General features: G+C 38.5%; 1 protein-coding gene across 1 annotated transcript; it reads right to left on the bottom strand.

The window, feature by feature from the left end:
• Nucleotides 1–23,209: 23,209 nt before the first annotated feature.
• On the bottom strand, nucleotides 23,210–55,781 carry Ctsc (cathepsin C). The gene is made up of 7 exons (XM_051192182.1): nucleotides 55,526–55,781; nucleotides 52,801–52,952; nucleotides 37,936–38,102; nucleotides 34,230–34,385; nucleotides 31,361–31,476; nucleotides 25,349–25,480; nucleotides 23,210–23,861 (listed from the first exon to the last, which is right to left on the bottom strand). The coding sequence occupies exons 1-7, from the start codon at nucleotides 55,695–55,697 to the stop codon at nucleotides 23,359–23,361; spliced, it is 1,398 nt and encodes a 465-aa protein (XP_051048139.1). The 5' UTR covers nucleotides 55,698–55,781; the 3' UTR covers nucleotides 23,210–23,358.
• Between the last annotated feature and the right edge of the window lie 16,308 nt (nucleotides 55,782–72,089).

The following is a 72,089-nucleotide window of genomic DNA, read 5'->3' as shown; positions in this document are numbered from 1 at the left end:
GAGAAATTAATAATAATAACCATGGCCAACCAATTTGAAGTGTATATTGCTTAAAGAAATCCAGAGATTACAGCAGCCCTAAACTATTTGATCATTTTGCAGAAGTTCATTGCTACCCTGCATGCTGCTACTGTGTCTGTCTGAAACTGCATTCCTCTCTCTTTTATTTATGTGGAACAAAATCTAGCTTAATCGCAAGACTAGACTTGTGATCTTTGCTGATAGCAATAGCAGCCTTGGGAGGAAATAGCCCGATGCTTACAAAAAGAACCATCAGGTATTCAACATTCCCAGGATCAAACTGGGAGGGGTAAACGAGACCTGAGATTAGATATGTCAAAAGCAAAGTCAAAGGGCTCAGTCATGAATAATAGACTCCACACCCTAGTGACTGAAACTGGAAGGAAGCTCAATCAATTCTAAATCTGTCATCTCAACACACATTTTCTTTGGGCTGGTGGAATGGCCCAGTGGTTAAGAACACCTGTTGCTCTTTCAATTCCCAGCACCCACATCATGATTCACAACCATCTGTAACTCCGGTTCCAGGGGACCTGAAGCCCTCTTCTGGCTTTGCATGAATGTGGTGCACAGAACAAAAGAGCAAACAAAAAAATAAAAACAAAAAAAAATCTATACACCAAGTAAAAAGAAATACAAAAATACAACTTTAAAAGTAAAACTAAAAGGCCCAGGATAGCCATAAAAAAAAAAAAAAAAACTATACAATAAAAGAACTTCAGGAGGTATCACCATTCTTGACTTTAAGCTCTACTACAGAGCTATAGTTCTGAAAACAGCCTGGTATTGGCATAAAAATAGACAGGTAGACCAATGGAATAGAATCGAAAATCCTGATATTAACCCACACACCTATGAACACCCGATTTTCGACAAAACAGCTGAAATTATACAACGGGGCGAAGACAGCATCTTCAACAAATCATGCTGGCACAATTGGATGAGGGTGTGTAGAAGACTGCAGATAGACCTATGTCTGTTGCCATGCACAAAACTCAAATCCAAATGGATCAAAGACTTCAACATTAATCCAGCCCCGTTGAACCTCTTAGAAGAGAAAGTAGGAGGTACCCTTGAACAAATTGGTATAGGAGCCCGCTTCCTGAACATAACTCCAGGGGCACAGACACTGAAAGAAACAATTAATAAATGGGACCTCTTCAAACTTAGAAGCTTCTGTAAGGCAAAGGACACAGTAGATAAGACGAAACGGCAGCCCACGGACTGGGAAAAGATTTTCACCAATCCTATATTCGACAAAGGGCTGATATCCAAAATATACAAAGAACTCAAGAAACTAGTCAACAAAACACCAAATAACCCTATTAAAAATGGGGTACAGAACTGAAGAAAGAATTCACAATAGAGGAAATCAAAAAGGCTGAAAGACACTTAAGAAAATGCTCCACATCCCTAGCTATCAGGGAAATGCAAATCAAAACAACTTTGAGATACCATCTTACCCCTGCCAGAATGGCTAAAATTAGAAACACCAATGATGACTCATGTTGGAGAGGATGTGGAGAAAGGGGAACACTCCTCCACTGCCGGTGGGAGTGCAAACTCATACAGCCATTTTGGAGATCAGTATGGCGGTTCCTCAGGAAAATGGGAATTAGTTTACCACAGGACCTAGCAATCCCCCTCTTAGGCATATACCCAAAGGATTCACATCCATGCAACAAAGACATCTGTTCAACTATGTTCATAGCAGTACTATTTTTAATAGCAAGAACCTGGAAGCAACCTAGATGCCCCTCAACTGAAAAATGGATAATGAAGATGTGGCACATCTACACAATGGAATACTACTCTGCAGAAAAAAAAAATAATGGTATCTTGAAATTTGCAGGCAAGTGGATAGCACTTGAAGAAACCATCCTGGATGAGGTAACCCAGTCACAAAAAGAGGAACACAGTATGTACTCACTCATATATAGATTTTAGACCTAGATCAAAGGATCACACCACCAGAGGAACTAGGATACAAGGTGTATTCTAATAGATTCATATAAAGTCCCTCACAGAACCAGGAAGGGACAAGTCCCCCCAGAGCTCAGAGGAAGTGGGGCGGGGCAGCGAATAGAGAGAGAAGTAGGAGAAAACTAGGGGGAGGAAAGGAAAACATGTGCGACCACGAAGATTTAGCCTGGTTAGGAATAGAAGACAGGAGAGAGAGAGGGAGAGGGAGAGAGAGAGAGAGAGAGAGAGAGAGAGAGAGAGAGAGAGAGAAAATATAAAATAGGGAGCCAATATTGGTTTGAAGATAAAATTGAACACAAAGAAAGGTCTAGAGAACTACAAGACTGCTCCCAACTAATAATTTGAGCTTCCATGGAAAGGCTATCATAAATGCCCTTCCCGGAGAGTGAGATCAACAACTAACTTATCCATGGAGCCCTCAACTAATGCCTGTTGGAAACAAGCAAACACCCATACATAAACACTGAGTCGAACTAGAACCCAGATACAGATGGAGATGGAGAGGACATGACCAGGTGGCAGAAATACATAGAGACAGCTTAACTGAACAAGGAGGAGCTAATGGCCACCAGACTGATTGCTGGGAAGCCAGCATGGGACTGACTCAGGCCCCCCTGAATATGGGTCTCAGCCAGAAGGACTGAGCAGTCTAAGGGACCTCAGACAGTGGAGCCAAGATGTAACCCTGGTGCACAAAAGGACTTTGCGAACACATCCCCCATGGAGGGATAACTGCCTTAATCTAGAGAAAGGAGAGAAGCCCTAGTCCCTCCTTCACAGGACTTGTCAGACCTACATGACCCCTACTGGATGACATTCCCCTACATATGGAATTGGGGTGGGGGGATGGGAGGGAAGGGTGGTTAGAGTGCATGTGAGAGGGCAGAGAGGGTAAAAGGGAGGAAAGGAGGGAGGGAGGAAGGGAGGGAGGGAGGGAGAGGGAACTGGGATCGACATGTAAAATAATAAATTAAATTTAAAAAAATGCTTTGACTTCAAAATTTAAGTTCAAGTACAAGTTAGTGGGGAAAAGGATTTCTATTTTTGTTTCCACAGAAAATGAAAAGCTGTGGATTCCTTCCAGACTAATGTGGTTTGATCACGCCAGACAACCTGAAGCAGAGTACCAGGTGATCCTACATTCAAAACAGCTGGACAAAGCAGCCTGACAGACTACAGCCAGGATTTCTGAATCCTCTTTGAATCCCCCATGACAGCGCCCCTTACCAGCAGGAAGTAGTTTGGAAAGAACAATGCCCAAATTCCCAAATATTGTCTATAAATGTTTGTTTTCATATAAATGGACTTGGTTATATAAAATAAAAAAATGAAAAAAAAATAAAAGTAAAAATAATTATAATCCAAGTTTTAATGTGTGAGCTATTGAAAAAAATTCAAATGTTTATTAATAGTTGACTTCAACATCTCTTTTCTCTCTGGCTTTTACTCATTACACACATGTGTGTACATTGTATGACTCATATATGAACAGACATATATGTATATTTCAGTGATTAGGAAGTTTTGCTTTGATGTATTATATGTTTAAGCAAATCAGTCCCATGACATATAATCCTGGATTTAACTCAGAATTCCCTTCAGATCTTTGTAATTACATGTTATGTTCTAGATACCTCCTAGGTCTGCTCAGATTTTGCCTCTGTACGAGGTAGCTTCCCACCAAGAAAAAAAAAAGTAGACTATTTTTATTAATCCAAGTTGGCTTTATGATATTTTAAGATTTTTTTTGCTGCTATAAGGCATGAAGAGGTTATTGTTCTGATCACAAGAAGAAGAAGAAGAAGAAGAAGAAGAAGAAGAAGAAGAAGAAGAAGAAGAAGAAGAAGAAGAAGAAAAGAGTTCATCATTTCCCCCTTGATAACCGGCCTGTTTTTCAGAGGTAGAGAGACTACTGGCCTAGATAGACTAATAAATACAAGTTTGTTACCTCCCTGACAGTACTTCCAAGAGTTATTAGTGCAACATCACTCCATTATATAATCTCCAAATGACCTCTAATGATATTCTGTCCTTAATACTTAAGAATACCAGAGGCCATTGTGATAAAAGATTTACATAGCAATCATTCTTCACAGATTCACTACCAAGACCCAGAAGTAAAACATAATCAAATGAACAGGAAACTGTGGACAAAAAGGTTGATTATCCATCACCAAAGAACTAAGGATATCCTAGCATTGCAGTTGTTTACTAGATTTTTGCAGTCATTTCCAAAATAGGTCATCCTAGAGTGTTAGGATTAAGACAAAGTCCTACACAAATACCTTTGTAGGATGCCTATTTTTCTTTACTCTTGTTTACATTGCTGCATATTATTTCTTGGTGAGATGGCCCATGAGGCATGCAGTTCAAGACTGGGAACATGAGTCTGATCCTTAGAATCCATGTCAAGCTGGAAGGAAAGAAGCTGCTCCGCAAAGTTATCTCTGACCATATCCATGCATGTGGCTTCCCACCCTCATGTACATCAGTATACACAATAAAAATAATGAAAACATATTCATTTCCTCTCTGTTTGTCATGCTAATAACAGCATGATAGAGTGACCTTATGAGAAATCTACTATACTGTTTCTCTCAGTAACTGAATTTAACTTCAGATGGAATTAAACTATAATTAAAAGTATATAATATATATAATAGACTGTACTATTTGTATTAGTTTTCTAACAAATATTAATGAGCACCAATTGAACGCTGATAGCTGTGTCAGGTGTGAAAACACACTATCCAATTTCCACTTTTTCTAAGATACAGAATGTCAAAAGAATATGTTGCTTCTTCTCCAATAAAGAAGCTGAGTTGGAAAATAAACACATTTGCAGACTTGTTGAGCAGAGAAAATACAAACTGAGCATCAATCCTCTGTAATAAGAGAAAGGGGTCACCTGTGGCAGCTCAGTGTTATCAGGCACACATGTACACACACACACACACACACACACACACACACCGTACCCCTTCTTTATTAGTATAAGACAAGGAAGACTTGTGATTCAGAAGGTGGCCACCTAATTGTATCTTGCTGTCTATGAAAATTGGGAAGCCTTCATACTTTTGGCATGGCTAATCACTGAACTCAGAATTTTAGATCTTGTTTGTATGTTTAGTCCCTCTGTCATTTTCCAGTATTCATTGAAAAGAATCAATGTACTTTTCTTACCATTTATTTATAACTGTGTTATGAGACAATATTAGGTTTATCAGATTCCTCAATGTTTACAATCTCATTAATAAAGTATGACACAAAAACAGATAAATATCAGAGAATAGGAATTTTGAACAAGAAATCTAATAAAGATGAGAGTGAGATTTAGTGCTTTGAAGATGTAACTGCATCCTTATGGATCTGTCTCTAGCCTTACCCTTCTGCTCAAAATCCCCTTAAGAGCAGATCATATTACAAAAAAAAAAAATGATCTGACTGTTATTTCCCTTCACAAAGTCCTTCATTGTGACCTCATCCTGGTCAGCAAGCTGATCTAATTTATTGCGTTTAAATGTATGATGTGTGGAGAGAAACTCAAACCCAAAGCATCTTCTTTCCCAGTACCTAGAACATCCCCATGTAGTCCAGTGCCTCTTAACATCCCACTACCACCAGCTATGGCTCATTTTCTCAGCTGGATAACACATTTGCTTTACAGAGCACTTGCTCTGTGCTTACCCATTTCACCCATGTACTGCCTTACTGATAATATTTGCCAAAAATTTAAAAGCATGTTACTGCCTTTATCTGTTTCTATTCAACACTGTTGATGATGTATAAATAAAACTTTACTTAAAAATAAATTGTTTCAAGAGGATCATAAAATACTGGTGCCAATGAGGCATGAATAATTCTCTAAGTTATCACTGGCTAACAGTTCTGTTATTTGCTATCAGATACAGTTAAAGTAAGAATGACTAACTCAAGAACTACTACACTGTGTCTCAGAAAATATATACTGAACATTATGCATTACAGTGAAAAAAAAAAAAAAGACTCTGCTTCAGCTTTTTCTAAAGCTGGGATCTCATATACTGAGTTTTCTGAACATCCCAAGCCAGGCTCTTAGCCTCAGTTTGGCTTTCATATATGCAAAATTTGCTTTAAAAGTCTGCCTTATGATGCTGGAATGATGGCTTGATAATTAAGATCATGGACTATTCTTGCAGAGGATCCTATTTCAGTTCCCAGCAACCAAAGCATGTGCCTCATAACTTCCTGTTAATTTCATTGCAGGGGATTTGATACCTTCTTCTTGGCCCCTTCAACATGCAGTTATATGCATGTACCACTTAAAAAGAAAAAAACTTATCCCAACTATCTCAAATGTTGTCTTGAAGAGAATATAAATGAAATCCCATTATTTAAAAAAAATGACTATTTCACCTGGGAACAATGGATGGCAAATGCCCTTAATATAGTGTTTAAGAGGAAGAGGTTGGCAGATCTCTAAGTTTGTGGCCAACCTTGTCTACAGAACCGTTTCCAGGACAGCCAGGGCTACACAAAGCCCTGTCTCACAAAAGAAAAAAAATGATTATTTCATCCATGATCATGGTCATTTGGGCAAGTATAATCTGTCTAAGATCAGGTTAGCATAATATCTTATTTTTGACATGTAAATGGTTGTTAAGTGTTTTAAATTTGTCTTTAACTAAAGAAGGAGATTTAAAGATCAGCTTTTAATGCTAGAGTTTTGGTCTTTGGCCAAGGTAAATCAGCTGCCAGCCTCAAGCGGAGTGCCAGATACACTACAAATGACTGAACGGGAGATTGTTTCTGCCAAACCAAATCTTAAGGGTTTTTATCACTCTTTCCCGTATATCCCCATGAAAGGTCATTTTTCATAAACCAGTTTTAATGGGGACTGTCAAAATTATAAGTATCAACTGTTTTCTGAGCCTGGGAGCCAGTGAAAATGAATTTAAAGATTGGGAACATTTTCAGGGAATCCAGTAATTCGTACCTTGAAATCATGGGCAATACAATGAAATAAGTTCAGGCAGTGACTTCCACTTCAGAGTTGGCAAGCCAAGGTCTGCTGATGTGTAGGCAGCTGCCTCACAGACAGCTAGTGTAAAACTAAAAACGCCCCTGCTAGTGTGATATTTGAAATATTTGACCACCAACTATGCCACAGTTGATCAGAAAATGTTGTCTTCATTCTTAGCCATCTTCACCCCATGGCCAAGCTAGAGAAAGAAATTGGGTTTGTTAAAAGCAGACCACAGTAGCTCCACATAGAAAAAAATGATCTGGGGAGAAATTCAAGTTCTGAGATGCCAAGAAGAGACATCAATGTTCTGCCTCTTTCTCTGTGTCTGTCTCTCTTTCTTCCTTCCTCTCTCTTCCTCCCTCTCTCCCTCCATCCATGCGCTCTCTCTCTCTCTCTCTCTCTCTCTCTCTCTTTCTCTCACTTTCTTACTCTCATCCTTCTCTGACAGCTTTCTCTGGAATACCCCAGTATTCCTCACTTTCTGGGAATCTGCTTGAGTAATTTGCTTCTGACCAACAGAATATGAAAATGTTGAGCTGTCTTATCTATAATCATTTCACAAAAGATTATTAAACTTGTCTTGTTATATAGGTGCTCTCTGTGTTATTGACAGCTTTTCCATGTCATTGTTGCTGACTTCACTGGGTTCACACTGCAAGGCATGGAAGGTGGCCTCCTCCAACACCTAATGCTATGGTTTTCACCAAAAATGCCTTGCCTTCTAAACCCACTGTGGTGGTGCATTTCTGTGATATACTAAGAAAGAGAGCCTGGGCTACATAATGAGAGTGTGTCTCAAAAAAATCAATCATTAATCAGTTAATCAACTAATGAAAAGTTCTTAGATGCTAATTTGCTGAAGGCTTAACCCTTAATGCAAATATTTTCAGAGGTTGGACTTTAGAAAACTGATTTACTTTTGACAGCTCTGACCTTATCAGAAAACTAATCCATTGATGCCTTCATAATTTGATGGGATCCTAGGCAGTGACAGAAGTTTAGGAAGTGAGACCCAGTGAAGGAATTGAAGAGGGTTTTTGCTAGCTTGCACTTGGGAACTATATCTTGTTGCTGTCACCCATCACTGCTTCCAAGCTACCATTAGCTAAGCAGTGTTATTCACCACATGCTCTCTAGGATAATAACTCTACCTCACCAGGGCCCAGAAACAGCAGAGTCAAATGACTATGGGCTGAAACCACATGCCAAAATAAATCTGTCCTTGTTTGAGATGACTTCCTCTTGTATTTTGTCCCTGCAACAGAAAGCAAACATATCAGCAAGGAACTTGTTCAGCCCAGCTACCTACAAAGTACTGGATTAGAGTGATTCTTCAATCTGAGTGAACCTTTCATAGCTGAGTCTTCAAAGAGACTGTAGACCAGGGTTTTGCACATCAACTGTAGCTTTCTGACAGGCAAAGAAGTCAAGAATTCCCTGAAAACTGTGCCAGAATTCTTAACTCATGGAAACTGTAAGATAACAAATGGGTGCTTGCTTAAGCCATTAGAATTTGTAAGAAATGTATTATGCCACAACAGTAATTAATACATATGCTTTAGAGATGTTGACTGTATTTGGGACTCACCAGGTCATAAATGATATATATTAAGAATGTGTGAGCTTCCTGGGGGACAGTGAGAAAAGATGGAATGGTAAAATGATACAGAAGCTAAAGGAACAGAAAATTTGAAGAATAGGTGGAGGACCAGGACCAGAAATCTGGGATGAAAGAGAGGACTAACTGCAAAGCTGAGTAATAGCAAACACCAAGATAAAAACCAAAAGCTGTTTCCAGCAATGAGGTGGATTTTGCTTACTTTGATATGAACAGTTTCAAAGAAATGACCTGGAGGCAGGCAGATTTCAATAGTCTTTGGAGTCAAATCAAAGTGAGAAAGCAAAGAATCTTCCTTGAAGAGGGATAGCCTTTGACAAAGGAAAAGATTAAGATGATATTTGCAGAAGGTGGTGACTCTTTCTGTAGGAAGAAACACTTGCACATTAGTGAGACAAAGGCCTCTGACCATGCAAGTTTAGATTATTTTTCTGTTATTTATAATGCTGCCATTGAAAATACAAAACAAACAACAACAACAACAAAAAAAAAGAACATAGCTGTTCATAATCTTCCTACCCTTTTGAAGGTATTTACTAGTCCATTTGCATATTACATAACAAAACACAGTATCATTTCCCCCTATGTATAATGCAAACAGTTCTCAGTGTCATTATATTGGTGGCATAGTTATTTTTAATATTACATATTGTCACATTTGTATACTATAAACAATCCATTTCATACTCGTTGGAATTCTGAATTGTTCCAACACTTTTATAATTGTAAACATTACTGGGTTAATTGTACAAACTTTCTCCAAACAAAACCAGAAAAGCTTCAATGAGAGAAACTTCAAGGATACCTTTCAAAGCCAGAACTCTGTGCCAAAGGGCTCTGAAGTGATTTAAATAAACACGCATTCAAGACATTTATAGGATTTCTTTGTAGTTATTATTTTATTACCCCAAACAGCAGGTGGGTCTTTCAATAAAATAGAAGGCAATTATCATTTGTCCAGACTGACTCTAAGTGTTTATATACCCTGTGTTATGTGGAAACTGCTCTTGGCTGCTGTCTTCCTTCCAACACCCTTGGGTGTGTGAAATACAACAGAGGGACCCTCTATCATCTCTTATATTTTGTGTGCATATTCACTGTAGCAGAAGAAATGTAGCCCTCAATCCTTCCCCTGCTATTGCATGGTGAGTCATATAATCCCTGAGGAAGGCTGAGTACACAGGAAGAAACTATCTTCTATCCAAGTCCTCAGCAGTTGATGCACATCTGCTCAACATCGGATCTGCCAAATCATTCTCACATTTATGGTAAATGCTTATTGGAAAGAAATGATTTTCTGCTTTTATAGTGGTGGGATGGAATGTCCCATGTTTGTTAGAAAGCTATACATACTTTCACCAGATTGCCTCTGACTATCTGCTATGGGTTGGATTTGGTTTGTCTTTCCCAAAGGCTGATGCTCAGCCTTGGTAGGTGGAGCTGAGTAGGTGGGTTTTGTATTACAGCAGAGCACTCATGGATAAATGTCTGGATGGGGCTGCATCTCATTTACCAAAGAAACAAATGGTTATAAAGTAATCCTGTTTCTCTTTGTTCTTCCTGGTGCACTGGCTTCCCTTCCAATTTCCACTCAGAGATGAAATCCACATAGGAGTCTTACCCTAATCTAAGATTCACAAAACATTCCATCTCAAACCTCTTTTCTTGAAAAATTATCCAGTCTCATATATTCTGTTATTTTACTAGGAAACATCCCATCTTTTCATTAGCTTTTAAAAGTTAATCCTCATTTATGACACTAAAGGTATCTTTTTATCTCTTGTGGCTCATAGACATATGAAATAAACCATGTGGATGCTCATGATCTGTGTTCTCATTGATTGTAAAGAGCAAGGAAGCTACTTATACAGTGATATCAATGATTGCAGTCACATAGTTGATAAATAGTGACATGGAAGGCTTCTGTGACAACCTGTACCCATACCCCAATGCCCTTCCCACCCAAAAGTAGCAGCCTAAACAGAAAGACAACAAACAGAACTCTTAAAAAGTGTGATAAGGATGCTGAAGTTAACTCTCCATAATTGATGGCTCCTGGCAAGGGTGCAGGAAGGAAATGACTCAGTTCTATTTAAGGCGTAGACCACTGAGAGTTTGTATATTGTATATTGATATTGATTTGCATATTGTATATTGATAACAGAATTTGGACCTTCTTTAAATTTTAAATTTTGTTGTTTTGAGGGGAGGTAACAACAATGGAGAATGAACGGACATGAAATGCCTGGAAAATGAGTGTGATAGTATTTATAGTGTGAAATTCCCAAATAATCAATAAAATGTTATATTAAAAAAGAAATTATAGAGTATTTAACAGGCCTGGTTCTCAGCCTTGGGCTGAATTCAAATCCCATGTATGAGCTCACTCATTTAGGACAAGTTACCTGATGCTTAGTCAGTCTTACTCCTTATTTGTAGAAGAGGAACTTCATGAGGAATGACATGCTACGTAGGTAGGACTTTCCTACATGATTAGTACAAGTAAGACTCCTGTGAATGGTAGCTGCTAACATTAGCTATAAAAACAGAAATAACTGCTTCAAAGAATAGAATATAATTTATTGTCTGGAAATGTTCACTGGACAAAGTTTCTGTAAGGCTGTCAGAGTAAGCCAGAGCCCACTTCAGGTGAAGGCTTCAGAAAGGTAGCATTATGGCTCCTGTGGTTAGCTAGATTAGACATGATGGGTAGTCCAGGCATCACACAAAATGACAAAGTCCAAAGCAGGAGTAGGAAAGAATGGCTTTTTAACTGGTCCTATTGGTATTGTTAACCAGTGAAGGTGTGGTTGTAAAGATTTCATTAGACCCAAAATAAATGAAAAATGGGTGTTTATTGGGAAACACTTACACAGATAAATATAAAGAACTGCGGGAACACTTCTCTGCCATTCCTATCCGATCTGCTGACCCAAGAAAAAAGAACTATGCAAAAAAGAAGCCAAGCTTCAAGTCGACCACCTGAAGCCACGCCCAAAGGGGGTGAGGCTACCATTACAGGTTCACTGGTAAGACTGCTACAAACCAGGTAGGGCTTTACTGGTTGGCTTTGACTCTAGAGATGAGGATAGCAGAAGTGTACCCTGAACTCAGAGAAAATAAGGAAGGTTAGGGATTGAGAGATCTACTAAGACTCAAGAAATAAATGGGGAGCTCAGTCTCAAAACAAGTGATCTCCAGTGGGAATGTCATTTAATAGGAGTCATCTAATGACAGCTTCCTGTACACCACGGGCCAAGTCACAGCAATGGTTCCTTTCTGTCTATAACAATGAAAATACCTGAGCTTTGGGTTGGGTACCAGCTAGAGGAAAATTACCTGTTTTTACAGAAGTTTGCTGCACTCAGGTTCATTTTTCCATGAGTCTCCTGAAGTTGTGTTCAAAATGTAGAAAGGTATCAATTTTTCTAGGAGAATGGATCTATGGTTTTCTATAGTCTAAAAAGTGTTTCTTATATTTTATTTTTAGCTTCTGTGTGTGTGGCTGTTTGGCCTATCATACCTTGATTGTGCACCACATGCATGCTTGGTAACCACAGAACCTGAAGATGGTGTTGGAAAACCCGTAACTAGAGTTATACATATTTTTTTGAATCACCATGTGGATGCCAGCAATTGAACGTTTGTACTTTCAAGAGCACCCAGTATTCTTAATCAAGTGCTCTTTTTTAAGTAAAAAAAAAAAAAAAATTGTAGTTTTTTTTTTTTTTTTTGCATGTGTGTGTGTGTTTCTGTGTGTTTTCACATATATCTGTGTGCACAGAGGCTAGAAATCAACCTCATTATTATTCCCAAGGAGCCATCCATCATATTGTTTGCAATAAATCCTCTAACTGGGACCCAAAACTTCCTAACTAGGCTATGCTGGCTGCTCAGTGAGCCCAAGAGGTGTCCCCATCTCTGACTCCACAGCTCTGGTATAAGAAGAAATTTCTACCATTCCGGGGTTGTTTTTTACATGAGTGCTGAGGATTGATCTCAGATTCTCATGCCTGTGAGGCATTTCTAGCCAAGTAATGATTCTAATTCTTATATGTTATAGGTATGTATTTAATAACTTTTAAAAACTTTGGAAATGTCAATTTCTTCCTGTTGGCTGGAGACTCCTATAGAATGAGAGTTCAGTCTACCACCTTGAATTTGAAAGAATATGCCTGTTACTTTTCTTCTGCATTCATCCACTTCTTTTCCTTGTATGCATGTCATTATTCTTTAGCTTCAGTTCTCAATTCTTAGTGGAAGTTACTGCTACAACTTTATATCTTTTTTCATCTCAAATGTTGGTTTTATACACACACACACACACACACACACACACACACACACAACACACACATGGGTGCTTTGTCTGCATGTATGTCTGATAACCACAGAGGCCAGAAGAGGAGAGAGATCCCCTGAAAATGGAGTTTTGGGTAGTTGTGAGCCATTTTGTGGGCTTAGGGCCCTGATTCTAGCTCATCTGGAAGAACAGCCAGTGCTCTTAAATGACAACCCATCTCCAGCATCTGTTTCTGTCATAACTTTAAGCTCCTCTTCCAAAGCCCATAAAAATAATTTGGTCCTGGGAAAGAGTGGAAGGAAGTCACCAGTTGCCAACTTAACTTTTCAACACTGTACTGTTGGCATTTTGTTTATATAATTTTCCATGTGGAAGAATGTCCTCTCATTGTTCCATGATCTCCTATGTAACTGACATCTGACAACTGAGTGTTCTGTAGCATGCTTCCCTCTCCCAACTGTGACACTATCCAAAATCTACATACATTACCAAATGGTCCCAAGGGATAAGACTATATTTAGCTGGGGAGCATTGGGGAAGAGTAACCTTTAGGTGTAATGGATGAGTCTGTGGAAACTTTATTTCTTGGTTTAATCATATTTTTCTGCCCTTTTCTTAGATTCACTTATTGTAACATACATGGAACATATCAATACCAATATCATACACATATACCAAGCACATGTACATATCAACCTCCTCTCGTTTTTAAATCTTTCTTCAACCCTTTGAAATATATTTTAGTGTTTCATTTAATGGGCAAAGACACTGACATATAGACTTTATTTTTTCAATGACTGAACAAAGACCAACAAAGGAAGATCAGAAAAGCCAACACCCAGAACCAGGAGAGGCTGATTCCCAAGGTCATGACCTTTCACCAGCACAATGCTGCTCTTTCACACATTCTTTCTGTTGATTTGTCCTTTTCTCCAAACAGATCTCAGACTGAAGGACTACAATTGTGTCAGCTATGTTCTCTTGGGAACAATGTCAGTTTCTCCTGATGGCTCAGGGGTCAATTTCAAGGAAAATCACAACTTTTATTTTAACACTAAGGGTATAAAAATCTGATACTCAAGCATTCACTTTTATCCTTCATCTTAAGCTACAAAAAGAATATTCAATGTGTTTGAAGGGCAAGAAAATACATTACAAAACAAAAATGCTGCATGATTACTACTAATGCACAGCTTGAACTTCATGGCTTTTCCTTCATTACCCCTGGCCAGGCTATTTCTCCAACTTATTTATGTTCCACTGATTGCCAGAATTTCTATCTACTTAAACATTTTGCATTAGAGGAAGGAATAGGTCTACTATTTTTTCCTCAATTTATGGAGTTTGAAGTTTCTAAAATTCTTCCCCCTATTTAAGTATCTATGGAATAGAATTTCTACAAACAAATTTTCTTTTAGGACACCAAGTTCAAAAATCTAAGAAGTTCATGAGCCTGACAGCCTCAGAGTAGAGGAGGGAAAGGTTAAGTTAGTTCTTCTACTTACTTTTAAATGTCACTGGGGAGAAGGGATTTTGATAAATATGTTCTTGAAGGAAAAAAAATAAAAGATACAGACCAAACCATATGTTGCATTTTCTGTCCAAGAACTAGTGTATCTTCTGTGGTTTTTTGATGTTGTCACTAGCTATAAAGTATGGCTTGACTGACCAGAAGTTTGGCTGAGGTTCAATCATGGTATAGCCCAGAAAATTTCAGGCAAATGTATTTTGTAACAGAATTATTTGATGAGGTCATTCTATTACATTCTATTACAGCTAATATTTCATTAGATCCAGTGGCTGCTCATTTACCAACACACAATTACAAGATCATATGCACTTGAAATGTATACATTGAAAGATGCAGATATATATCTTCAATTTTAGTTTTTATAATATCTATTATCTACCTATCTATTATTACTATTATCTATCTGTCATGCATATGTATATATATATATACATATATATGTATATATATACATATATATATACATATAATCTATCTGCCATCTGACTATCATTTATGTCTGTGTATGAACCCATGTATCTATCATATCAAGTGTTTGAAAATCAGAAGATTACTTTCAGACATTGATTCTCATCTTGCTGGGGCAAGATCTCTCTGTACCTGATACTCTGTTCGGTAGTACTCTAGGATAATTGGCATAGAGACCCTCCAGCTAATTCGCCTGTCTCTCTACCTCCCACCTTTTTCTAGGAACACTGAGATTGCAGATGAATGTCATCACACAAGGATTTTTTACAATTTCCAGATGTCCAAATCTAGTTCTAGCCTGTGCAGCAATCAATGTACACCTGTCCCTTTCCCCTGCCCATAAACCATGCAGTTGTGCCCAGGAAGTTTCTTCTGTACCGGGCTAAAAGATATAAACATTCACATCAGTATATATAGAGGAAAACTATTCAATTAAAGCTTTCCAACTATCATCCATGAAACACTTTGCCTCAAACAAAATATGAATTGATAATACTAGAAAATATTATAGAAATAAGTTTACAGAGCAAAGATTGCAAAAACTGTTAAAAAGTTATGAACATGCTGAGGTCTAGATGTCTTTCCTATCAGGAACCCCATCAGGCCTATTACTCATCTCCCATAAACAAAGCCATTCTTAAAGATAAAGGCAAGCTGCCAGAGAAATTAGGAAATAAGGACGACTTTAAGAGAGACATACATGGTCTCACAGAGAAGAGAAAAGGACAAGATCTCCTGAGCAAATTGAGAGCATGGGGGTTGGGAAGAGGGAGTTAGGAGAAAGAGAGGGGAAGAAGAGGGGAGAGAATATGAGGGAGAAGGAACATTGAGTTGGGAGAAGACAAAATGAGAGCAAGAAAAGAGGACAAGACCAAGTTGAAGAAACCCACAGAAACAGCCAACTTAAAGGGGAGCTCATGGACACCAGACTGATAGTTGGGAAAGCAGCATAGGACTGATCCAGACCACCTGAATGTAGGTGTCAGTTAGGAGGCCCAGGCAGCCTATGAGGCCTCAGGTAGTGGAACAGTATTTATCCCTAGTGTACAAATAACCTTTGGGGTCCCATTCCACATAGAGGAATACTCTCTTAGCCTAGGTATATGGGGGAGGACTTAGGCCCTGCTCCAAATGGTATGACAGACTTTGAAGTTCTCCAATGTAAGGCCTCACCCTCCCTGGGAAGCAGAAAGGGGATGGGATAGGGGGTTGGTGTGGGGTAAGGGAAAAGGGGAAGGAGAGCGAACTGGGATTGACATGTCAAACAAGATTGTTACTCACTTAGATTTAAAAATTATAGAAGTAAAAAATAAATAAATAAAAAAAGTCTTCAAAAAAGAAAAAGAAAAAAAGTAAAATAAAAAAGATGAAGGTGAGCTAGAAACCATGGCAGAGCAGTCAGTCATCTTAGAGTCTACTTAATGCCATTTGGAACCTAAGAAGGGATAGTATGAAAACTTGGACTAACCTTACTTATTCTGCTTCAGTATTTCTCTTTAACACTATCACCTGTTTCCAAAGCTCCTTCTCTTCCACACTCATTCTGTCCCCATGGAGCAGTAGGGTAGAAAATGTAAAAACCTCAAAACAACCACAAAACCAAAACAAACTCAAATCAGAAGCATCTTCCTAAGTCAAAGGTTCTTGAAGGTTTTATGTGGGTTTTCCTTCGTTTTTTTCTTGTGGGTTCTTAAACATTTTAAAAATCCAATAAACTCTAGATTCCCACCAGCAAACAATCTCATTCAACCATAGGCATTGCCTCCCAGAAGAACAGGTAGGCATACCACCCATGGACTCCCTTCTTTCTACTCCCTTGGGAAGATACCCCCTGACCAACCACATGCCACACCTGCTAGATCAGGCAGGCTTCTACCTGTGGACCTTCCCCACTCTCTAGATTCCCTCCAGTATGCACCCCCAATCACAGGCCCTGCCTCCCAGAAGAACAGGCAGGCATGCCACCCACAGATGCCCAGACACTATTGCTGCTCCCTCAGGCAGACACCCCTGCCCAACTACATGCCACATCTGCTAGAAGACCAAGTAGGCCTCCCACCTTATCCCCAGTTCCTCATCCCCTGCTAATCACCATATCCTAGCCCTATATTTGGAAGGATACTCCTTGCTGTAACAGAGGCCATACTTGCAGCCAGAATTCCAGCCTCTAACCTGCACAGAGACTTCCTGCTGGATCAAATGGCAAGCAGTCTGCCAGAACTCCCACCCTGTCAGGTGTCCCCAACCACAGGTCACACAAGCCTTTTTTGTTTTTTGTTTATTTTTTTTTTTTTTTTTTTTTTTTTTTTTTTTTTTTTTTTTTTTTTTGGGCTTTCTTTAAGGGATTTATTCATTTCCTCCTCCAATTTTTTTATTTTTTGTTTTGACCTAAATTTCTTTGAGGGATTTATTCATGTCTACTTTAAAGACCTCTATTATTCTATTATATATTCTTCATAAATTTGGTTTTAAGGTCTTTTTATAAGTCTTCAGTTGTGTTGGAATATTCAGGGCTTCCTGTTGTAGGGTAGCTGAGCTGTGGTAATGACATATTATCCTGGCTGTTGTTGATTTTGTTCTTATGCTGGCATCTAGGCATCTGGGTTTGTGGTGATTATATGTCTAGTTTCCAATTTTTGTCTTTGTTGAATGGGTATTTTGTTCCTTGGTTTCTATTTCCTCTCTGCTTTTCTTGCTTGTGTGGCCTGCACTATCAGTGTTCTTTGTCAGTGCATTCAAGGATATCTGCCACTTTCTATTTTATTAGGTTCATTGTATCTGTTTTTTTTTTTTTTTTTTTTTTTTTTTTTTTTGATCCACTCAGACTTGAGCTTTGTGCAGAGAAATACAGATTTATTTGCATTCTTCTACATGCAGACATCTAGTTTGATGAGCACCATTTGTTGAAGATTGCTATTGATTAACCTGTCTGTTTTTATATGAATACCATGTGGTTTTTATTGCTATATATCTATAGTATAGCTTGAAATCAGGGATGGTGATACCTCCAGACAGGAGCAAGTAGTCAGTAGAAGGCATTCATTCTCTGGCCTCACTGAGGAGACCATTTCCCAAAAAGAACACTGATAGTGCAGGCACTAAGATTTACAATTAATAAATGGGACCACATAAAATTGACAAGATTCTTTGAAAAGCAAGGGACACTGTCAGTAGGACAATATGGTATTGAATGGCAAAGTATTTTCATCAACTCCACATCAAATAGAGAGTTTATATCCAAAATATATGAAGAACTCAAGAAACTGAAATCAACAAACCAAAATTTTCAATTAAAAATTCTCATTATAGAAATCTGAAATAACTGAAGAAACAAAGAAATGTTTAACATCTTTAGCCATCAAGGAAATACAAATTAAAACTCCTTTGAGATTCCATCTTACATCAGTCTGAATGGCTAAGATCAATAACACAGATCATGGTGGGAAGGATGTGGATTAAAGGGAGTATTTCTCCATTGCTGGTAGGAACACAAACTTGTATGGCCACTATGGAAATCAATATGGCAGTTCCTCAGAAAATTAGGACTTCATGTACCTCAAGATCCAGCTCTTTCTTTCTTGGACATATACCCAAAAGATGTTCTATCCTACCACAAGGATATTTGCTTAACTATGTTCATTGCAATATTCACAATAGGCAGAAACTGGAAACAACTAGATGTCCCTCAACCAAAGAATGGATTAAAAAAAAAAAAATGGGGAAACTTACTCATGGAGTATTACTCAACTGTTAGAAAAAAAAAATGGTATCATGAAATTCACATCCCAGGCAAGACAAAGATAATTCAGACCCAGAAACACAAACACAAATATGATATATATATATATATATATATATATATATATATATATATATCCACTTATAAGTGGATACTGCTGTAAGTAAAGAATGTTGCTACAGATTCAGAGAAGGTAGGTAAAAAGGTCTAGGAGGCACGCATGGATTTCCCTAGATATGGGGAATAGAATAGATTTTGTGGGTAGATTGGGTGTGGGTGGGGATGGGAAGAGGAAGAATCCGCTGGAGGAGGGAGGAACAGAGGAAGAGAATATAAGGAGTGAAGACTGAAATAGGCGAGCAATTGGATGCTATATGGAAACCTAGTGCAGTGACTTCCTGGAACCTACAAAGTTGACCCTAGGGAGGACTCCTAGTAATGGAAAATATGGAGCCTGAAACAGCCATCTTTTGTAACCAGGCTAGGCTCCAAGTGGTGGTATTGGGACACCAACCTAACCACAAAATATGACCATCAAACTTCCCTGCCTTCAAGATGTGCTCTGGCAATGATAGCGCAGAGCCTGTGGAAAGTCCAACCAAGGAGTGGTCTAACCTGAGGCCCATACCATGAGAGTGAGCCCATGCCCAATACTGCCCAGATGGACAGGATCAGGAAGCTGGATGGCTCAGAGGCTTATGGTATAACCAAGCATGACTGACAGAACAAACTAACAAAAAAGTGAATGAAATGATTCCTAATGATACATAGAATCAGTGCCTAGCTCAACTGTCACCAGAGATGCTTCTGCCAGAAGTCGATAGGAGCATATGCAGACATTCACACCAAAACATTAAGTAGAGCTTGGAGAACTCAGAAGAGGGGGAGGGAGGATTGTAGAAGCCAGAGTGGTAGAGGACACCAGGAGAACATGATTCACAGAATCAACTAAGCAGGATCCATAGGGGTCAGGGAGACTAAATTGACAACAACAGTACCTTGTGCATACCTGCTGTTTCTTTTTTATTTTTTTTCTCTTTCTTTTTTTCTTTTTTGTTTTTGTTGTTGTTGTTTTGATTTTTTTTGTTGTTGTTGTTGTTGGTTTTTTTTTTTTTTTTGCAGGTTTTGGCATCAGGTTTCTTTTTTGTCTCTTTTTTATTTGAAACAAGCTTGTTTTATATGTCAATCCCAGTTCCCTCACCCTCCTGTCCTCCCCTGTTTCCCCCCACCAACCTCTATACCAACTCATTTCTGCTCCGCAGGGAGGGTAAGGCCTTACATGGAGTGTCTTCAAAGTCTGTCATATCATTTGGGGCAGGGCCTAGGCCCTCGCCCATGTGTCTAGGCTGAGGGAGTATCCCTCTATTTGAAATGGGTTCCCGAAGTCCAATCGTATAATAGGGATAAATACAGATCCACTACCAGAGGCCCCATAGACTGCCCAGTCCTTCTAACTAACACCCACATTCAGGGGGGCTGGGTCAGTCCTATGCTGATTTCCCAGCTATCAGACTTGAGTCCATGAGCTCCCTGTTGGCTCAGGTCAGCTGTTTCTGTGGGTTTCTCCACCTGGTCTTGACTCCTTTGCTCATCACTCCTCCTTCTCTGCAACTGGATTCTGGGACTAAGGCTCAGTGCTCTCCTGCTGTGTTTCTTAAAGGGGGGGGGGAGGTTGTTGGACACCTAACAATGGGAACAGGTATGTCTCTGATTCTTTTGCTTCTGCTTGTTAGACCTATTTCTTCCTATTGGGTTGCCTTATCTAGCCTTGGTATGAGGGTTTATACCTAGTGTTATTGCATCTTGTTATGCCAAGTTCAGTTGATATCACTGGATGATCTGCTCTTTTCTGAAGGAAAATAGAGTAGCAGTGAATATGGGGGAAAGGGTTGATTAGGAGGAGGGAGAGGGGAAGAAAATAAAAAATAAGTAATTAAACTCTCATAAATTCTTTTGTTTATAGAATAAATCTTAGCTGTTTTTCATAGCAGATTATTTATAAGTTCATTTTGTACAAAGACAGCTTGACCAATAACTAATATTTACACAGTTCTTACTAAATGCCAGAATTGTCCTGGACTTTTTGTGTACACTGAAGAGGTTATTTGGTCTTAAGAGTTCTGTCTGAAGCAGGTACCTATTTCTCTTGCAATCAAATCTGACTCAGTTCCTGAGTTTAGTGGTAAGAGGTCAGATACGGTTCCATGAGCAATTTTGGATATCCAGAAAAACTGAATTATTTAAATCTACTTTATCTCCCTTACTTGAGTAAAATGGTCTCAGGTGAAAGGCCAAGGATTAAAGTAGCAAAGTTGGGTCTAACTTTAATCAATTGATTTGTTTATTGGGTCATTTTAGAGACAGGGTCTCACTATATGACCTTAGCTGACCTACATTTCACTGTGAAAACCAGGCTGGTCTCAGACTCACAGGAATGCTTTGACTCAGGAATACTTGGATTAAGGGCAAGTCCTATTCAAAAGGCAAGTGAAAGCCTTTCCATGCCCTAGGATAAGACCTTAGGAGTAGAGAAATCACAGTAACAATCATCCCAGTCCCTGCATGTCTCAAGGGAATGCACAGGAGTGGATGGAAAGACAGAAGAGCCAGAACACCAGGAAAGCAGCAACAACATGAGTAACAAAAAATGAATCCACAGTGCATGTTTCTAGAGTGTTACTTTCCTTCTAGCATAGGGAAAATTTCATTTTAGTCAACTGAAATTACAAAATAATCAAAAAACAAACAAACAAACAAAAATGGAAGAAAGAATGATATCTTGTGTCTGCGAGACAGGAAGCAGGCAGATCACTGTGAGTTTAAGCCTAATCTTGTCTACCTAGCAAGTTCCATGCCAGCCAGGAATACATACAGAGACCCTATCTCAAAACAAATAATAGGCATATTATTGCGGTAAATAAGGATCAGGATAAACAAATAGGCCGAATAGATGTTTATTAAGGGAGAAATAACTTACAACCTAGACAGATGAACACCAGGAAATTCAACCCGATCCTCTCCTGTCCGAGTCAAGCCAGCAAGAGAGCGCCTTCCTGGCCCCCTCCGACCTCCTTCCTCAGGTCACCTCCGCCCATCGCTCCACCCCCCAATGGGCGTGGTCAGTGCTACAGAAGGACTACCTCACTACAGGCATATCATGCAAGTCTTAAGACTCAGAATGCCAAGATAAGTGTGCAACTAACATCCCAGGAAATTAGACAGTGGTGGTGCTCTAAGGTGCTCTGGGATAAGTGGAATCAACAAATCTGGGTCTTGGTCATGATTTTATCACTCATTAGCTTCAAGACTCAGTATGAAGTCTTTTGCCCTTCGTCTTAATTACTGTCTTTATCTTTTTAAGGAGCTTAGGTGATATGACTGCTGTGGTCTTTTTGAGCTTCAAAACACTTCTGGTTTGTGACATTGTTGTAGAACTCCAATTGCCTAATTTGGGTGTCATATTACTTTTAATAGATATCAACTTTTTACTCAGCATAGCAGTTTCACATCATTGTGAAACATCCAGAGAGGTCCCAAAGAACTACTCAAACCTAAAACAGTTCAGATTTCACTCATTAAGCTACTATTTTTCACAGGTAAAAGTTTACCAACATTTCCAAATGTAAAAGACACACCACAAGAAACAGTTTAAACATGGATGTACTATCAAAACTCCTTTATTTCCTGTATGGATATTAGGATTCCCTAGGTATTGTTAGAAGATACTCCTTGTTATAAATTTAAAAGTTTTTGTTTTGTTTCATTTTTACTTAAGTGTGTGTTCACTCCTGTGCAGAAGCATAAGCATGTATGGGGAAGTCAGAGGTGAGAGTTCAACCTTGTCTATAGCTTCTCAGGAACACTGTCTAACTCGGTTTTGACACAGGTCAATCAGTGACCTGCAACTTGTCCATTTAACTACCCTGGCTGGCCAGTAGGCTCTAAGGATCCACCTTTTTCTGCCTCCCTAGTGCTATGATTAAAAATGTGTCAGCATGTCTCGCTTTTTTTCGGACATAGATCCTGAAGACTGATCTCAGGTTCTCATGCCTACACAGCAAGCACTTTTGCAGATGACCTATCTTCCCTGTTCCCTAAGTTGTTTCCTATATGAAAAATTTTCAATGGTTTTCTTCACTAAAGAAGTACTTCCTGGGACATAAATGCTTCTAAGGGAAGAAGTCAGACACAACATTCCCTTAAAGACACAGGAATTTCATAGTACCTACCAAAAGACCATTTTTTAAAAATCTTTTTAAAAAATAACTATTTTTGTCATGTTTTCATGTGAATTTGTAATTTAAAAACAAGCCTGCACTTTTACATACATTTTTTTAAAAAAATGAAACGTGTTTGCATTGTAGATGACCAGAAAAATTTATTATTTGACACCTTAACAATTGTTCATAAAAGTCTTCCTTAATCAAATACTTTAAAAAGTAGTTCAGTGGTTGGTAGCAAGAATACAAAACAAAACAAAAAAAGAAAAACAACAACAAAACAACAAACAAAAAACAACAACAACAACAACAACAACAAAAAACCAACCAGTGATTTTAAATTCAAAGGCAAAAATCTTCATGGAAACCTAGTAATATATGTCTGGAATTACTGTTATAGAAGTCTGAAGCCTGTGACTAAATCACTCTATGAATAAGGAAGACCCATATGGAACATTGGGAGCCATGCTCTACAGTTTAGGAATCGGTATGGCTGCCACTGCTATACTCTCGATTGCACACTCATCAGTTCCTCTTCGGATCCGGAAGTAGCCATTCTCACCCCATTGAGTGCCCCAGCTGTTCTTCACAATCCAGTAGTCTGTACCTGTATCTGGATCTTTCCCATAGCCCACAAGCAGAACAGCATGATTTGTCAGCTCAAAGGGGTTGAAAGGGTCTCTCAGCCCAGTGTGGTGGTAGATTCCACTGTGGTAGTGCAGGAAGTCCTCCTCGACTTCAAAGGCAACTGCCATGGGCCCATATTGGACAAGCTCAAGCTTCATCAGGGCTTCATTGCAGCCACCATAGAAACCTCCCACATAGTAATACCGGGAAGAATAGTAGCGGAGACAGTGTTCCTTTGGTTTGCACGGAGCATCTGTAGCTGTGTAGGGAAAGCAGTTTTCTTCCACCACCCCAAAATCTTGGGCATATTTTCCTGCAATGAGATACGGGAACCCTCCATCACAACCTAAGGGTGAAAACACACATGGTTATTACACTTCTGCTGGCCAAAACAACTTCTGCTTTATTCCCTGGAAGTTTTTCTGAGTTTAAATATCACTTCATTCTTCCTTCCTTGGCCATTCATCTAACAACCCTTCCACCCCCAGTATATATTTTATAGGCATTTACTTAACATGTAGTAAGGAATATAGGTACTCTACCATAGCAGCTGAGTACTGGAGTCTCTGAAACTAAAATAGGTTCAAATCCAAAAGTCTGTAAACCATTTAACATTTCTATATCTCTGCTTTCTTATCTATAAAATGTAGACAGCGACAGCACCACCCTCAAGGTTTATAGTAGTTATTTCACATAAAAACAATCACTTTAGTGATTATTGTTATATAGCCTTACATACACACATGCACGCACGCACACACACCCACACACACACACACACACACATTGACTCTCAATCAAATCTCCCATCCCATCCTCACCCTGAACCCATGACACATATCAATAGCTTGTATTTTCATCATTGATCTCATCATTATAATTGATTAACTTTTGTTTCTCTTACCCTAATTGTAAACTTCATGAGCAAAAGGATAGTTTTGATAACTTATAATGTCCAGGGCCTAGATATCACAATATGTTATGTAGTATTTCAGAAAGAATAAATGGCTCACTTACAGTCGTTCACCAGCAGTTTCACTGGAGACCTAGAAACTTTCCAGTGGCCACATCTAGGCTGGCATCAGAAAACTTTAAAACACTAGTATTTTAAATAGTATTTCCTTCAAAATCCTATCTTAATCTTCTGTATAGACTGTTAAATATAGAATGCTAATTTAAATTCTCTTAAAAACACAGACACTATGGCTTCAGTAGGAACTAGATGGTGGAAAGAGACAAAAAAGACCACCATTGGAACCCAAAGCTGCAATACTTTAAAAAAAAAAAAAAAAAAAAAAAAAAAAAATTTGCTCATACTCATTTTCTGTTTGTAAATAAGGTCTATGCCATTTTTTGTTGTTGTTGTCTTGTTTTATTTTGTTGTTTTTTCCCTTAAGATTTATTACGTATAAAGTGTTCTGCCTGCATGTATCCCTACAGGCCAGATGAATGCAGCCGATCTCATTACAGATGGTTGTGAGCTACTATGTGGTCATTGGGAACTGAACTCAGGACCTCTGGAAGAGCAGCCAGTGCTCTTAACCTCTGAGGCATCTCTCCAGCCCCACAGTCCTGCTTTTTATAGTTTGGTACACTGTTAGGTGATATTGTAAGAGGCAATACGCACTTGATATATGACATCTTACTGTAGGATCTACTGTAGGATCTACTGTAGGATACAGAAGATTCCATGATAAACTTTCCACTGATAATTGATCAGGTCAGATTCGCACCTGGTTTTTCTGACTATAGACACTGTACTTTTCTGCTATGTGATAGTTACTAACACACAGTCAAACCATGCATAACATAGCTCTGAAATAATGCATTTACCTTGGGCATACATGCTACAAGATACAACCTCCTGAGGACTCAGGATTGGGGTCTGAGAATTGTTGGTTAATATGCGAATTCTTGCTTCTAGCATACCCATAGAGGCAAATGAATAGCAGCTCCCACAAGATTCTGTAGATAAAGAAAATATATATATATATTATTTATTTATAATTTCACAAAGAATCATGAAAACCTGAGTGAATGAGATACCTTAATATAGGATTTATAATAAGTTTTTTTTTTTTTTTTTTATAGAACTCAATACAATATAGAAGACTCAATTCCCAAGCACTGAATCTGAGATACTTCTTGGTAGTGAAGACTGAATTTATGTCTATAATAGTTTATCCAAAACACTGAGAGAAATATGCTGGAACACATGTGAACTGGATTGGAGAGATGGCTCAGCAGTTAAGATGACTGGCTGTTCTTCCAGGAGACATGCGTTCAATTCCCAGAACCCACATGACAGCTCACAGCTGTCTGCAACAACTATCCAAGGGATCTGATTCCTACATATAGACATACTTGCAGGAAAAACACCTACGTATATAAAATAAAAATAAATTATAAAAAAGTTTGGTAACTACTTTCTTTACAGAAAAGCACTATGAAAGCTATTACGTTTTTAAATGTTAGCAGGATGACTGTTTCTCCTTCTCCAGTTAATGATTTATGAACACCCAGGAGGTAAAGAAAAGCCATGACGTTGTTCAAACTCCATCATCATAAGCCCTGCTTGAAATACTTACAAGATTGTTATTCCTTTCACTAAGCTGGGTATTTCCTTGAGGGCTCTTTATCTTGCCACATGACACTGGAAAGGAGCTCAGTGCATGTTTGTGGAAAGAATGAGTCAAGAGATAACAAGTAAGCACATTTTTGCAATGCAGAAATGAAGCAAATTCAAAGCAAACTATCAACCATTTATTTCTAACCTCTAGAGGAAGCAGAATTTGGGTCCTAATGTGAGTCTCTTTCACAAGTCACAGTGTCACAAGACTGTGAACCCAATCTACTAAGAGCCTCCTTTCTACTTAACTACTGTCCTGTCTCATGTTCGCACAGATTCTGCCTTCTAAAAGTCTCATACTCATCCATGTTACCCACTGCTCTTGCTGCTGAGGGATCATCTAAATTATGAAGATGAGAAGATAAACACCTGTGATGGTGGCTTATAAGAACTACTCTACAATCTAACCACTTGATAACTGAGACCCAGAAACTGAGGCAATGACCTAAATCTAGCAGCTAATCCAGAGGTTCTCAACCTGTGGGTTACATCCCCTTTTGCGGTCAAACAACCTTTTCACAGGGGTCACGTAAGACCACTGGAAAACACAGATAGTTACAGTGTGATTCATAACAATTGCAAAATTACAGTTATGCAGTAGCAATGAAAATAATTTTATGTTGGGGTCACCATAACATGAAAAACTGTATTAAAGCGCTTACAGAATTAAGAAGATTGAGAACCACTGAGCAAATCAATAGCAGATGTTAGTACTTTGTTTTCTCTTCTTGTTGAGCTGTTGGCCTTTGCATTTTTTTAAGTCATCAGAATGTTGAACCATTACTTTACTTATTTGTGACCAGAGGATAAGGTCTGTAAGTAGAAAGACTGTTCTTTATTCACCTTATTCACAGAACTGCAAAGAAAACCCCATATTTTCTTTTCTTGTTTGGCTTTTTGATCTTTAAAAGTCTGTTTCAGATTTCTTTCCTTGTCACATAATCAGTTCATAGAAGATTAATTTCAACTTTGTGGTTTCCAAACGATCTAGAAAATACTTCCTTGGGACTCTTTCTTTAAACAAGGGAATATAAAAGAACAGATGTGTGGCCAAATAACCAAAGTCACTATTGCTCACTGGAGATACTTAAAGTCCTATACACCATCTAGCTTCCTCAGCTTTTAACAGCCATGGAGATAAAACCTGTGAGTATTAATTATTAAACCCCTGTTATCTGACCATCCTGCACAATGGGAGGGACAAGTCACAAGAACAGTCCCATGGCTCAGAAAGTGCTTTGTTTTGAAATCACAGGAATGTGAAAATCCCCTTTAGGTCCTTGACTTTCTGGGAAGATTGTCAACTGCTCAGATAATCATTGCCTCCTTTCAACCAGAAAATCCAGTCTGATTCCAAAAGAAAAATAGTATGTAAGACAAAGATAATGGAATAAATAAGAAGGGGCCTCTCTCAAAGGCTCTGCATGTGACTGCACTTCTACAAAGAGATAGAACATAGTATCCTCATCATACACATCCTCCTGCAGTGGGAGCAGCACAGAAAAGTGACAGTTCTCGCCTCTCTTGCTTTGCCCCTCATTAGCCATGTGACCCTGAGCAAGTCACTTAGCCTTTGGCATTTCTTTTCATTTTAGTGCAAACATAAATTAGGTAGAGCAAACGATTTAAGGGCCTTGTCTTCCTGCTCTAATGAACATTTATAGCCAAGACTTAAATAGAGTGGATTCGAAATATCAGGAAAACCCTACACATTAGCTAATATGATCATGGAGAGCCACTCTCATTCTCCCAGATACAATAACACCGGGTGGGAAACAAAGTAAATCCATCTCACTTAGTTTCCCATCTTCTCTCCCCTCTTCCACCCCACAGTTAATCTAGCTGTAAAGCATTTTTAAAAGCTGTTTTAAAGTGTACAGCTTCATCTTTCCAATTATTTCTTTTTAGTTTAATCTTAATTTGGTCACGGACTAAAGAATTCCCTTAACTATGGCCAGTTTGGAATTCTGTACTTTAAAGGAGACTAGTATTGTGAAAGTGGGATATTTCCAAGTACCCCAATTAACAGGAAGAGAAAAAAAGAATAGTGTCTTTTCCACTCTTAAGTCTAAGAAACACATGAAAAAGTCCAAATAGGAACTTCTAAGCATATTTACTTTCCACAAGCATCTGATATGCCAGTTCCGATAAGAGATTGATTGAATAGCAATCAATCTATAAAAGACTTGTATCTTGAAATTGCCCTTTTTTGGTACAAATCATATTTACAACACACAAAGAATAGAAAGATTTGGGGCAATAAAAGTTTGTTACCACCTCTCAGGAAAGCAATGTCAAAGAACTTCCTTCAAAATGTCTCATTTCCTTCCCCTGGATTAACGTCTCATTTTACCTGTTATCCATACATGTGGGGGTAAACTTCCCCACTGAATTCTGCAATTCCCTTATTAATGTAATTACCATGTTGTACTTTAATGTTTTTCTTGTATATCCTTCTAAACTCTAACTCTTGGGAACAAGAGCTGCTAATCTTTAAATACTCTGCTATTATTAAAAAGCTTCTTAGGGGATGGAGAGGGGGCTTAATGGATAAAGTGCTTGTTATGCAAACACAAGAACCTGGGTTCAGAATTCCAGGAGCCATAAGAAAGCTGGGCGTGGCAACACAAGTCTGTAACTGAAGAACTGGGTTGATGGAATCAGATAGGAGGCGGTCTGGGCACCAGGGCAGTGAAAAATGGTGTTTCAAACAATAAGGTGAAGCTTGATGATAAAGACAGCTTCAGCAACCTCTGGTCTCCACACACACAGGTGAATGTAACCACACACACACACACACACACACACACACACACACACACACGTACCTACATTGCACACACACATACACAAAATCTTCCTAACTAATATAATTACTATAAGTAATAGAAGATGAGTATCAATGCATTAGCAGCTCACACTACCAATTGCTATGCGCCAGACTGTCAATAATGTCAATAATGAAATCAGCACAGGACATTCCTCACTTCCCTAATCTCTCAAGTAGGCACAGACTCTCCTAAGTTAGGGATCTATTGCTGTGTTACAACATCATAACCAAAAGCAATTTGGGGAAGAAAGGGTTCATTTCATCTTACATCTCTAAGTAATGGTCTATTATAAAGGTAAATCAGAGCAGGAACTCAAGGCAAGACCTGATGCACAAGACTTCAATTGATGTTGAAGAGGTCTGCTTACTGGTTTGCTTCTTATGTTTTTTTCAGCTTTTCTCATAGCACTCAGGTCCACCAAGCTCATGAGTAATACCTCCCACAGTGATCTGGATCTTCCCACATCAGTCATCAATCAAGAAATGCCCTACAGGTGGCCCACCAGCTGGCAGAAGCACTTTTTACAACTAAGGTTCCTCTTCTCAAGTCTCTAGTTTGAGTCAAGTTGACACAAAACCAGCCAGCAGTGGTCTATTTAATGATCAGGTAAATTTAAATCCTCTGCAGGCTGATGACAGATTAGAACATTATTCTAGGGAACAGTTTGAGAGCCCAGATTCTCTTTGGGTATCTTTAGTGGCCCCAACAGTTATTTACATACCACTGCTGTAATCTGAACTAATATCTTTTGGTTATAAGGTAACCTCTTTGGAATATACTAATTAACTAACTTAATAGCAAACCACAATTTTCTATTAACTCCAAATCTAGGAATATCATCAGATAGCATCTGAATTTCACAGTTGGGAATTGTCATCTTTGCTGTAACCAACCTACCTGATGTTCCCATCAACTTATTTGGCAAGTACACTCATTTTATAACATTGTCTTGCTCTATGACTATAAAACATTGTGTTTTGAAATGTAATGACCCCTTACCATAGAATGTCTCATTCAGAAAAAAAACTACCATGTTTGTTTATGTGTCAAAAAGTTGGTTTATCAATTACTTGCCATTTTCCTTCATTTCCCTTCTTAGGAAAGGGTAAAGAATTTCTGGATGTATGCCTTCTCTAGAGGCAGTGAGATCCAGGAAGATTAAGGGGAACATCCCTGGCATCAAATGAAGGATGGAGGTCTTTGCACTGGGTGAATCCAGACCTGATCAAAACTTCCAATACTCAGAACTCCATCACCGAGGAATTAATGGTAAGACATGAAAGAGATTAATACAAATATATTTTTAGAAAAGAGAGAATTTATTTTTCAAAATCATACTTTTGTAATTATAATCTTCATTTGATAAAAACCTTGAATATTTCCCCATGTTTCTGAGGGTGAATGCATTTAGTAACTCTCCTTTAGCAAACTTGCAACATCTACAGATAAAACCATTTTGTTGTTGTTGATATGTTACATTTCATAGTAACTAACAAGTAGATTATCTTCAAATTGAATGTGTGCATTTTTTTACCAGTTGAGTGTCCTTTAAAAATCTGCAATCTAATATGTTAACCAGCATTGAAACTTATTTTAATATCACAAAACTTTTTAGAGTTTTATGTTTGGAGCATTTCAGATCAGGTGTATAACCTGCATTAATGAGTCTACTATATGCAATTGTTGAGTAAAACTTAGGAAAGTAAATTATCTGTTATCATGTACAGCTAAAGGGAGTTTTATAATTGCAAAATTAAATCAACTCATGACTTAGGAAATTGAGTTAGTCCATTCCATTATAAGCCATATTTTTGATACATAGGGAATTAAAAAGTCCATATACAGCTCAAGAAATCTAAGATTGTGTGGTAATTAAAGATAACATAATGGAAGAAATAGGAGGGCAGATACCAGAAGAAATTCAACAAACCAGTTTAACTTCCATTGGAAAGAAGACCAGTTTAATTGCATACAATTATTTGTTTCCACAGGAGTGTCTCCTAGCAGCCAGGTAAATGAGTCCTACTTATCACACTGGTGAAATTCATATTGAGAAATGTTGAACTCAGCTGAAAAGATTATTTTTTAGCACATTTTGTCATTGATGCAAAGGAAGGGAGTAAGAATTAAAAGGCCACATTTTTTTTTTTTTAAATGCAAGATCATACTCTACAGTGTAGGCTATCTACCAATTGGCAGTCCTCCCTTCTCAGCCTCTATGACATATGCCACCATACTTGGCCTCCATCTGTATACTAAAGTGAAAAGATCATGGCCATCCCTTTCCTATATCTCTAAGTCCATCCTACAGACTAATACAAATAAGTATTCAATTACCAACAGCTTGAGATATGTGATGAAAACTCAGACTTTGGTTACTTTTACCTTGGTTTCGAACAGGGCTAACATAATTGACACCATTGACATTTCTCCAGTCCCAAGATTCTGGCAAATTAAAAATCTGTTTCTGTAACTCTTCAGTCATTGGGGCAGGTTTAGGCCTAGAATGAAAATACATATTTAATACCATCATAAAATCTCTCCTTAAAGATCATCTTCTAACCTCTGATTCCAAGGTTTAAACCACCAGATTAGCTAGTGCCTTCACTGAGAACCAAAGACCACTTGTCCTATGAGTGATCCAATGGGGCCATTACACAAACTGTTAATTACATAACTCAACTGCATAAATAGCTTTCATTTCTTGCAGATTTATAGGATCTAGTCACTTTCCTTGTGCAGTGAGAGTCAGTTTTAGGACGCTTAAACAGTTACATTCCCTTACTTTTAGGAAATGTTGGTCAAGAAAGGAGATGCAAGTTAAAGATGTTCATTTAGAGAGTCCAGAGAAAACATTGAACTAACTGGTATTTGACTCATGAGGTAGTGATGGTTTCACACTTACTATGTGGCATTCTGCAAAGAAGTTTAATGTCACAAACTACTGTTTATTATTAAGAAAATAGATATACCTATTTCAAAGAATTTTTACAAAAATTCAATGGAATAGTAATTACACTGAAACTCAAAAATGAAGACATACTTGTAAATGATAGCTACAATGACTACTACCACCATCGTATATATCACTCAGAGTACTAAGTAAGATAGTGGTGCTGTGAAATGACTTTTTGGTACAAACTATATATATTAAATTGCAAACTTCTGTTTTCTTTCCAACCTATAAGGATGAGTATTTGACCACAAGGCACACACATTAAAGAAAATACAAATTGGAAAGAAATGTTACATGGGCACAAACAGAAAGAGAAAGTGGAGTTTAGGGGTACTAACATAAGAATTAGAAATACTTTACAGATACTATCCATTGAGGCCTTGGGCCTCAATGCCTTAGGGACCCTGTGAAATGTCTGTGTCAGAATGAATGTCTGTGAGAACTCTGTATCAGAGAGTTGCTCAGAAGTATAATCTTTGTGTGTGATTGCATTAGTTCATTGACTTCTTAAGCCCCAGCTTAATGATATTTGAGACTTTCTACTACAGAAATATATATTTACACCAGAATCAACTTATATACAAAAATTCTACTGGAAATCAAGCAGACTTTCATATTTGCTTTAATATTTCCTTCTCCATATGAGTTCTATCTTATGTTAAATTTTCTATGGCACTCTAGTGGTATTCATAAAACAAATGGTGTGTGGACAAAGTCTAAGAGAAAAAGGGAGTCCCCCTGAAATACAGCATGTAATACATGAGAAAACAGTGGTTCGAGGCTCAGTCTCAGATACAGCAAGCCTCTGCCTCCATTGCTAATCCCTCTGGTTCAGGTTTCTGTTAAACAAGTCTCAATGTTTTCTCACAGGCACATTAGGATTCTGCTTAATGAACCCACTACAATACATTCCTTGTCCCAGGTTTGACCAACTAGAGCAGCTCATGTACTAGAAGCTCCTAGAACAGGCTTTGAGAAATATCATAGAACCCTCTTTTTTTAGAAGGGCAGATTATGAGAAGGGTATTATAAGTTGAATAAGAAAAAGTCCATAGTTTCTCATAGTTAACTGTCCATTGAATAGAGCTCATTAGTCCAAAAACAAATACATTAGAGATATATCTCAATTAGTTCAAAGAACTGCATCACTGGGTAGCTTATTAAATAGAAAAAGAAAATCAGATTCTATAAATATTAAGGAATTAACTTTTGAATGCTCTCAGAATGGAAGAATATTTTCATATATTAAGAGAAAATAATCACTCTAGATAACTTATCAACCCCAAAAGTTCCCTACTGGTTTCTAGTTCCCTTGTCTTTAGCCATGTTGGTTTCTCCTGAAGAAAGGTTTGGCATCACAATAGTAGCTTCAGATGCTTAATAAATGGTAAAGAACCACAAATCCACTTCTAGATCCAGCCACAGTTCTAGAAAGGGAATGCAGAATACTCACATTCTTACTTGGAGAAATACAAAATAGTATATATAATTCCCAAAGCATGAAGATGAAGTATCCAAAGAAAAGATGGCAAATGCTACCAAAGCTCAAGAACCACAAATCCACTTCTAGATCCAGCCACAGTTCTAGAAAGGGAATGCAGAATACTCACATTCTTACTTGGAGAAATACAAAATAGTATATATAATTCCCAAAGCATGAAGATGAAGTATCCAAAGAAAAGATGGCAAATGCTACCAAAGCTGTGGCTAAAGAGGTGGGGATGGGTGGAAGTGTATGGAGAAATAAGGAATTATTATTTTTTCCTTAACCCTAAAGCACTGTATTTTCAGTGGCAAACTTGACAGTTATTAATAGCAAGCTGAGAGATACCTGAGGGAGCAGAAATAGAGGCAGAAAATGGAGGAAAAATGAAAATAAATTTTTCAAGAATATTTATCATAGGTTTTGAAAGCACACTTAGGGTCCCATGTAGATTAGCTAGGGATAGCAAGGATGAGTCTAGTGCTTAGATTGTGGTCAGGAACAGCTGTAGCTGGGGACAGGAAAGTGAAACTGGCAACACTGGCAACATTTCAGAGAATGGCTAAAATTGACAATAAGGAGAAGAGACAAGCCAAGACACAGGAACTAAAAGATTGGACACAGGCATGATCTCAAAACATGATTTGGGCAAATATACACAAATATGAAGGAAAATAGAGGAAAAAAGGCAACAAAAATTCCAATAAATTGCTTTCCTAATTAAACGATGGGCCATCCTGGTGGGACTTGAGTGGAGAGAGAATGACATTCAGTACTGAAGTTCTTACTAGTGACAAGAAGAGGCACTGTGTTACCTTGGGATTCTTTGGCTGTGGCCACCACTTCTCCTGATCAGATCTCTTAGGCTCAGTTTCTCATATTCCTCGTACATGGTTGCAGTCCAAGACTTCTGAACTGTGTTGATGGCCTTCACAAAGTTGTAGTCATAACTGTAGAGCCTATTGGAGTATCTGCCGACAAAGGGACATAGTTTCACATGTAGTCTTCTCTGGTAATATGACTCTCCAATAAAACTGATCCTTATACCGTTTGTCAAAGAGAGACTGGTGTAGTCTTTTAGGAATACAGTTGGCAGTAGAGAAGAGTTGAAAGATGTTATGTCTCCCACAAAATTTAAATTTAACAAGCAGGATGAGTGACAATATTCAGTAGAATACTCATGTACTAGTGATAGAAACCACCTAGATCAATGTCCTAAAATAAGAAACTTATTAATGTAAATGATAGTTAATTTATATGTATTTCATGCTTATAAGATGTACAGAAAATTATGTAGTAATATGAAGAGAATTTACTTTGTATTAATTTTTAGAAGGTAAAGTTTATAACTAATCAATTCTTAGACAATTTTATATACAATTTCTTTTAAAGTCCTATTTATCTTTGTAGATAGAATGAGAGTATTATTTTTTCTGCACGTCCCTTTTACATATTTATTTATTTTAGAGACAGGCTTTGAACACAAAATTATTATGTATCCAAAAATATTTTTGTACTTCTGCCTCTCCTGTCTCTATTTCCTAAGTGATGGGGTTACAGGTATGCATCCCTACACATGGTTTATGCAGCACTGAATGCAGAATCCAGGGCTCGATGCCTGCCAATCCGATCCTCAGGCCCTGCATCTGCCCTTTCAAAGTGCACATTTATAATATGTTACATGAACTATAGAGAAGAACAAAAGGTATATGTCCACATGCTTTATAAATACACAATTTTTAAATATTAATCTGTATAGGTGTTTTATGCCCTTACTACTAAAATCCAGTATCAGCAGGCATATCTGAGAACTTTTAAGCAATGTGGACAATACTAAACTCAGATCCCTAAAATAGGAATCTGAAATAAGTTCCCCCATGTGATTCATAAAAACATCAATGTGAGAATCATTTTTCTATTTTCTAATGATATATTATTTATAATTTATTAAAGCCTGACTGAGGATTCAGGAAAACAAAGAGCATTTTTTAATGTTAATTATTCACTGAATTCCAACATTAGACAAACCTATGTGTCCATGGACAGCAAATATATAAGTGATTGCTATACTTCTATTGTAAAACACTCTATGGTTTGAGTAAATGTAATTCATCTTCAAGACTTTCACCAACATTCAATTATACAAAGTAAGATGCACCCAACCCAAGAAACACCTAATTTAGGCACTCTGTGAACTTTTCCTTCACATTTCCTTCACATTTGTAGACAAAGTATTTTGATAGAGTCAGGGAAACAAAGAACAGTGCAAAGAAAACTGTATACCATGTTGATAACCATTTTATCAGAGTTCTTTGCAGTTGCTGCAATATGTAACAGCAAAGAACCCTGTATTAGATAAGTTATGAAGCTTCTCCAGACTTAACCCAACATTAACAAGAAGCTATAGGGTTTTGGGGTTTTTTGGTTTGTTTAGTTGGTTGGTTGGTTGATTGGTTTCATGTTTTATTTCTTTACACACAAGAGTAAAATTTAAAATATAAGGGAAATATTTTTAAAAATATTTTCCACCAAGTCTGTTTTCCCCAGACTATTAAATTTGAGAAGTGTTTCTTCATGCATTCCTTACTTAACCATAATAGCTAGGAGAATCTCATATACGCTACATGCATTACAGTAATGACAGGATGCCATCATAGCTTAAATGCTATTTTTGTTGCTTAAGAGTCAAGGAGATTAAAAAAAAAAAAAAGTTCAAGTCAGTAAACATTCAAGTGTGGATGGGGTGGGACTCAGAAGACCACATACCTATCTGAGAGCTATTGACCCATGATGGCTGAGGGGGAGGAAGAGTCAGTTCTCTTTATGGGCATGGCCTCAGAAAAGTTGCCAAGCTCCAGTGGAGGATTCACACCTATGTGCATACAAGCATCTCAAATCCGACTCCATAAGTTTAAAGGAAAAGCAGGCGAAGAAATGGATATGACTTTTGAAGGGATCATGGGAGGTGGTCTGAGAGAAGTTGGAGTGGATAAGTGGAGGGTAGATAGAGAAAAATACATTATATATATGTATGAAGCTCTGAAAGAACAGATATAAATAAAATATAATAATGTATCTAATATTAGGTAACATATCACTAAGAGCTGAAAGATATCCTAAAGTTAATTTGATCTCAAATGGTATTGCAGGGGATATTCTTCATTAAACAATGCAGTGTTTGAAAGGTCTAATCAAGACTACCAGTACATTGTGCACCAGAAAAAAATACAAGGTGAACAGCTGAACAGCTTATAGGAAGCTATAATGCAAAAAACAAAAAACAAAAAACAACAACAAAACATTCAATTCACAACAACTACAAAAAGATGGACATTTGGCTTAGCAATTAAGAGCACAGGCTGTTCTTCCAGAAGACTTGGGTTCATTCCCCAGCACCCATATGGCAACACACAATCATATACAACTGCAGCCTTAGGGGATATGATGATTTCTTCTGGCCTCCAGGGACATCTGACATGTATGTGGTACAGTGACATACATGTAGGAAAAATGCCAATACATATTTAAAAATAATGAAGAAAACAAACTACAACAACAGAAAACATTATATAGAGATTAAAAGAAAGAAACATGCCACATAAATTTACTTAAACACTAAACTCAAAGGGAGAGCTGAATCAGGTTCTATTTATGTTAGCCCTCTGAGAGATAAGAGTAAATCATCTCTCTGGTCACATCTTCCATGACCTCTCTGTTCCTCATGGAGGTCATCTGCCTTTGAATGTTTGGGTCATATGTACTTTCAGTGGCTTTTAGAGCTAAACGAAATGGAAAAGAAAATAATACTTATGGATCTCCTTCTTGCAAAACCAGTAATGTCTGAAAATTAGCAGACACCTGAATGAAAATAGTAATTGCATTTTACAGGCTGAATTGTATCTCTTGGAAAGGGAAGGGAGAAATATAGCAATTATATTACCACCTCAAATAAATAAATAAGCAATTAAAATGCCATACTTAAAACCCTTACCTCCAATATCTCAGCCTGAGATTAGATTTGGAAATAGGTCTTTAAAGTGGTAATAAAGGCTAAATGAGGTCATTAGTGTGGGCTTTGGCCTTACTAACTAGGGTCCTGAGATGAAAAGTTTAGGACACAGCAAAGGAGGCCACATGAGGAGACAGTGGAAAGAGGAGCTACCAGCAAGCTAAGAAGAAACCAAGTCCTGGCCTTAAAAACCCACAGCAAAAAACTCTCCTCGAGGCCACCCAGTCTGCAATGCTTCTTCATGACAGCCAGAGCAAATAACACACTGCAGAAAAACCAAGAACTTTAATTTCAGTTGCTTGTTGTGTTTACAGTTTGTTGAGTTTGTTACTGAACACTCATTGTAGCATGATCATATATATGTATACATATTATTCAAGATATTACTATACCACAACCAATGAAATAATTTTTCTTTACTAGTAATTTGCAATTGTGTTCCTTTGATCATGTTTTTACTTTTAAGCATTCCCTATTCCATTGGTTTTGAAATTTGTTGAAATATTACTCACTTTTCCTGGAGACTTCCAAGGTGTGCCACATTCACAGCAACTTTCTCCAAAGGACTTCCCACCTTCTTGCCAGAAAAGCAAGCCCAGTTCCGGCCAAGCACATCATGGACCCATCCAGTCATGGTCTCGTGGCAGTAACTGATGACTTTGCTGCCTTTGATTTCATACTGCAACCAAGTGGAAACATGAAAGAGCAATTACATCTATTCTTGGCTCTCAGTTCTCTTTCCCTGGCTCCTATTTACCCTAAAGATGCATTGTGGCCCTCTGCCAAGCAAAATAAAAACTTTACATGAGCTGATAATGTCCTGATAATCATTCTAGAAAGCAAAGGACCCACTTTTTCTAAGATCAGCATTTTTGGCCTGCAAACAAAATGTACTTCTAAGAAGGAAGACTGGTTGTGGAAAAACTCACATACTTGAAGGAATTATCATATCCAAGGCAGTTTGCATTTATTTTTCACTGTCAGTCTATGAAAAAATAATAAACAGTCCTGTATTTCTGGTGACCATTCAGGGAAAGACATCTTTCCTCCTGAGGCCACAGAGATACCTGGCAGGAATAGTTTCCTCCTCTGCTATATTGTCAGAAGAGGCTCTCATCAGTAGAATATAAGACCGATGGCAAATATTTTTCTGGGTAGCTAAACTAAATCCTCTTTCGCTGTTAATCTCCTGATGTATTAGAATATGCCCATTATGAGGTACTTAATTATTATCTCTACTTTATTTCAGTAATGTGGCCCTTTGCCTGCTCCCATGTTAACACTGAAAGAACACTATGCAGTAACAGAACCAGGTTTGAATTCAGACACATTGGCTCTACAGCCCTGTTACTTTCATGTAGTGACATCTCATCCAGGAGGAGAGCATGATCAGAATGAGCATGTAGGGAGGTAGACAGAAAAAAGAAAGGCGTGGTCATAGGTTTAACTTGTAGAAACTTGAAGAAGATTCTATTAGGCCATATTCATCTGTAAAACAAGGGCACCAGAAAAAAAAAAAAAAAAAACACCCAAAAGTATAACTCAGGGAATCAGGGATCCAGTATTAAGTTGATAAATGGACAAGCACAAATGCTTTGGGCTACACAATGTCAAAAGTTATTCTCTCTGCTGGACTCTGTCACACAACTTGAGAGGTTGCGTTTAATAAAAAAAAAAAAAAAAAATTGATGAAATTATTCCAACACACAATGTACTTATCAAGATCTTGGGCAACTTGAGAGACAGCCCTATTGAACTACATAAAACTTGTTATTAGTAGAGTAAATATTGGTGACCTTATACAATACACCCTGAATTCCCTAGACTTTAATCATGTGTTTCTTTTTTGTACTAGACTTTGGTCCTATTCATTAGTTTTTTCTCATTTGCTAAGACAGGCCAGGTAGACCTTAGAGAGCCAATGCTGACTGGAGAGCATCCTGAAATGTTCCAAAAACCTTGAAGTTTTCTTTACAGCAGTCTCTCTCTCTCAGTCTCCTTCCCTCTCCCCATAGCAGTATGTCAGTAAATGTTTACTTTAGTATAATAAAATAAAAAGAAGGCTAAATAAAATGTTTCAATTATAAAAGTGACAACATTTTTATTATCTAATGATATTTTGCATGATTAATAAGTTCTGTAAGAAAAAGTTCCTCAACCAAGGTTCTGGAAAACTGGGAAATGTGTCTCATACTGCAAAGCAGTTTTTTTGGACTCCTGGGAGCATGGCCATCTATTAAGTCATTGCATACAGCTGCTTTTCTATGACAAAGGCAGAAACCCCTCTATTTTATAAAAGCTTTACAGAGTCCTTATCCATCCTAGGGGTCCAAGACAACATCAAAATAACTCAGAGAGCAGAAATAAAGGATCTAAAAGGTTTGTTAAACTAGTGTTTAATACCAACCACTACTATAACCAAACATTGTTTCCTACATCAAGCCATGCTTCTTCATATACTGCTCTTTCCCAAGCTGCTAGAGTAGTCAACGACACAGAGGAGAAAATCCAGGAACTACAGAGAAAAGTTCCCAGTGATGCATCCCTCTGTGTTATCCCAACCTCACCATAATGTCTTGGGATAAGGAGAACTATTTCTTCCTGTATTAAAGGTGGTCCTGCAAGTCACAGCTAACACTCATTTGTTGTTGTTCATTTTGTTTTTTAACCCATTGGCTCATCACCAATTCTAGCTCTTTGCTATTCTTGCCAATGGCTCTTTACTGCAGAACAGAGGTGAAAGATACCTAAGACCTGGGAGGCTTGAAATGCCTAGAGAGACTCCATCTCCACTACTCGGGCCTGGATGATCCTGTGACAGTATCTTCCATCTGTGCTTTGACTGGCAAAGCGCAGTTGATAGCAAGAGACCTCATCCCACTGACTGTGTGGGATGTATTCGCCCTCAAGAGACCTCTATGTTTATTCTTCCCCACGAGGCATAAGCTTTGGTAAAATCAGATTTTTGCTTATTTACTATCTAGGAAGCTGCCTGGCAATAGGAAGCAATTGATTATTGAATGAGTGAATAAGAAAAAAAATGAACAACAAAGAACAAGTCTTATTAAGACTAATTTCAACATAGGCTTACAAAATTCAGGAAAGGTAAGGAATTAATAATTAATAGCAGAGTTGTAATGTCAAGTATCCAAGAGCCCAGAAGCAAACAGTGTGTCTTTAGAAATACCCACTCTGCTCTCCGGGCCTGTTTATGCTGCGAATCCAGGTTCACCTAACAGTCCCAAACACATTTCCCTGGAACTTCCAACCTGTACAATCTCACGTCTATGGTTCTACACAAGATTAGCAAAGTCTGATAAATAACTGTTATTGCATGCACTTTAATTTATGTACATAGGAGTAATTTTTAAAAACATAAAAGTGGGTTATTTAACTCAAATCCAATAAATAGACTATAACTGGCATTTGCAATCACTTCTGATGTATGAATCCTTTTCTCTTTAAACTTGTGTTTTATATTATTCTGTAGCTAGAGGAATCTGTTCTTATTCTTTTGTTAACCTGAAGTCACCCTGTGAGAGGCAAGGCATGGTGGCACAGATAGGGCAGGCCTGTACAGAGCAGACCTAAGAGGTAGAAAGAAATGAGGCACTGATCAGGTTAGCTTAAAGGTCAAGCACAAGAAACCTTAACATGATGGCCCTCCCCAGAAGGAGTCTATTAGCTCCTTGATTTGAAAGTTCCCAGGGTCTCTTCCAGCTACACTGAACTCTTAATGTTTGTGAGAATGAAGAGGCCACATTATCCCACAATAAGTGTAGTCATTTTTCCCCCTCCAAAGAATTTTCTTTTTTTCATTTGTATCAACATTGGTCTCTGGAGACTGGCTTGCATAGATGAGACAATTTAAGTTTCCATTCACATTTGCCAATTCCTACTGTAACAAATGGAAAATTTGCTACAATTCAAAGGCCTTTCAAAATGTAGTGTTTAAGTTCAGAGAACTGCTGTGCCAGGGGCTCTTCTTCTTCAAAGTTCCTATTAAATTGTCATATATTCTCCAAAGTCCTTCCATAACCCCCAACCCCACCCCACCAACAAAGTTTTATCAGCTTTCCTGGCTCTAACCTAGCAATATTGACTTTCTGGGGATATTTTATATATTGAACTATTTATTCTATACCTTTTTTTCCTGTTTTTTGATACTTCAAAAAAAAATTTTTTAAAGTCACTAAAATATCCTTCATTGCTTCTCTGGACATACTTTACAGCAAATATTTGAATGCTTATTTCACATAGATCACTGGTCAAGAGACACCAACAACCAATAATTTTGCTTTTGAAAGGCCAGCTCTATAACTTATCATTCATGAAGCTTTGAGGAAGTTATGATCAGGAAGTCTCTCTTTGTTTTTGACTGAAATGGGCAAGATAGCCATGACTGATCCTTCTTTACTGGACTGCTAGGAAGAATTAAAATAATGCTAAAGTTTAAAGAATATGAAATACTTTATAAAGCTCCGTGGAAGTAACAATATAAGCACACATAAACAATTGTAAAGGCAACAGAAAAGGTATTAAGACATCACCTGTTGCTGTAGCTGCATAGATATAAATAGGTAACAAATTTGTTTAACACTTCATTTATGCATTCAGACAACTTATACTTCATTTCAAATAGTCAACTGAGCTCTTTCTTTATTTAAAAGGCTGGTAGTGGTGCACACCTAAGACACAGCACTCCAGAGGCTCCTGCAGTGTAAATTTAGGCAGTAACACAGCAGCATTATTTTTTGGGAACAAGATTCTCATAATGATTTTCTTTCATTATTAATGATAGCATCTGAAGCGACTTTTTCCAATATACACTGCTCATTTAATCATTTAACATCTTATACACACTATAACATTACTATAACGTGGTCCACTCATGCAGTGGGTCTGGAAGACTCATCCATCAAGCTGATTTACTATTTCACAGAATGGAACAGCAGAGATGTTTGAGAACTGAATGATAAATATGTGTATAGAGATATACAACATCTGAGCAACACTGAAAACCAGGGAATGTCACTCAGCTTTTTCCCTTTCTTTTCCTCTCCTGGTGATAATCACCTAATGCAAAGTGAACCACTTCATTTGCTGCTGTTTACAGTGTGAAGAAAGTGTTAAGAAGCAATAAGGCTATTTTGACCAAATCCATATTTGGCGAAATCCCTCTCTCCAAACTACTACAGCTTTCTCAGAAAGAAGCCTACTTCCCTAATTCTGTTCCAAGAATAAGCATCGGCATTCTGCCTATTAACAAGACTAAACAGTTTATTTAAAAAGTTGAATTTTAATCAAATGCAAAGCTGCCAGGAAGTTGCAACCAAAGTGATCATACATTTTAAACTGGGAAATACTGGCATTTAGAGTCAAATATAAAAACAGAAGATGTTAAATTTGATTGTTACCTATGCTGAAGATACTTGACTTAAGTTTAAAAAAGAATTTCAGAAATAACTAGAAAACTATCATTTACCATACAGCAAAGCAGTCAGCTCATTCTTAGTACCTTGTTTACAAAGTCTCAACTGTGAGTTTGGAAGAAAACATGAAAGCTCATTAAACTGTTAATTACTTTCAAATCCTTCATATGCACAGCAGAGGTAGTGCATAGCCTATTCTCTCCAGGCTAGTTAAAATAGGAACCACCCCAGACACAAAAATCTCTCTTTTCCAAGGCCACTAATTGAGTCAAAGTTCCAAAAGCTAGAACTTTACTAGTTTAAGTTTAGAGCCTTTTTTTTTTTTTTTTTTTTTGGCTTCATAAGCTCAAGAAATTTAAGGCATAAGTGAACACACACACACACACACACACACACACACACACACACAGAAACCTGAGTCTGATCTCTTTTCTATTAAGTCATCATTTAACAAATGGCCCTCAAGGGCCTGCCATAGTCTCTAAGGGCACAAATGTGAGAACATTTGGGAAACATTAATAAAAACAATACCGCAACAAGGCCTTCTTTTCAAGCTTCTTTCTTACAAAATTATTTATTCAACACATTATATTCATGTTATTTGACACATATTACATAATATAGGGAATACAGTCAATAACCCCTTCTCTTACAGAGCAGAAGGGAAAACAAGCAGGCAATTATGACAAACAATGCTAAGCATTAGTGTACTGTTAACTCTTCTGGCACATATCTACAATTTTGTGTCCCCTCATTTGCTTGCATAAACATTTAGAAACCAAATTACACACAGAGAGAGATAAAAATTACCCATAGAAAGTACATCTCTGCATGTAGCCAACAATATTTCTAGACCTTGAAAACCACCTTTAAAATATACAACTCTCTGAGGACTCTGGAAGCAGGAAACTTGAAAATATTTTCTACAATACAGAACTCACGATATAGCGGCATCCCTGGCCAATGTTCCCAGAAGCCAAGAAAAGTGGTACTTTATGTGTTGGTTTGAATGAGGATGTCCCACTCCCATAGACTCATAGACTTAAATATTTTGTTCCCTACTGTTTGGGAAGGATTAGAACATGTGGCCTTGTTAGAGGAAGTGTGTCACTAGAGGTGGGTTTTGAGGTTTTAGAATACTCCACAATTTCCAGTTAGCTCTCTTTGCCTAGAAAATGTGAAGCAAGATGTAAGTTCTAAGCCATTTTTTTTATTCCACCATCATGGACTCTAGACCTCCAGAAATGTAGGCCAAATTAAACACTTTCTTTTATAGGTATCCATTGTCATGGTGTTTTATGACAGCAATAGAAAAGTAGCTGACAGCTAGTATTACTTGTTAAATGTCTGCAGAAAGAGATGTGTAGTTTATTTCCCCAGACCTATAAAGTTCTATTTGCATTAGGTTCTGAAGATAAAGAGAGAAAAGTGGATGTGCATGCTGGAAGATAAAGAAACCAAACCATTTTTTTATGAGTACAAAGCAGAAGCACCTGTGGAGGACAAGGGGAATTGTTAGTGACCTCTCTCCCACTAATAGAGTGGTAATCACATCTTAGATGTTGAAGACTATGGGGACCAGAGGCAGGGTGGGGAAAAAAAAAAAACAATCACCAAAGCAGTAAATTTGACTTGGCATAAAAACTGTCATTATGACTCACAGATCATGAATCTTCTGAGCTTACTGAGCCATAAAAGAAAAGCAGGATGGATAACACAGACCAAATACACGTACACCTTTTAGATCATCAGTTCTAAACCAAGTGAGAAGGAAATGACTCTGCTGCTTAGCAGGAAAGAGTTAGAAGATAGTAATCAGGCTGAACAATAGTACCATTAAGGAAAGTCAATTTCACTTGGGATTTCATTGGGGTTTATACTTCAGTTCGAAAGCTTGATTCTTGGTGTGTGGGACTGCACAGGGGAAAGGCAAGTTAATGTCACCTGCTGGGTCAAAGAACTCTGGTTGAAAGTAAGAAAGTGAGTGTTGCTCAGTGGTAGGAAATCTAAAGTGGGAAGGCACTCACCTATGTCTTCAGCGACAGCCAATGCAATCTACACTCCACCCTGTCAAACGAACCTTCATGATGCTTATGTGTGGGAATGCATCAGGAAAACTACCCAAATGTGGTTCTAAATACCATTTACTTTGTTGAAATGGCTTTTCTTTTACTTTGTAGCCCCAGGGAAGCCCTTAGGTTTTAGAGTTCAGAAGCATCAGAGACTGGCCAATGCTATCTGTGAAAAGGAAACTAGTCCCATCCATTCTACAAGGCTTTCAGATTCATAGTATATCAACTTAACTTAAAGTGAAGAAAGGGAAGAGACAAAAAGAAGAGAAGAGGAAAAGCAAGAGGAAAAGAAAGGCATTAGCCAAATCATCTTTCTGGCTGGGGATGCTGCAGAAACACTGTCTACAAAAGAATACACCTTCCAGTATTTGTCTAAGAAAACATCTTTCCTCCTTCCATGTGCCTTGCATGGGACCATCTTCCCTCCAGTAGTTAACATCTGTCTACCTCAGGACATCTCAAAGCCTTTTTTTCTTCTCCAGTAGACTTGGGAGTTAATGAAGGTTATTAGAGAAAGTGAAGGCACCAAGGAAGAGTTAGTTAACTGTGAGTAAAATTTTCACTGTGACAGAACACAGAAGAAAAGGTTCCCAAACCCCAAACCCAGATCCTGTTTAGTTTGAAGAAACCATTTTAACATGATGGTATCCAACTAAAAAAGGAAAGAGAAAACCCTTTATGTGTTACAAAACGTTCCTCTTATGAAAACACTAAATGCTGAAGCCCCCCTGAGACTTCATCTTGTCCACAGTGTTTTTCCTTTATTCTGTGCAGTTTCTGGTTGTCCACATTCCACAGTGGTGATTACTGTTTTCCAAGGAAACCTTCAGGATGGCAGCTGCCTTGGAGGTAGGTCACCAGGACTCCTCTGCATTTTACATGCAAACAAATTCCAGAAGGGACTGTAGCTGACATGGCCTCTGCTAGCTTCTAGAGGTAGATTCAGCTCTTTGCCTCTTACACCAAAGTCTGTTGGCTGTGGTATTAAAAGAGCCTCTCAACAGACGATCTATTTAATAACTACAAAACAAAAACTAGGGTTACATACCAACAAAGATCATACCATCTCTTAACACTACCACAGTAACCTTTGTTAAGATAAAAGAAAAAAGCAATACCAGCACTAATATATTAGGTGTGGGTAGCTATTGAGCTTAATATTAAAAAAAAAAAAAACACACACACACATATTATGCATGCAGGCAACATGCTTGCAAAGCACATACATCGGCAAGTGACTGCTTATCTAATAGGCTACTGTGACTTTAAAGTATAATAAGGCCACAAGCTAAATGCTAGAAGCTTAGGCCCATAGCATGTGTCTGCTATACATCTAAATGTAGTCCTAATATTGCTAGGATGTATGTGTAGGTTTCAAGGTATGTACTCCACTTATTAAACAAAGACCAGGGTTTAACTTTCCTACTGGTTGATGTCTTCCCAAAAGTAGAAGAAAGGTTGAAGAGATTTAGGGAAGAATTTCATAAAGTGCACAATCTACTTTGGTGTGGTTTCCCATTCAATCTTCATCCAACCACCCAATATATTAAAAAAAAAAAATCTGTGCAGTTCCCAACTAAAGGAAGCTAACATAATCTCTGCACATCCAGTTCCCTGAAGAACAGAAAAGGCACAACATGTTTTTCTGTCAGTTGTGCTTATATTGAGCTGGTTTTAGAAGATGTCTGACATTCTCTAAATTTTAGGAAGATGTAGTGACTGCACAGCCTAGGAGCAGTTAGTTCCTTTCTGGTAATATGGACTGCTAGGGGACCCATTACGAAGCCTAGAAAATGTGGCTACAGAGTGACAGTGGTGCTTTCCAAACCTGTTCTCATTTCTCTTTTTCCACCTGGCTTTTAGGACTTAGCAACCAAGAAAAGGCAGAAGGACTAGAAGAAACAATACTATTTTAAAACACAAGGAAGGGTAAGACATCCCATCAATTTTATTTCCTCATCATCCATTATTCCCACCAAATCCTATGTGAGCAATACTTATTTATTGTGAAACTATGAAGGGAATGAGCCAAAGGGATCTTTCTTGTCCAAGTTAACATTCTATGCTCTTAGTAGAAGCTGCTTTAAAAAAAAAGATTACTGACAACTTGGTGTTGAACGACCAGTATGCCAATTCATTTGAAAAGAGCATCCTTCTCTCTAGAAGACAGATATAGAAAACTGTGACCCCATTCTAGCAGCTTAGACCCATAGCATATATCTCCTATATATTCAAATAATCTTGCTCATATGTCTTGGTACTAGAATATATGCTACACATGGTTCTTCCATGAGGGAGTCTTTAAGGGAAAAGGAAAAACAAGCTAGGACAGCTTAGTTACTATGCAAATGTGAATTACAAGTTAGCCAGACTTGGCCAGGTGGATCTTCTCCTTTTTGGGTTCATGTCTACTAAGGCTATAATACGACCCTTGGGATTTGATGGTGCAATCAGAGCACATGAGATGGGAAGTTCCACAGAATAGCAGAGATGTTAAAGGTAGCAGAAAGCAAGCTCAAGCAATCATGCTTAGGAAAGCAACCATCTGCATTCTCCTTTCTCTGAAGAGTAAATAGGAGCTGATTTGCTAAGACAACAGCACAGGAGAACACTGGCTTAACAATTAAGATAAAGATATTTCAATTGTGCTCACCCAATTTGTTCCTCAGATGTGGCAAATCATATATTCCCACAGTTCCCAGCTGCATGAACAACTGACTGATAAAATCAGTGACATCCTATGAAGAGTTTACAGTGGTAAACTGAGTCATGACAAAATTTCACATCAATAAGCAAATACACACAAGGCATACAAAAGCATCAAGATGCTTTTGATACCAACCCTTCACGAACTCTCGAAAGTAAATCTCAAGTTTTAAAAAGTAAATCTTGTGTTTAATATAAAGAATTTATACTTTTTAAAAAGTATACCCACTGCGGAAATAATCTTCTAAAATTATTTTATCTTAAAAATAAAGCCAGAAGGCACAGTGAAACAATTAGTAGACGGTTCTCAAATCTTTTATTGTGGAAACACAACTGACATTTCTGATTGGGGTGAATACTTTGAAACTTGCACATTGCTAGCACAAGATGTATGGATGGGCTTCTCAGTATGTTGGTCTGGTTATAAGTAATAACTTGCTTTATGAACCCACCGGTGGCGGTCTCCCATTAATATCATCATCATCATTGATTCTATAAATCAATTAAAACTAGAGGGCAAAGGAAAGTGCTTGATAATCAGAAAGTTTAGCATGACTACCAAGAAAAAAACAAATGCAAAGCCATAACAAAGGTCCAGTGAGATGGCTCAGTGAGTAGCAGTGATTGTTGCAAAACCTACAGACCTGGATTCAATCCCCAGAACTCCCATTGTGGATGGAAATAACCTCAGGTTCCTTCCATAGGATGCCTTCTGGCTACATAGGAGCTGTGGCCCACAATTGCCCCCTCAACCCCCACCACTATCCACAAACCCCACAAAATAAAGAAATATAACAAAAATATTTAGCCATAACAAGTCTATTTTCCCCTGTATTTTATCACCCATTGAATAACTATCTACAGAAAAATATGAGGTCCTTTCCTACCCCTCTCTTCTCCACTGCCTCAGAAGAGGTAAAATGAGAAAAAGTGAAGGTTAGTAACTTGTTCTCCTTGAAGACATTCTGTGGGGCTTAGTTTGTTTACGTGTCCTCTGGATAGTTTGGCTGGGGTGTCACACAGTGCAGCTTTATATAGCTTGTCATAAAAACTGATGAAAGCACATCAAAACACAAGGAAAGGAAAAGGAGCCATCATAGATGGCATAAAGTCAGACATAACCACAGCTGTTTATAATTTGCCTGGTTTTGTTTCTTTTTTTTTTTTGTGTGTGTGTGTGTGTGTGTGTGTGTGTGTGTGTGTGTGTTAAATAGGAGGCAGATACTTCACAGAGGTGTAAATGTGTCACAGGAACAAGAAGAGCCCAAAGATAACTGCCATTATAATCCACCAATGTAGAACATGCCTGCAGAGAGGATACTCTCTTGTTCTACACAGCCCTACATTTTCAAAGGATACTTCCAAGAAGTTTCCATTTTGTCACAAGCCTAATTATTCCATTCTGTTTTACAGGCGGTTGTAAAAGCTTAGGTCCCTGCCTGGATGAGAGTTCAGGTCAGAAATTGCCTAGAAGAAATAGGCATGATATGAAAACTGTTAGTCTTTTAGCTAATGCCTGAATAAGATGTGAACAATGCAAGGTGCCAGCAAAGAGATTGACATTAGTCACCACTAGCCAAGTCAGAATTCAGAGAATGAGGGGGAGGCCATGTCTGCTGTTGTACTGTAGGATAAAAAAGGAATAAGATGAACATCCTACATGCATGCACCACCTACTCAATAAACTCTGCAGGACAACAGTCAGAAATATGAGAAAAGCACATTTCACAAATGTAATGGGAAGCACATTATATATGGTCTTAGGTGTGTTAATGGAAAGATCTGGCAATCCACCCGCTTTGTAGAGTAATAATGAACAGCATTGCAATGGCAGGCCATGCAGCAAACCTGTGTTAGATATTCATTTAATAGTTGGGTTACATAAATGGGATTTACATATGACATTTAAAATTGATGCTATTTATCCATTTTAAGCCAGGCCTGTTGGACACACCCATAACCCCAGTATGTAGGAGACTAAGACAGGATTTTAAATTCAAGGTTAGCCTGGACAACAATTCAACTCAAAAATGTAAAACAAATGAAACGCCAAATTTTAAATATAGTTCACAAGATATTTTTTATGCTAGTAGAAAAATGTCTGTTTTTCATTCAGTGAACAGGTTTTTCTTGAGTCAAACATTCTTTGAAGTATGCTTTCACAGCACTATAGGAAATGTCCTGATGCTGGTGGTAAAATCCAGCTAGCTTTGGTTTAACAAAGTCAACCAAAGTACTTGACTCTTGTTATATAAGATAGTCATTCCACTTTACAGTTTTTCTTACAGTTTTAAACACTTTCCCCCAGTACTGCTGCTGTATTTGCTATTAAAGTGCTTTACATTATTTATTTATTTATTACTATTGTATAAGTAGATAGGAGTGTATTCTGTCATGCTACATGTGTGGAGGTCAGAGACAACTTTGGGAATCTCTATCTACCTTTACATAGCTTCCAGGCTCTAACTCAGGTCACCAAGTCTATGCAACAAACTTTGCAAACTATGTTCATCTGGAACTACTTGATTATATTAAAACATGTTTTAGAAACAAAATTCCTAAATATTTTATTCACTGCAGGGAAATAAAATATGGCCTTACTGATGGTTCTGGAAAATGGCCACTTTAAATCCACATGTATATAAAAAAAAAAAAAAAAAAAAAAAAAAAAAATCAGTAGGGTAAGAACTCTTTTTTTTCCAGACAGCACTTCTCTTGGAGCCTGTCCTGGAACTCACTCTGTAGACCAGGCTAGCCTTGAACTCACAAAGATCTGCCTGCCTTTGTCTCCTAAGTGCAAGGATAAAAGGTGTGTGTCTGGAACCTGGACCATCTTATTACTTAACAAGAGAAGAAGCATCTGTTTAATACCATGCAGAGGTATGTGAGCACCTGCTAATTACTGAATTGTCACTGATGTATACATTGACTCATTCCTCTAAACTTTACAACACATTTACCTTTATGTGGCTTTAAAAGTAGTTCTTTTGACCTAATGTGATAAATACCCTCATGCTCTGGCAAAACTCAACCTGCCTATACTGATTTGAAAAAAACAAAAAATGTACAGTTTGCTTCAATTTCTTATTCAGCTGAGGATAAATACTGTAGGAAATTGCCCTAGCCTATTTCTGATAACTGTGCCTCTCTAAATTAAATGGTGATTTTACTAGTTGCTACACCACTATTTTGTAGTACCAATAAATAGTTTTCTAAGGCAAGTGGATAAATTATTTATTCATTTATTTATATTCCATCCCCAACTTCTTAGTAATTTATTTAACTTATTTCCAAACTGAGTTCAAGTTCATCCTTTCCATTTGTTCTTCACTTGTGAGCAAACATAACTATTTCTTGTGTATCAATAAGAGATAGAGGAAGAAGAAAATCACAAAATCAGTAAATTATGACACATTTCAGGGTTCATAATGAAAACTAAGTATCTTTTTTTGTTTATTTGTTTGACAAGTCTACAAGCAAATTTGATCTGAAGGCAAAGAGCTTTTGAAAGGAATGTGGCTGAGATCTAACATCCCGAAGCCCTGAACATGAGTTGAATAAGGACAACAACAATGGACATGTTAAAGTAGCCTAGGGAAAGTCAATGAACCTTCAACCCTACACAAAGAATGACAGGCAACTAAACAATTCTGAGAAAGGAAGAAAGTCTTCCTCAGGGAAGAATACACCAAATAATGTCATACAGACTGAGAAAGTTATACTTATGGATTTAGAAGTGTGTGTGTGTGTGTGTGTGTGTGTGTGTGGTGTATATACACACATTCATGTATATATGTATATAATCAGAAATAATAAAAAATAGAGGTTATCAATTTGAAAGAGAAAGGAAGGGTATATAGGAAGATTTGGAGGGAGGAAAGAGAAGGGGGAAATGATATATTTCAAAGTAACAAACAACAAACAAAAACCCTAGGCCCATTCAGATTGAATACACCCACCAGGTAACTAAAACATGAAATTCAGTTACTGTTGGGATGGATTTTTTTAGTACAGCGCTTGGAGATGTTATTAAATATAATTTGAACTAATCAAATGGGCTCCTAACAAACAATGACTAATTTTACTACCTAGCTAGCTACCAGATAGATTTTAAACATTCTTCTGGATCTCTTCTATGTATTTATTTATTTATTTAATGTTAAAGAGGAGTATGTAACTAAAATATTTCTGGGAGTTATTATTCTAAGAAATACGTTTGGCTCAGAATACTTTATACTGATGATAAATCATGTCACATGAGAAGTCAAACTTAGAGGTCAGGCCTCTATTTCTATGTTGTCTGGTTTTACTTTTAACAAATGCATTCCCCAGTTTACCAGAAGTCTCTTTAAATGGTCTATTCTTACCAGATGCTCCATCAGCTTCGAAGACTATCCATGAAAAACTCTACCTATATATTCCATGCATAATGAGAAACAGCTGCTTCAGTTTCAATTGAGTTGAATTGTTTAGGAAAAGTTTCAACTCTTCCTTAAGAACACATGGCAGCCATAGAGCCTAGAGAGACCCACTCTGAGAGTGCTTGGGTATTTGAACATGGGAGCAGGAAATAGTTCTTACTATTCAGAGAAGTAAAATTCTAGCTGTGTAGGGTAACCTGTTTTTTGTTTTCCTTTTGTTTTGTTTTGTTTTTTACTTAGCCCAGGGAGCATAAGGACTTTTATGCATCCTATTTCTCTCTCTAGCCAAATAAATTATTTACATTGCCATATGTAACACATTTTAATACTCCAATAAGTCCTTGAGGCCATTCTCTCAGCAGGTCATGATTAGAAGGATAGTGTGAACTCCAGAAAATGAAACTTATCAACTCCTTCCTAGAGAGTCATCACAAAGTCAGAGACTAAGGGAACATTTAAAAGGAAAGTATAGTAATGCAAGAAATAAGACTCTTTCATACTTACCTATGCTTACCATACTTACATATATATATATATATATATATATATATATATATATATATATAAACACAAACAACTACATTTTCAAATGTACAAACTAACTCAAATTTTAATTTTTCAATGTCAATTCTACAATATCCAACTTGTCTTAGAAAAATAGCATATATTCTGGTTATGTTCTTGGTTGAAAAAGTAACACTCCAGGAGAAAGTTTAGTTAAGAAATGACTGGAAACATAAACTAACCTTGAAAAAGGCAAACCACTTGTAGTCATTCAACACAATCTCGAAGCCTTGGTTGTAAATGAGGGTGAAATGTCCAGAATTGCCAAATTCATCATATGCTGTATCCAACTTCTTAAGGTGTATCGTAACCACTACATTTTCCTCTGTTGGTTCTAAAGAAAATAAAATGCATAACACATGAAAGTTAAGTGAATATGCAGGGGAAAGAAGTCACCCCAATAATTTCTACATTTAGGTACTTTCCTACCTTACAGCCTAACTGGGATTCATAAAATGATTCATGAATAAATTGGTCTCTGTTGGATCACACAGCACAAGACTTTAATTATAAATCCAGCACTGGGGATGCAGAGGCAAGCTGATTCCTAGGAGACTACCCTTAGCTATATAGTGAGTTCTAGGCTATACAGAGTTACATGATGAGACTCTGCCTAGAAAGACCTAAAATTTTTCAATTTTGTTTACTGTGTATTGTGATGAAGGGTTCTGGGCAAACCTATGAAGTGAGGTTTCTGAAGTGAAGGGTCAGGTAGCACAATAGGACCAGAGACCACCATGTACCCAAACATTTAAAATATTTTTCTAGCTGGGTATGTTAATCTCAGCAGTCCAGACTTAGAGGTAGGTGGATCTCTGGGAGCTCAAAGCTAGCCTGGTCTACATAGCAAGTTACATGCAAACCAGGGCTTCACAGAAAGGCACTGTCTCCAAAACAGGAAAAGAAAAGAAAAAATAAAGAAAGGTTAATAAACACAAAGAGAAAAGAATACTTTTCTAGTAAACAATGCAGAGGGGGCTGGAGAGATAGCTCAGTGGGTAAGAGCAGTGGCTGCTCTTCCAGGAAGGACTCAGGTTCAATTCCCAGAACCCACATGGCAGTTCACAATTGTAATTCCAATTTCAGGGTACCTGACACCATCATACAGACATACATGAAGGCAAAACACCAATGCAAACACATACATACATACATACATACATACATACATACATACATAATTGCCCTTCAGTGATGGCACTTTCCATCTTTAATCCCAATGCTCAGCTGGGAGGCAGTGGCAGGCCTGGTCTACAGCCAGTACTGCATAGACAAACCTTGTTTCAAAAAACAAAAACAAAAAAAAATATGCTTAGGTAGTGTAGCTCAGTGGTACGGTGTTGACCTAGAAAAGAACTGGGAGGGGACTGTTCCAAATTACAGAAAGGGATGGGGGAAAGACAAAAAGTACTTATCAGAGTATAAGACTATATAAAAGGACCAGCCTTCAAATCATAAAGATGTGTTGAGCATATTAAGACAAAAAGTAATCTGTTCAACAAGATGAGGTACCTCTCTCCTCAGCATCTGCAGAAATTAACACTGCGGTCTGAATCCTTCCAAAGGACTCCTCAAACTTGAGGATTCTAACATGTAAAACCAATTTGAGTTGATAGGTACTAATGTTTAATTTTCATATGATCAGGGGTCAGATCTTTGTCCTCCTTCAGTTGTTGGGTTAGAGTCAAAAGAAGGTTTATAGGCAGGGGCTCCCAGAAAAGTGATCAGCTATATCCATCCGCAGAGCCCCACACTTTTGTCTCTCCTTCTTTCAGATGAACACCATAGATGGCAGACTGTGCTGTGAAAAGGCAGTGAAAACCTTTTCTCCCTTCTGTCTCATGGCCATGCTCAAATTAGAAAAGAAACAATGGTAGACGTAGTATGCCCAGATTAAGCAAAACCCAGTCGCCTGGAATTAATTAAATGAGTCTCTTTTTATTTCTTGTTTTCTTCTTCTTCGTGTGTGTGTGTGTGTGTGTGTGTGTGTGTGTGTGTGTATGTGGCATGTGTGGGAGGGTTGGTGCTGGTGTATGTGACAACCTTTATTCTACTATCAAGAAGACTACAACCCAGACTTGAATACTCTGTACAATAAGACTGACAGATTAAGACCAGAAGTGTCACTCTCCTGATCTGTACTAATATTTTCCTTAGGATAAGCAATTAGTGTAAGGCCCACACTGTGTTCACTCACTACAGACTCACAGAGAACCTTTCCCAAATGAGGCATTGTGCTTGGTTCCAGACATTTGCAAACACTACTGGGTAAATCGTTACAAAGGAAACAGAAAAAAAAAAAAAAAAAAAAAAAAAAAAAAAAAAAGCTTTTGTCTAGCTCTAGCGATCTTTAAAGGGAAGAGCCTGAAAGTAGCAGTACACACAGAAGCCCAGTTTGAACTCACCACCAGGGGTTGAGGGGGGTGGGGGGAGAGTTGAGGAGGTGGTGTTTGGGCACGATGTGGGACACAACCCCATCTAGCCTCCCTAAAAAACAAAACAAAACAAACAACAACAACCCCCCCCCCCAAAAAAAAAACCCTAACAGCAACTTCAACAGAGTCTGAGCTCAAAAGGGATTTTTAAAAACAAGAGCATGCCAGACTAGAGTAGAAGCTCAAAGCAGTTCTGCACTCTGTTCTAAGAAATCAAAGCAACTGGAACAATTAAAAAAGAGTGGGGGCGTTCTCTTGAAAGCACAAGTTGTGAGAAAATCAAGAAAGTAAGTGTGAAGTTCTCAACAGCTCAAAATCACCGTGGCCGCTCTGATTCTGGCTCTGGCTCTGGCTCTGATCCCCCAAGGGACCAGTCACATGCTCTTAACTCCCCAGTCACCCACACGCGCCCACGAGGCAAGGACTCCGGGGACAGAAATGGAGAACTCAGGGATCCCGGGACTCGGCTTACCCAGCACAGAACAGTTAAGGTCGCTTCGGGGACGTCTGGGGCCCACCTGGAAGACCCAGGTGCCCAGCAGGTCAGGGTAGGTGCAGTTGGCAGGTGTGTCGGAGCGCACTGTGCAGGCTCCCAAGAACACCAGCAACAGGGCGGCGCGCGCCAAGTGGGGCCAGAGACCCATGGCTGATGGCGCCCGGGAGCTGACGGGAGTGAAAGCAAGAACTGGAACACTGCACGATGTGAGTCAGGCGACCCTAGAGGCTCCTGCTTTAAAATACCCACAAGCCCGGAAACCCTAAACCCGGGAAGGCGGGGCTACAGGGTTACAGGCTGAGAACGCTTGGGTGGGGGGGGGGGCAATGAGCGGCGCGGCTGCAAGGATGGGGGAGGAGAGGCTGGGGTAAGGGGCGGGGCAGGGTGTGACTAGGTGAGGCCGGTCGAGCTGGGTGGGGTAGAAGGAAAGGTGACAGAGGAAGTTAGAGATAGGGCAGGGTGCTATTGGACACCCCTAGGAGGGAGGAGGACCTTTGCCCTTAACCGGCTCTGGACAGACCCTGAAGCTGAGGACTCTGGCCAGATTGCTGAGTTTTGTAAATACCATGTAACTAAAATAGAACCTAGCCCAGGGCCAGACAGGGTTGACCAACAGGCTTACATGTACATCTAACCAGTGTAATTTTTCTCTTAATATTTGGGCCAGTTGCTTGCACTTTTGTCTACTGTGGAAAAACTTTACTTGCTAACGCCAGCCACTTGACTTGTTTGAGAACGTCTGTTCCATTTCCGAAGTCTACCTTTTAATCTTCTCGGTTTTGTTTAGTTTCCTGTCTGCCAATTTGCTAGATTTCACTTGTGCATATTTGCAGGTTGAGTGCATCAGTTTTGTTTTTCCTTCTCTAGGATTTAGTTGAATGGGGTGAGAGGATGGTTTGGGGACTCTCAACTGACCTCATTGCTCAAGCCCTTCTGTTTTCAGAATGAAAAGAGCTGGAGAAAGAGGAAGTAGCTAGGCCAGCAAGAGCTGATGGTAGTGGTCTGAGCTCCTGTGTCAGGCTTTGCCCAGCTTGAGCTGATGGGAAAGTGGTCTTTGGAACCTTAGCTCCTCTATCTTGCCTACAATTGTTAGGTAGCTATCTTTAGAGAAGCCCTCTTCCTTTTTTGTGAGAGCTGTTCTGAGTCTCCTGGCTGTTGTTGGCTAGGCTTATGTCTCTTCTGATCTAACTTGAGGACACCAGGCAGACTTGATGTGTCTCTTTGCTAAATTAGGCTTGTTCCTTCTTGTTTTATCATTTGTTTTACTTTAAGATAATATTTTCTCATTTTACTTACCAATCCAATCCCATTCATTCCCTTCCTCCTCCCCCCACCCTCCACCCTCCACCAACTGACACATCCACTCTACAGAGAGGATAAGGCTTCCCTTGGGGAGTCAATAAAGATAGGCACATTTCTTTGAGGCAGGACCAAGGCCTGCCCCCTATATTTAGGATGAACAAGGTAGCCCTCCAATGAGAATGGGCTCCAAAAAGCCCAGGATTTATCCTGGTCCCACTGCCAGTGGCCCCACAGACTGCCCAAGCCACACAATTTCTACACACATTCAGAGAGCCTAGTTAGGTCCTATGCAGGTTCTACCACAGTCAGTTCAGAGTCAGTGAGCTCCATAGCTCAGGTCAGCTGTTTCTGTGTGTTTCCCCAAAATAGCCTTGACCACTTTGCTCATGTTATAGCTGCCCCGCCCCCTTTCAGCTGGACTCTAGGAGCTAGCTCTGCCCAGCGCTTAGCTGCAGATCTCTGCCTTTACTTCCATCGGTTGCTGGAATGATGAAGATTTTTATGATGATAATATAGTTAGTCATCAATCTAATTACAGGAGAAGGCCAGTTCAGGCACCCTCTCCACTGATGCTTAGGGTTTCAGCTGGGATCATCTTTGTGGATTACTGGGAATTTCCCTAAAGCCAAATTTCTTGAGAGCCCCATAATGGCTCCCTCAATCAGGATATCTCTTTCCTTGCTTTCCCTCTCTTTCCTTTACCCACCTCAAGCAACCCTTTCTGTCATGTTCCCCTCCCCCCTCCCCCCTTCCCCCTCCCCTCCTCCCTTCCCTTTCCCCTTCTTCCCTCCTCCACTTCTGCCATCCTTTTTCCCCTCCATGCTCGAGATTTTCTCAGGAGATCTTGTTCATTTCCTCTTCCCAGGGGGATCCATGTGTGTCTCTCTTAGGGTTCTCCTTGTTACCTAGCTTCTCCGGGGCCATGGATTCTAGGCAAGCTTTTTTTTTTTTTTTTTTTTAAACCACCGGGTACTACTCCATTGGGTAAATTTACCACATTTTCTTCATCCATTTTTCATTTGATGGGCATCTAAGTTTTCCAGGTTCTGGCTATTATGAATAATGCTGCTATGAACCCAGTTTAGCAAATGTCCTTGTGGTGTGAGTGTGAGTCCTTTGGGTATATGCCCACCAGTGTTATGGCTGGGACTTGAAGTAGATTGATTACAAATTTTCTGAAAAAAGCCATACTGATGATTTCCAAAGTGGCTGTACATGTTTACATTATACCAGCAATAGGGGAATGTCCCCCTTACTCCAAATCTTCAGCATTAAGCTATCATCAGTCTTTTTTATTTTAACCATTCTGACTGGTGTAAGATGGTATCTCAGAGTTGTTTTGATTTGCATTTCCCTGGTGGCTAAGGATGTTGAACAATTCCTTAAGTGTTTTAGACCATTAAAAATTCTTCTGTTGAAAATGCTTTGTTCAGATCAGTACCCCATTTTTAAATTGAATTATTTGATATTTTGATGTCTAGTTTCTTGAGTTCCTTATATACCTTGGAGATCAGTCCTCTGTCCTATCTGAGGTTGGTAAAGATTTTTTTTTTTTTTTCCGTGTTCTGCAGGCTGCCTTTTTGTCTTATTGACTGTGTCCTTTGCCTTACATAAGCTTCTCCGTTTCAGGAGTTCCCATTTATTAATTGTTGCTTTCAGTGTCTGTGCTACTGGTATTATATTTAGGAAGTGGTTTCCTTTGTCCATGTGTTCAAGGCCACTTCCCCCTTTCTCTTCTGTGAAGTTCAGTATGGCTAGATTTATGTTTGATCCATTTGGATTTGAGTTTTGTGCATAGGGTTAGATATAGATCTATTTGCATTCTTCTACATGTTGAGATATAGTTATGCCAGCACCATTTGTTGAAGATGCTTTATTCCCCATTGTTTAATTTTTGCTTCTTTGACAAAAATCAGGTGTTCATAGGTGTGTGGATTAATATCAGGGTTTTTTATTCTATTCCACTGTTCTACCTGTCTGTTTTTGTGCCAATACCAAGATGCTTTAATTACTATAGCTATATAATAGTACTTGAAGTAAGGGATGGTGAGACCTCTAAAGTTCCTTTCTTGTATAGGATTGTTTTGGCTATCCTAGGTTTTTGTTTTCCATATGAACTTGAATATTGTTCTGTGGAGGTCTGTGAAGAATTGTGTTGGGATTTTGATGGGGGTTGCCTCAAATCTGTAGATTGCTTTCCATAAGATTGCCATTTTTACTGTGTTGATCTTAGCTATCCAAGAGCATGGAAGATATTTCCATTTCCTGATGTCTTCTTCAATTTCTTTCTTCAAAGACTTAAAGTTCTTGTGATACAGGTCTTTCACTTTTTTGGTTAGCATTACCTCAAGATATTTTGTTATTTGTAGCTATTGTAAAGGTTGATGTTACTCTGATTTTTTTCATATTTGCATATAGGAGGGTTACTTATTTTTTTTCTTAAGCCGATCTTGTATCATACCACAATACTGAAGGTATTTATCAGCTGAAGGCGTTCTCAGGTAGAATTGTACTACCTTATCATCTTACTACTTTACTACCATATCATCTGCAAATAGTGAAAGTACATTTCTAATTTGTATCACCTTGGTCTCCTTATCTTTTGTGTTTTTTTTTTAATTTTTTTTATTTTTTGATAACCAAGTCCATTTAAATGAAAACAAACATTTATAGACAATATTTGGGAATTTGGGCATCGTTCTTTCAAAACTACTTCCTGCTGGTAAGGGCCCTGTCATCAGGTATTCTAAGAAGATGCAGAAATCCTGGCTGTAGTCTGCAAGGCTGCTTTGTCCAGCTGTTTTGAATGTAGGATCACCTGGTACTCTGTTTCAGGTGGTCTGGCTTGATCAAACCACATTAGTCTGCAAGGAATCCACAGCTTTTCATTTTCTGTGGAAAGAAAAATAGAAATCCTTTCCCCCAGTAACTTGTCCTTGAACTTAAATTTTGGAGTCAAAGGGTTATTTTAATTTATTTTTTTATTTTTAATTTATTATTTTACATGTCGATCCCAGTTCCCCCTCCCTCTGTCCCTCCCTCCCTCTGTTCCTCCCTCCCTCCTTCCCTCCCTCCCTCACTTTTACCCTCTCTGCTCTCTCACATGCACCCTAACCACCCTCCCCTCCCATCCCCCCACCCCAATTCCACTTGTAGGGGAATGCCATCCAGTTGGGGGTCATGTAGATCTGACAGGTCATGTGAAGTAGAGACTAGGGCTTCTCTCCTGTCTCTAGGTTAAGACAGTTATCCCTCCATGGGGGATGTGTTCACAAGGTCCTTTTGTGCACCAGGGATACATCCTGGCTCCATTGTCTGAGGTCCCTTAGACTGCTCAGTCCTTCTGGCTGAGACCCATATTCAGGGGGGCCTGAGTCAGTCCCATGCTGCCTTCCCAGCTATCAGTCTGGGGGCTCGTTAGCTTCTCCTTGTTCAGGTAAGCTGTCTCTATGTGTTGCTGCAGCCTGGTCTTGTCCTCTCCATCTGCATCTGGGTTCTAGTTCGACTCAGTGTTTATGTATGGGTGTTTGCTCCTGTTTCCAACAGGCATTAGATGAAGGCTCCATGGATAAGTTAGTTCATGATCTGGTGTATTCTAAGAGATTCATATAAAGTCCCTCACAGAAGCCGGAAGGGACAAGTCCCCCAGAGCACAGGGGAAGTGGGGGGGGGGGCAGCGAATGGAGAGAGAAGTAGGAGAAAAATAGGGGGAGGAAAGGAAAACATATGCGAATAGGAAGATTGAGCCCAGTTAGGAATAGAAGACAGGCGAGAGAGAGAGAGAGAGAGAGAGAGAGAGAGAGAGAGAGAGAGAGAGAGAACATAAAAGAGGGAGCCAATATTGGTTTGAAGATAAAATTGAAAACAAAGAAAGGTCTAGAGAACTATAAAACTGCCCCCAACTAACAATTTGAGCATCCCATCCATGGAAAGGCTACCATAAATATCCTTTTCTTTTCTTATTGCTCTAGCTACAACTTCAAGCACTATACTGAATAGATATGGAGAGAGTGGGCAGCCTTGTCTTGTTCCCAATTTTAGAGGAATCATTTTGGGTTTCTCTTTATTTAGTTTGATGTTGGCTGTTGGCTTGCTGTATATTGCCTTTATTATATTTAGTTATCTTCCTTGTACCTCTGATCTCTCCAGACCTTTATCATGATAGGGTTCTGGATTTTGTCTAAGGATTTTTTCAGGATCTAATGAGATGATCTTGTGGTTGGTTTTTTTGTTTTGTTTTTCAGTTTGTTTATATAGTGGATTACATTGACAGATTTTTGTATGTTGAACCATCCCTTCATCTCTGGGATGAAGCCTATTTGATTATGGTGGATGATTATTCTGATGTGTTCTTGGATTCACTTATAGGAGTATTTGTCTATTAATGTTCACGAGGAGATTGGTCTGTAATTCTCTATCTTAGTTGAGTCTTTGTGTGGTTTGAGTATCAATGTAAAAATCACCACATAAAAAGAGTTTGACAATGTTCCTTCTGTTTCTATTGGGTGGAACAATTTGAGGAGTATAGGTATCTTCTTTGAAGTTGTGGGAAATTCTGCCCTGAAACCATCCAGGCCTGGGTTTTTTTTTTTTTTTTTTTTTTTTTTTTTTTTTTTGAGCGGGTTGGGGAAGACCTTGGATGATGGCTTCTATTTTCTTAGGAGCTATAAGTCTATTTAAATTATTTACCTGGTCTTTATTTAATTGTGAGCAGTGGTACCTATCCAGAAAATTGTTCATTTCTTTTAGATTTCCAATTTTGTGGATAATAGGGTTTCAAAGTATGATCTCATGATTCTCTGAATTTCCCTCAGTGTCTGTTGTTATGGCCCTCTTTCCATTTCTGATTTTGTTAATTTGCATGTTCTTACTCTGCCTTTCGGTTAGTTTGGATTAAGCTTTGTCTGTCTTCTTTATTTTCTCAAAGAACCAGCTCTCTGTTTCATTGATTCTTTTTATATTGTTCTCTTTGTTTCTATTTTATTGATTTTAGCCTTCAATTTGAATATTTTCTGTTATCTACTCCTCCTGGGTATATCTGCTTCTTTTTGTTCTAGAGCTTTCAAGTGTCCTGTTAAGTCACTAATGTGAGATTTCTTCACTTTCTTTATGTAGGCTCTTAGTGCTATGAACTTCCCTCTTAGCAATGGTTTCATAGTATCCCATAGGTTTAAGTATGTTGTGCATTCATTTTTGTTGAATTCTATAAAGTATTTAATTTCTTTTTTTATTTCTTCCTTGAGCCAGAGGTAATTCAGTTGAGCACTGTTCAATTTCCATGAGTTTGTAGGCTTTCTGCAATTAGTGTTGTTGTTGAATTCTAACTTTATGCCATGGTGATTAGATAAGATGCAGGTAGTTATTTTGGCTCAAAGGCACAGAAAATATATTCAACAAAATCATAGCTTTCCCAACCCAAAGAAAGATATGCCCATGAAGGTACAAGAAACTTACAGAACACCCAATAGACTGGATTAAAATAAAAATAATCCCCTAGCCATATAATAATCAAAATGTTAAACATACAGAGTTAAGAAAGAATATTAAGAGCTGCAAAGGAAAAAGGCCAAGTAACATATAAAGACAGACCTATCAGAATTACACCTGAATTCTTGATGTAAACTCTGAAAACCAGAAGGTCCTGGACAGATGTGCTATAGACATGAAGAGACTATGAAAGCCAGCCCAGACTGCTATACCCAGCAAAACTTTCAATCACCATAGCTGGGAAAACTAAGTTATCCATGAAAAAAACAGATTAATACCTATCCACAAATCCAGCCTTAGAGAAAGTACTAGAAGACAGAAATATCCAAGCCAAGGGAGTTAGCTGCACCCATGAAAACACAGGCAACAGATAACCTCATACCAGAAAAACCCCAAAGAAGAGAAACACGCAAACACTACCACTGAAAAATAACAGGATTTAACAATCACTGGTCAGTAATATCTCCTAATATCAATGGGCTCAATTCATCTATAAAAAGACACAGAATATGAAAAGACACAGGATATGGATATGAAAAAAAAAATCATCCTTCTGTTGAAAGACCTAAAAAGTAATGTTAATGATGGACTAACCTAGAAACCAATATCTGTTCCTTGGAATTTGCTAGCTTCCTCTCACAAGGCCCTGAGATAAGAAGAATTCACACTGCCCTTCCTTTCCTGTGAGTCAACAGGTGGTAAATAGGGTCAAGAGATAGCTGTAACTCTGGTTTGCCCAGACAAGATTAATTAGCACACCTGAAGCCCTAAGGTCTGCTGACCCTAATAGCGAGACCATCCGGCCTCCAAGGGTCACATACTCAATGGACAGAGGGTCCCACCCCCTCCCTAAGCTTGTGGGGTTGCCTTTAAAAACACCTGTGACCCGGGGAGGGGGCTTCTCCCTAGCCTGCGTGCTGGAGGAGCCCGTTTGCACAAACATTTCCTGTTCATTAAAGCCTCTTGCATTTTTGCAGCAACTGGACTGGCCATTGAGTTCTTGGGGTATCGACCGAACCTGGAAGACTCCTCATTCTGAGGGTCTTACACTGTAACATGCAAGAAACACACCTCAACCAAAAAGACAGACATTACCTCAGAGTAAAGGACTAGGAAAAGATATTCCCATCAAATGGACCTAAGAAACAAGTGGGTATAGCTGTCCTAATATCTAACAAAATAGACTTCAAAATAAAATTACTCAAAAGAGATGAAGAAAGACACTTCATATGCATCACAGGAAAAATCCATCAAGATGAAGTCTAAGTTCTGTACATCTATGTCCCAAATACAAGGGCACTCACATTCACAAAAGAAACATTACTAAAGCTTAAATCACACATCAAACCCCACACACTAATAGTAGATGATTTCAACATCCCACTCTCACTAATAGACAGGTCTACCAGAGAGAAACTTAACAGAGAAATGAGAAAACGAATGGATGTCATGACTCATCTGTAGAACATTTCACCTGAACACAAAAGAATATATCTTCTTTTTAGCACCTCATGGAACCTTTTCTAAAATTGACCACATATTCAGTAGCAAAACAAGCCTTGACAGGTAAAAAAAGAAAATAGTTTGTTCCTGTTTTTACCCCCACCTCATAGATCACAGATATATTCTTACAGACTTTTTCCAATGTATAAAAGCAGTCCAAGGAAGCAAAGTGGTTGAAGAGCAAACCCATTTCTGTCTCTAGATTCTACCTTAAAAACATTCTGGCTCCTGAGCTTGAAGTCACACTTTGGTAGTGGTAATTCTTGGGAACGGAGGGATGAAAGTGCTCTTTAATGTGAAATTAAGCTACAAGCCCTTCATAGGATTAAGAACTGGCCTTGTGTATTTAAACTAGTGTAGGGAGCTGTCCCTGCATTCTCCATTACAAGATGGCGCCTGCATCTGGCTGGCGTTGAGAGTAAACAAGTCAGTGCGTAGGTGCAGGGTGATTTTCCCTCCCTTGGCCTCTGCCTCTCCCGTGGCGTCATATGGGCCGATGGGCTGCAGCCAATCAGGAGGTTACACGTCCGAGGCGAAGGTTGTAAACCTATATAAGGGTTGGGTTTTGAATGTTTGGGGTCTCTGCATTAAAGCTTTACTGCAGAAGGATCCTGAGTGTGCCGCGTCATTCTTGCTGGCGAGACGGTAGCGCGGAACCATTACATATTAATACCATCTTCCTAAATTTATGCAAAGTTTGCCATTGTTAAAACATTAAAGTTTTTTATTAAATGATCTATGTATCACAGCTAAACAATGAATCTGGGGATTTCTTTGATGGGTATGATAAAAGTAGAAAGAACATTTGATTGTACAATAAATTTCAAGAAACCTTTTTGCAATCGATGACAAGTAGAAATTTTGGTGTTTTTGAATGAATAAATTCATCCTGATATTAGGAAATGGAGATTTAGAGAGTTATTAAATGTCATTGCCAGTTAGTGAGAATTGCATGCTCCAATGTGCAGTATATGTTGAATGCACGAGATAAACTGAGTTTCTAAGCAAAGCATACTTTGTTCCTGGGCTTTCACAACCACAGGAGGTTTCCAGAGGTAGCAGTGCCTAGCAAGGTTCTGGAAATGTAGTTGCAGGGCCAGCAAATGTAAGCACTTCCTTGACATTTACTAGAAATGTCAATCTCTGAGTCCTGTCTTATGATGCCCAAAAGGATAATGTTGAGGTAAGTTCCAACAATGTGTGGTGATCAGTCTTTTAGAGGATGTGAGGTCAATTTGAAGTAAGGTACATCTTCAGGGACTCACTGAAACTCAAGCTTGAAATCTGCCTGTGACATAGCTATTGTAGATCTGTTACTGCCTTTTAGCTTTTTAAAAAACTCTGTAATGTGTACATAACTACATCCCCTATTTCTATCTCACCTGGTTTTGCAGTGACTAAGTGAATCACAAGCAGTTATATTTGGATATCAGACATTTATCACTATATATATATATATATATATATATACACATATATATATATACATATATATATTCTCTTTTATTTTTATTACATTCATGTATTTAATGTGTGTAAGGAGGAGGACACAAAAGTTGGGGTAAGTCTCATTCTTCTACCACATGGGTCCCAACCCAAGGCTCAAACTTATGTACTCAGGCTTATGGCAAGCACTTTTACCCAGTGAGCATCTCATTACCTTGCCACTGTATACATTTTTATTAGACAATATTTCCCCTGTTCATTACACTTCAAAATCCTAAGTGTCCTAAATAATTCTTGTCACATAATTAATCCTCCACTTATTTGTTAAAATAATGAATAACATAATGATAGTTCACATTGTGAAACCATATTTCCTACTTTGTGAATAAATATGAAAAGCATTGTGCAGCAATTTGCATCAAAATAAAAGACTTCAAAGGCAGAGAGAACACTGAACATATCAACTCTGGGTATGGGGTTTAGTATTATAAACTTCTGGCATTAGTGATGATAATAACTTTTTATTTAGTGTGTTACATATAATCAAGACAATATATAATACTAAGGCAATAAACATATAGGAATGGCATAATTCTATAAGGTAGCTATTATGTAATTCAAATTTATTCTTAGTGAGGACTTACTTGAGACTAATGTCTATATAATAAAATGTGAGAAGGGAACATGTATAGGCAGAGCCAAAAAATGTACGTGAAGAAAGAAGGAGAGATAATTTGGAAAAAAGAATCCTCAGAAAGAGATCTAAGGTAATCATAGCCAGCCCAGAAAGGAATTTGGATACCACAGCTGCCCATAGAGAAGCACAGTTTGGGCAGAAATGGCCAACCCCGGGATGGGAGCTGTACTGTCAGTGGCTGGCCTGATTAGGATGTTGAGGTGGATACTGGAGTCTGCTGTGAACACTACATAGCAGGAGCTTTTGAAAGGAAAAGAGGTTAATTTGGCCCTTGGGGTGGCCATGGTGGGTAGGGAGACTTGTATTCCACATTACCTTCAGCGGGTAAAGAGGGATATCAGTTTGTGAGGGGTTTGCAATGCCCTGCTTTGGTTACTACTTTGTTCCTCTATTATGTTCTAGACAGCAGTCAAAGCTCTCCTCATCCTCTTTCATTCCTGTGGTTCGTTCTAATGACACAGTTGACTTTTCTATCAGACTTCATGCTCTTCCACTGTACAACTGTATTAATTCTGTACATCAAGTTGCTTCACAGTGCTCAGCCAACATCTCCCAGTTCATTTCCTCAACAACATGGGTGAAAGGAAGGAAGGCAGGAAGAGAAGGCACAAGGAACAGTCACCTGATTCAAACCTATTGTTACTCAAAGTTGTCTTCTTAATGTTGCCTGGTTGGTTAATTGCACTGTTGGAGTACTTCCCTATCTCTTCTTACAGTTTAAAGTGCCTTTGTTTGCTTTTTTATGATAAGATCTCACTTGGGTGGCCTGGAACTCAAATGCACTATGTAAACCAGGATAGTCTTCTATTCATAGAGATACACCTACCTCTGCTTCCCAAGTTCTGGAAACAAATGAGTGTCACCATGCTTAGCTTCATGAAGATTATAAAGACTCCAAGATAAAGCTCACTATGAGTGAAAAGTATTTTTAAAAGAAAAAAAAAGAACCTATTTAAAAATAATGGCAATAACATGAGATAGAACTCGTCATGTAGGGCAAGGACCCCTCAAGCATCAACTCTGAGAATGTCCTTTCTGGAAGCCAGAAAAGAGGTCTGGTTTCTGTGTCTTCATTATCTCCAAAATGAGCACCGCTGCCCAGAGGCTGCGCTTAACTATGCGACTACATGACTACTGGCTGAAACCTAGAAAAGGCACCTGAATACCTGCTTAGGCCAACTGGACTGGTCAGTTCATCCTCTTCCCCATACCTCCCCCCAGTTTCTCTTATAAGCTTTGAAAATCTTCCAAACTTGCAGCTCAGTGGTACTCTATTTTCTAGGGACCACACATTTCTCCAATTCCCTCTTTTGCTCCAACATCTGAATGTATAATCAACTTCTCTCTCAACCCCATAATCTGTGATTCAGAATCTCATTCTTCAAATTATCAAGACAAGAACCTAAGAGCTACTGACTCAGGGAAGTTTTGGTGGCCTTGGAATTTCCATAAACCTGACCCCATCTGCTCCTTCATTCCCTAAAGCTAAGATCTCCTCGAATGCTGAGAAAAAACCATGTAGTCTTCAAAACCATTGCACTATCCTCCTATAAATAACAATACAATGAAATTGACAGGTGACATACTTTCTTCAAAACCCCTTGTATATCTCTTCACAGCAGAGATACAACCCAAGACGCATGCCACTGAGTGAGGTTGGCAAACATCATAGAGTGTATTCAGAAAAAGTGAGATTATTTAGGGCAGTGACTCTGAATGGTCTTTTTCTACACAAAGAGTCATGGTAAATACAAGGTAGACTAGGCTGTTGCACTGTTAACATGATTAATACATTATGTTGCAGTAATTCTTGACTTCTAGTAATTAGAAGTTTTACCCTCTAAAGTAATGATTGAAGATGGAATGCAGTGTGTTGGCCACAGTGTTGCAGATCTAGAGTGCCAGCCCTTGAGAGGCTGAGATTAGAGGATCAGGAGATCATAGCCATCTGTTTTCTTTCTTTCTTTTTTTTTTTTTTTTAATTCCCCAGTTCCCTCTCCCTCCCTCCCTCTTACCCTTCCACCCTCCCTCTCTCACTCACTTTTACCCTCTCTGCCCTCTCACATGCACCCTAACCACTCTCCCCTCCCATCCCCCCACCCCAATTCCATATGTAGGGGAATGCCATCCAGTTGGGGTCATGTAGATCTGACAGGTCTTGTGAAGTAGAGACTAGGGCTTTTCTCCTGTCTCTAGGTTAAGGCAGTTATATCTCCATGGGGGATGTGTTCACAAGGTCCTTATGTGCATCAGGGATACATCCTGGTTCCATTGTCTGAGGTCCCTTAGACTGCTCAGTCCTTCTGGCTGAGACCCATATTCAGGGGGGCCTGAGTCAGTCCCATGCTGGCTTCCCAGCCATCAGTCTGGGGGCCCGTTAGCTCCTCCTTGTTCAGGTCAGCTGTCTCTATGAGTTTCTGCAGAGCCAATATTGGTTTGAAGAGAAAACTGAACCCAAAGAAAGGTCTAGAGACCTACAAGACTGCCGTGAACTAACAATTTGAGCTTCCATGGAAAGGCTACCATAAATACCCTTCCCGAAGAGTGAGATCAACAACTAACTTATCCATGGAGCCCTCATCTAATACCTGTTGGAAACAGAAGTAAACACCCATATATAAACACTGAGTCGAAGTAGAACTCAGATGCAGATGGAGAGGACAAGATCATAGCCATCTTGAACTGCAAATCCGGCTTTATCTCAGAAAGGAAAAAAAGGCAGAAACTCACTGTCACTACTAAATAGCACGTGCTGTATGGCTCATAATTCAGGCTTTTGAGTGTCTGGCAACAGTGTTTATTTCTGTTATACCCCCCATAAACACATCAATAATGTACTCTAATAACATCTTAGCTCGAATAATTTTCTCCCTGACATCTTGTCAGGGACAGCTGTCTCAAAAATGTATGGCCTTGCTCACAAGATAGCAGGGATGAGCAAGCAGAGACTGGTTATGTGACCACAACATGACTCTAAGAATGGAAAGCACTGAAAGAGAGCACGTTCCCTATTGGCTGTGGGTCACTGTCTTCATTTTAAAATATCAAGTATGAGAATGCTCTAGTGTTATTCAGATAATGGATGGAAAAAAAAATCAGAACTTCAAAGAATTCGATGGAATCCTGAGTTTATGGCATTAGAAAGAGAATTACTCTTCAATCTTTAGTAGCTTGCTGGCATGTATATAATATAACCATCTTTCTGTCAACCTAAAGGTAATCTCCCAGATTTTTCTACTTCCTGGATAGATAAGGAAACAGGAGGCTAGAAAGGTAAGTGATTTTTCTGAGGGTTCACTGATGGCAACTGTAAATTTAACAACCAAGCTAAGACATAAGGGTTTAAATTAGAATGTTAGAAGAAAGTGAGACTTCTCTAATGATGAATGCAGTCACTTATAAAAAGGAGAGGAACAGGTTTTGCAAGTGAACTGTCCAGACTGGAAGCAGATGAGCTGTGAATTACCCAACTAATCTTTATTCTATGATTCCATTCCCACTTCACTAGCGACTTGCATTGCATCAGCCCATGCTTTTGGAGCAGCAATTTAGAGACATTTATTCTACCCAAAGTAAGATTTTCCCTTGGGCCACAGAATAGGAATAGCCCTCTGGAGCACACTTGGTAACCTTAATGTCCATACCCTTTTTGGCTAGCATTTACCAATACTTTTTGTTCAATGTACCATCATTACTTCTTGCTGTTACCCACAGTAACTATGTTCTATTTTCTCAAACTTTTTGTTAGACTGATGCATAAGACAGAACCTAAGTGTGTCTCTTGATTTTTCAATCTCCTATTTCTCCCTCCCTGCTCTTTCCTCATCTGGCCACCAATGTGTCCTAGGAATACTTACCATTATGACATTTTTCCTTTATCAAGCTAACACCTGTTTAACACACCTCACTCTGTTATATTCTTTTGTATTACTTTGGGCAAAATCCTATGAGCCCTGTGTGCATGTCTTCACTGACTCTTTACTCATTTGATTGCTAACTGTCCTAGCAACATTTGATCATCAAGCTTTTGAGATTCCTTTCTTTATTACCTTTATGTCTTTCTAACCTCTCTGTCTGAAATACTTCAGCATTTTCTTAATGACCACTCATTTGCACCGACTGGGAAATTCTTGTAAACACTTTAGCTCCTCAGAGGCTCCTCCCAAAAGGCAGTGCTTAAAGAGCACTGAAGGTCAACTTTATTACTTTGTTTATTTGTAAATAGTTCTTCAAGCATTGTGTAATTAATCTTTCTACTCTCCTGGAATAGGCATATTAAGCTACCCAAAGCTTGGGTGTCTCATCAATAAGAGAATTGCACTAAGTGTTATTAAATGTTGAGTTAAAATATCCCACTTCCCTCTCCAGCTTTAAGGAGCAGAGTTTCCCTGGATGAACACTTGCATTAATGGGTGATGAATTTCTTACACTGTACTGTTCACTTTCAGACACATTCATCCAGCATAAGAAACAAGTTGTAAAAGTTGACCTCAAAATACTTAGCAAATACTTGACCTGCGTGAAACAACTTAAAAACACATATTGGGCAACAGGAAGGCTAAACTATGTGTCATCATTTTATTTTCAAAGCTTTGACTTCCTTTTTTGTTATAGGCTATGCCAGGAGGAAAAGATAAATTCAACAAAGGGAGTTGTGAAACAACAGAACTGCTTCTTGCCAAGAAGAGATCAGAACCAAGCCAGCAGATTGTCTATGGTGGCAAGAGTGGAGGTCAAGACTATTATTTTCTCTAAGTTGAGAAAGTTCTTTCCTTTTCAGAATCAGATACCTTCCTTAATTAATGGCAGGGTGAAATTAAACATTTAATGTGCATAATAATTGATATGACAGAGAGATTTATGTGTCCCTTCTCCACATCTTTAAAGTGGATGGGTAGATAGAGTAGAACATAGATAGATAGATAGATAGATAGATAGATAGATAGATAGATAGATAGATAGAACTTTAATGTTTACATTAAAGATTATGAAGTCTGACCAAAGGGCTAGGGAGGTGGCTTACTCAGCAAAGTCCTTGCCATGTTAGCATGAATTCCTGAGTTCTACCCTTCACTCCTCCCCACACAGAAAGCCAGAAGTGGTGGTACCAGCTGTTATTATAGCACAGGATAGGCACAGTCAGGATGATCCCTGGGGTGCACTGGCCAGTCAGCCTAGCCAAATGGGTAAGCTTCAGGTTCAGTGAGAGACCCTGAGGTTTTGAATAAATTATCATGTGAAATATTTAGAGCAACACTGCCATAGATTATATACTGGAAGAAATAGTCTTTTGATATTAAACACACACACACACACACACACACACACACACACACACACACATTTTGGCTTATGCTCATTAAATGGAAGCATGCTCAACATATTTCTCCTCAGTTTACCCTCCCTCCTCTCCTTCCAGTCCCTGTGTCCACCTCTGCCCCACTATTTCCATTCTTAATAGGATGCTTTCATTTTTAAATTACATTGTAGAGATCCTTTTACTTCAAGCAATTGAATGAACTCCCAGAATATAGTTGCTCAGTGTTAAATATCTATAACAAATCTATTTAACAATTTCCTTATTAATGGACATTTTAGCATTATCATTCTTTACCACTGTAAACTGTAAACAATGTTATAATAAAAATTCTTCAACATGTGTATGCCCTAAAAATACTTCTATTTCTTTTAAAAATTAACAATTCCTTGTGTGTGTGTGTGTGTGTGTGTGTGTGTGTGTGTGTGTGTGTGTGTTTCTTTATGTGTATGTATACATGCCAAAGTATGCATGTGGTGGTCAGGGGGCAACTTACAGCAATCAGCTTCTCTCCTACCACATGACTTACAGGAAGTAACCTCAGAACTTCAGGCTTTCTGACAAAAGCCTTTATATGCTTAGTCGTCCTATCAGCCCAAGGTACAGATCAACAAGTATCTCTACCCAAAACAAGGCCATGGCCTCCAGTGGGTTCATAAGCTTCCAGCATCCACACCAGGCTCCCTGCTGAAAACCTCCTTTTTCTCAGGTGTTTTAAATGTAAATATTTCAGATTTTTAAAAATTCTTTGGAATATTTCAGATATGTTCATATTTAATTTTGACATT

The sequence above is a fragment of the Phodopus roborovskii genome, unplaced genomic scaffold, assembly GCF_943737965.1.
Source record: "Phodopus roborovskii unplaced genomic scaffold, PHOROB, whole genome shotgun sequence".
NCBI lineage: Eukaryota > Metazoa > Chordata > Mammalia > Rodentia > Cricetidae > Phodopus > Phodopus roborovskii.
Note: the sequence above shows the minus strand (reverse complement) of the source record. Positions and strands in the feature narration are given on the sequence as shown.

Excerpts from the sequence above, each read along its gene's own strand:
- Ctsc (XM_051192182.1), bottom strand. The coding sequence starts at position 55,697 with ATGGGTCTCTGGCCCCACTTGGCGCGCGCCGCCCTGTTGCTGGTGTTC. Across the intron at positions 34,386-37,935 it reads CTTGGAAGTCTCCAGGAAAA|ATACTCCAATAGGCTCTACA; the intron begins GTGAGTAATATT and ends CTTTGTCGGCAG. Across the intron at positions 31,477-34,229 it reads CACAGCCAAAGAATCCCAAG|GCCTAAACCTGCCCCAATGA; the intron begins GTAACACAGTGC and ends TTTTCATTCTAG.